The sequence below is a fragment of the Pteronotus mesoamericanus genome, unplaced genomic scaffold, assembly GCF_021234165.1.
Source record: "Pteronotus mesoamericanus isolate MK-2021 breed Mesoamerican mustached bat unplaced genomic scaffold, CSHL_Meso_final scaffold_85, whole genome shotgun sequence".
Taxonomy (NCBI): Eukaryota; Metazoa; Chordata; class Mammalia; order Chiroptera; family Mormoopidae; genus Pteronotus; species Pteronotus mesoamericanus.
Genome location: NW_026555329.1, coordinates 9,392,390 through 9,464,478, shown reverse-complemented (window position 1 = coordinate 9,464,478; position 72,089 = coordinate 9,392,390). Strand labels below are relative to the sequence as shown.

General features: G+C 36.9%; 1 protein-coding gene across 1 annotated transcript; it reads left to right on the top strand.

Annotated features, from left to right (window-relative positions):
- The first annotated feature begins 26,565 nt into the window (after positions 1-26,565).
- AHR (aryl hydrocarbon receptor) lies at positions 26,566-67,963 on the top strand. The gene is made up of 11 exons (XM_054563853.1): positions 26,566-26,763; positions 37,657-37,844; positions 52,279-52,382; positions 52,731-52,820; positions 54,967-55,090; positions 56,013-56,143; positions 57,933-58,135; positions 58,869-58,978; positions 59,390-59,531; positions 61,334-62,609; positions 65,260-67,963. The coding sequence occupies exons 1-11, from the start codon at positions 26,699-26,701 to the stop codon at positions 65,401-65,403; spliced, it is 2,577 nt and encodes an 858-aa protein (XP_054419828.1). The 5' UTR covers positions 26,566-26,698; the 3' UTR covers positions 65,404-67,963.
- Positions 67,964-72,089: the final 4,126 nt, after the last annotated feature.

The following is a 72,089-nucleotide window of genomic DNA, read 5'->3' as shown; positions in this document are numbered from 1 at the left end:
TCTAGTCCTGATCTCTAACGACTATTCTAATCTCATAATTCCAGTTGTTCTTCTCTTAGATCTCTTGCCATATCCTAATTTAACATGTCTAAAACTAGAGTCATCATTCCACTCAGTTGTGCTCCTTTCTAACATCATTTTTTAAAAAATAAGACTATAAATTTCTAATCCTTTGCAATTCAACCAATTTTGCTCCTACTTTAAAAACACATTTGAAGTGCAAAATGTTTAATTTTTTTTCTGTGTTTTCTTAGTGAATGCCTTTATTTCTGGACCTGCTGTCATCACACGTCGAATTTAGGATCCACCCATCCACCCACTGATCCACTCTCTTCCCCTGGTTAATCTTTCTCCAGACAAACCTGCTCATAAATGGTTTGTACAAGAAACCCTCATTACCAAGCTTTACTGGATTAAGTATATTAAGTTCGCCTGAGCATATTAAGTAGTTCTACTTCGTAGTGTTATGAGTCCTCATCTGCTTTTAACCTGACTTTATTCTAAATTAAGCACCACACACTCAACTTTTCTGTTACAGAAGGGTGAGATCAATGCAGTGGAAACCAGCTGGTTCTTTGTTCTTAACTGGTTTGGGAGCAATTCAGTGAGGAATAAAAAACATGGAGAAAAGTATCCCCTCACAATGCTAGTTTATTTAATAGTGTCCTGATACCAAGGTCATCCTCACAAAAACTATTAATTTATAATCCTAGTTGTCAATTCTAGATTTTTGTCAAAGAGTTACTTCCCTTTACATAGTACAGCTTCCAACAACATTGCATTGGCCATGCTGCTTAGAGAGGCGAGCTTCTGTGCCAAATCTATGCATTGTTCTGTGGAATTTATTGCTGCAATCTTTTTTTAAAAAGCCAAGTGTGAGTAGTCATCTCAGAGAATAGGCTTTTATAGTGTAACCCAAGAAAAATTTTAGTAATCTATTATTTTTTATAAGTTTTGAAGTCCTGCTGTTTCATAAGCGTATTGGTTCTCCAACCTATAGATTCATTCATCTGAGAATTGTTGAGCTACTACTATGGGATGCCAGGTTCTTTGGTTCTGAGAATAAAATGCTAAATATGCTAGGCACAGACTGTCTTCCTAGGGTGGGGAAGACGGATGCTACACAAGCAATTAAAGAATTTTGAGGAGTATCGTGAAAGGGAAGTACAGCGTTCTGTGGGGGCATATGGTATTAATATTACCATCCCAGTTGCACCCACTACCTGCTGGCAGTGAGATGGAAATAAAGTTGCTTAACCTCTCAAAGGTTCATTTCCTCAGATGTAGAATTGTAGCCAATAATAACACCTGCTTCATAGATTTGTCATGAGGTTTAGTGTTTTTTTAAAGCACCCAGTATAGTATTTAGCATGTAATAAGCACCCAATAAATGTTAACTGCAATAATAAAATTACATAAATTTTATTACACCATTTTACTCTGTTCATTTTCATTTCTACAACTTTAAATTATTTTTTTCTGAATTCTCAAAAGCCATATTTTTTACTTCTGACTCAGTGCTTATAAATCTTCTAGATGTCCATTTATTAAATCACTCAAGCATTCTTTTACTCAACAAATATTTACTAGGTGCCCACTCTAAACCAAACACTATGTCAGACACTAATAATAAAATATTGAGCACAACCAGTAGGATTTTTGCCCTAAGGAAGCTCATAGTCTCCTCAGAGAGATGGGCATTGGACAAATCATCTGTGAAGAAGTACAGGATGACAAAATGTCTCAGCACGTGCGTAAATACATTTACAGATAAAAAACAAAGGCCTTTGATTAGAACAAAGGCAAACAAGATTCAGGCTATGAAAATGAAAAAGAACTAGTCCCAATAGAATGCAAATGTTATGCTTTAATCCAAGAGTCCCAAATTCTAAAACAAGCAGAGCAAAGATTAATCTTAGAACCAAGAAGATTGTGTTTCCAATCACCTCCTGCTTCCTTGCTCTGTGAGGTAACTGGCAAAAACACTGTTTATTACAATTTAAAAATGGGCTGTTACACAATGACAATTTAAATAAGGTCATACTCTTTAGAACGTTGCTTATGCTAAATATTCATGTTAGCATTGGAAATGCATTATTCTAGTTCAGTCTCACAGTGTAATCCAGAGCATACTTGTTTATTTCTTTTGCCAGTGAAGAAAGGTAGACACATCAAGGAATAAATAAACTAATGCATTATTTATTTTGTTTCTAAGTGTTACTGCAAAGTCGTTAAGTATGTGGACACTGGAATCTATCTTAGTTATGGAACCTGAGCCTATTACTTAAATTTTTTAGTGCCAAGTGTCTTCATTACTAAAGTGGGGTTAATAATAGTATCTTTCTCCAATGGTTAGACTAGACTATAGCACATATTGTGAACCTACTAATGATTAAATGTTAGAAACAGGCTCTGGCTAAGTTGAAAGAAAGAAAAATGAACTGTTTGAGGACAATTAGGGTATGATTTAGAGTGACCAGCTTGCCTGGTTTGCCAGAGACTGGGTTCACCTGACATAGGACTTTCAGTGCTCAGGGGACAGTCCCGGGAAAATAGGACAGTTGGTCATACTACGTCCCCATTCCCATGCAAGTTCTGTGGAAGGCAGTATATAGACCCATGGGGATCATCCCTTGTTTAGATGACACCACCTCCCTGATACAGGGATGACTGATAGTGCTTTCTGCTAGCTAAGTCGCCTTGACCAATGATGAAGGAAGTGGTGATGAATTGAGGATCATGATAAATCTAATTTGGAGTACCTAAGGTTCTCGAATTTTTGTTCTAGAATTTTGAATTGTTCTTTAGTGTTTATGTCCTGCAAGCAGAGGCCAAGGAGTGATGCATGGGTTCTCAGGCACATCTGAACTAGTTACCCAGGAAAGCTGCCTTTTAAGTCTTGTTAAATATGTCGTCTTCCTGTTCAATTCTACTATTACTTAAAGTAAGTAAAAAAGACAGAATTTAGCACTCGTTCTTTAACAGGTGCTTAAATAACAGTAGCTTTAAGAGACGAAAGTTGAAGGTGAGAGAAGAACCACTAATATGATTCTTAGTGCATGCTAAGAGTAGTAGCATCATAGTAGGTATAAAATGAAGAAAAATGCTAAAGTAAGTGTCAAAATTCTAGCATTCTTTCTAACTTCCTCTTTATTTTCTTCTTCTGCTCTTGGAAAGTCTACATATAATTCAAATGTCTGTTCATCTTATAAATCTTGAACCTCTTATGTTCAAGCAAATGTCTAGCCAATGTTCAGCTCTCACAAAATAAAAATGTTGAATATTTGTTACAGTTGAAGAGATTTTTTTTAATATTCTATTTTTTCTCCTTTCAAAGCAGTACATATTGCAAAATTACAGATCTGTTTAAAGAGAAGTGGGAAGTTCCAGGATTAGCTGCCACACAGATGAATTTTTAGGCTGACACTTATTCAATGAAGCATCACGTAGGACCCTTTACAAATCTGGCTGTGAGACATGACATTGCCAGTTTCCTGAGCTCACACTTCGCTATGGACACAGTTATCGCCAATTGTTGTAATGTTGATAAAGGCAGCTAACTGTATTTGGCAACTGTTACAGTAAATCATTCTCCAACTCTCTGGGAGTCACAGTCCATTGTCTTAAATAGACATATCTGTCATCAGTTTTATTAGCTTCAGGTTATATGTATCATTTGTTGGTTTTGGGATGTAGTAACTGGTCTGGACAAATGTTTTTCTCAAACCGTATTTTTCTGAAGACACACAATGACCGATTTGTTTTGTTTCACAAATGCAGAATTCACAAACGATTTTGTATTTTAACTATATGATTCATTGCGTTATTTTCATTTTGGACCCCAGAGTCAGCTGAGACTATTAGAGGCGCGGAGGGGTCTGTGTGCCCTCCAACTCTCCCTAGCTGCCCCTGAGCTAGCGTTCTGTGGGAAGCTGCTGTGGAGGATGGGAAAACCTCTGACTGTTGGGGACATTGTGAGTCTATTTCCATTGAACTGAAGAACAAATGACTGATTGATTAATGTATATTGCAATCAACTTAATGGATTGGAGGCTATTTTCACTTCTAAGCAAGATATGCCAATTTGAAGCAGTTACAGAAAACAAAGAAGGGTTAAGAAATGCTATCTTGACATCCCACACAGAAACTGTATTAGCAGGAAGCTTAGCTCTGAGAGTCATACTTTATAAGGGAAAGAGACACATGCTGATTGCTCACTTTCATTGTTTGGAACAATGACTCTCAAATTAGTACTTGCTAGGGAAGGTTAAAGAGAAGTAGCCAGGGCCAAGCACCTTATAGCTCTGAGGCAACCAGAGCAGCTCCACTGTAACCTGTTATTCGTATTGGGAGAAGGCGTGGGCTTTAGATTGATAAATCTGTATGACTTATTATTTTTAATTTGATAAATGACTCACCTAATTTGAGGAATCATATAATTAAAAGAATTTTTTCTCCCGATTCAGGATTCTGGGAGTAATTTTTAAGCGATGGGATATTTTTTAAAAATACCAAATTTTCAGAAAAGTAGAGAGGGATGTACAATAATTTATGTTTACTGCTAAAATTGTTTCTCAGTAAAAGTCTATAGCGTAACATTAAAGTGTAATTCTATAAAACAATTCCAGATGAGTTTGGATTGATATGATTCAGGTATGCAGTTTCTAGTGACAAAACAATAGCTTAACAGATTTAGAAGATTATGTATAATAAAGTTTTATTTTATTTTTATTAGCTTGAGGGTTTATTTTCTTAATGTATTTGTTTTTGAATAGACAATGCATGAGACAAACTCCAAAATCTACAAAAGGCGTGCTGAAAAGTAAGTCTCCTCCCTCAACATTGTCCTTTAGCCTCTCTTGACATAACCAACCATGCTTACTAGTTATTCATGTGCCCTTCTAGAAGTATGAGAGAAAACACTGGATACATTTCTACTTAGGAGATAAAATGCATGCACGCATAACTAAAGTACTGTAGTATATGATGAGTGCCAGGAGAGTGCTTTAGCCCAAGTGCTTTAATAATTGAAAAGGAAGAGAGAGATTTGGCTGGTTTGCAGAGGGAAGGCTTCACACAGAGGAGGTAGCTGACCAGTCTTGCCATATGTAAAATTTGTTGACCTTTTAGGGAATTATTTAAATTATTTCCTTCTAGCGCTTCTAACTAACTGAGAATGCAGACATAGGAATCAGACAAAGATCTAAATGTCATTTATATGCTTGATAAATCAATGGGAGAACCTGGCTTTACTTCTTCAGTAGAACAGCTTGCAAACTCTCTTCCCTCCTACCTCCTCCCCTAATCTGGTTTTGGGACACCCCAAGGAACTAAAGTTTGGGTGTAAGAGCTGACTGTCCCAGCAGTGCTGCCTCTCATTGGTTCAGAGCAGAGAAGCAAGGGACAAAGGGTGGGGTTCCCTAGTACTTCAGTACGTTGCCTTGCTGAGAAACAGAGATCAAGAAGTGTTACGTATTGTCATGTAATTCATTTAAACAAAAAATCTCTTATTAAGAGCAAGAAAGAGGCACAGCAGGAAGCCAGGAGTATTGCTCAGGTGGTGCTTCTGGATTATGAAAAGAGGAGATAGTAGGAAAGAAATTCCCTCATCTTCATTCAAAAAAAAAATTAGATTTCCTAATCTGCAGAACTCCCTTAATAAAAGAATTTTCCCCAGGTCAAAACAGAGCAAACAAGACAGCTTTGTAATCTAACTGGTGGTGGTACTAGGGAAGAGTGTGAATCTACAGAATACGCAAGGTCAATCAAGGGCACAGAGATACAAATTTGCTAGTTTGTCCTATGTTTTTCAGAACTGGGGAGGGAGGCGTAGACAGAGGTGGTGGTAATTGTTGCACAGCTCTGAGGCCGGGAACTCTGATTCGCATTGCTTGCTGATCTCTGTGGTGTAAATACACCCACTGCGACTGATTTCAAGCTATCCACGCGACATAACTTAATGTGAAGTTGGAGAGAGATGACCAGTCAACTCTCACAAGTTGGTCCAAGCCAGTCCTGGTACACCCCTGGGGAGGGAACACTGAGGTGTGAACACCTGACGCTTCAGCGATGAAAGAGGTGTTTTTTTTGTAGTTGGGAGGAGATGCCGCACCTTCATATGGGTCATTGTTTTCTAAAGATGTTCTTTGAGCTACAGATGTTCCAAGAAGACCACTTATTGGCCATATTGGGTGATACTAAACTTAATTTGCCAGACAACTCCATTTTTATTTCTCTTACGCTTTGTCAAAAGAGGTTCTGAAAACCACTGTTTTTTGTTATTGACTCTTTTTTTTTAATGTTTTAGGCACCTTCCTAGAGTAGTGCTCACTGTGCAATTAAAAAGAATGTTTCTAACAGAGGCTTTTTAAATAAGGACAGTATTCCTTTAATAGAGGTTCAATTATATGACTTGTATAGTTTATTTATTCTTAAATTTCTGAAAAACTGGGAAGCAGTAACATATTTTTTGGTTCTCCAACATCAGAAACAGAACAGCAATGTGTTGTGATGAATACAGGGTAAAAACACTCTGTAAATGCTTTCTGGGTGACTGAGGTACAGAGATTGAAACTATAAAACATGGAAAATATTTTTTTTAATTCATAAGAAAGAAACATTCATTGTAGGGAGATTTTTCTATCACTATAGCTACATAAATCACTATGCCTAAATAGGACTTTCCCATAATCATGAGAAATAGAAAACGTCAATCTGGGCTTTCAATAGACTAGTCATTTTCTTAGTAATGAGAAACATACGTTTGCAAACACTATGGATGCGTACACTTTGTCTAATGTCTACTTTCAGCATTTGACCTAGTGTACTTGGAGGAAATCTATGAAATAGCTGATCAGAAAGTAGTCAACAATGCAAGAGGCTTTTTCTTGCCCAATTTAAGGTTGCCAGATAATTGATTTGAAATTTGTTTTGTGGGTAAATAAGTATATTCATTCAAATGCTAAAAAGTTATTCTTCTTGATTTCATATTCCACTTTACCAGCAAAGATCCTAGGTTCTTAAATAGTCACCCTAGATTCAATCTAAACTCATATATATTCCAGTTTGCATTTACTCCTCTTTTCCTTCCAAGTCTCATATTTTTATTCTTTATTATTTCCCTACTTCTTAAATCAGGGAATTTTAAGAAGAGGTTATGTTATCCATAACCCCTGAAACTGCATACAAAACATTCTATGTATGTGCATATTCTCCTTGTAAAAGGGTAGAGTTTTAATAATTTTTTTACAAAGGTTGTGTGTTGCAAAATGATGAAAAACGGCTTCATTAAAAGTTGCTCTCCTCTCAATCTTCCCTCACGAACTATATTCTTTCCATTTACTGCTCTCTCTGTTGAAGCTCTACAACCATTAAAGCTTCATTTCCTATTTATATATGGGTGATGTCTTGATGCCAGTAATTACCATGCCCAGATGTACTCTTAAGCTGTAGATCTGTATTGCTAAATGGTACAGGACGGGCCCCTTAAACTTACCACGTCATTCTACAGGATTGACTAAGGCCTAGTCACTGCTTTTGGCACTAGATAAAACAAGACAGGCTTCAAAGGCATATTTATGTGACTATCATTGACTGAGCATGTAACGTTCCAGGAATTGTGCTAAGGATTTTTACCTGTATTATCTCATTTAATCCTCACAACAAATCTGTGAGGTTTACAGATGAGAAATCAGAGCCTCAGAGAGATTATATAATCTACATAAAATCACATAATTATATAGTTGGGAAGACTCAGTTTGAACTGCAGTTTGTGCCTTTAGGATTTAAAGTTTTGATTACTGCGTTATACTGTCTCTCTTAAAGAATATAGCATATTTTGCCATGTGTAATGCACACCTTTTTGCCCAAACTTTTGAGGGAAAAATAAGCATGCACATTATATATGGGTAGTACTAATTCTGTATCTATATAAATGTTTTCAATTATTTTATTTATGCTTATGTGTTAGAAGTATAACTCTGGAAAGCAATAATGGTATTTGTATGCAAAATAATACCTTGGAATATGATAATCAGTTTTGTTTCTAAATATAAGTAAGTAAAAAATTGAATTAAAAAATTAAAATAAAAAATTTTTTTCCCGAAAATTTGGGCCAAAAATGTGGGTGTGCATTATACACAGTGAAATATGGCAGTAGCCCACCCACCCTTATAAATGGGTGATATGTTCCAAGACCCCCCAGTGGAGGGCCTAAAACCATGGGTATTACTGAACCCTATAGGTTGATACTATTGTTTTTTCTTATACATACATACATAACATTTCATACTGTGATAACATTTAATACTTTTTATACCCTTGCTAAGCACTTACCACGCACCATGGCAGTAATCTTTTGCAGTTTGAGGTACAAAAGCAGAATTAGCATGAATTTTTTTTCCTTCTCCAAAAGTAATCAGTTTCAGACTTACTGTAGATTTTAGCAACCTCGGCATACAATTTTGTTTCCTTTCCTTATTGAGTCAAAAACTTTCGCCTTTTCACTTAAAGTAAGCACTGTATGGCTTCTCCTTGGCCAATCCAAATTTCCAGCCTCACTACTCTTGTGCTTTGGGGTCATTGTTAAGTAAAATAAGGGTTCCTTGAACACTGTGATATTGTGACCGTTGATCTGATAACCCAGAGGGCTACTCAATGACTAACAGGCGGATGGTGGATACAGTGTGGATACCTTAGACAAAGAGATGATTCACACCCCAGTGGGATAAAATGATATTTCATCATGCTACTCAGAGTATTGTCCAATTTAAAACTTATGAATTGGTTATTTCTAGAATATCCCATTCAATACTTTTGGCTCTTTATTGGCCATGGGTAACTGAAACCACAGTAAACAAAATGGTGGAAAAGGGGCGAGGGAACTGTTGTCAGAGCAGTTCAGGGCTGAAAGCAGGGCACTGCAATGACATATAAACTATGACAGCACAAGATCATCACCTACTTAAAAACGCTCTGTGACTTCCAGTGTGTAGAGGATGAATTCTTTATCCACGTTCTTTAGCCCAGTTTCACCTAACTGACCTCTTAGTTGCCAGCATATCCCCCATCTACACTGCAGCATCTAGTCACACCAAACTACTGATCCTTTTCTCGGGACCCCACGCTCTCCTCTCACACTTCTTTGCCTTGGATATGCTTGTATATATCAAACAGTAAGTGGGCGAATCATTTGCTCTTCTTCCCTCTTGTGTTGTTAGAAGAGTTTTATTTTATTTTCAAGATCTATTCAATGCATATCACCTTCTAAGTAACTCCTTGAGGCAAAATTAGTTGTTTCCTTTTCTCCTGTAACACTTACGCTCCAACCACAGGGCTTGAATGCAGTCGTACGTTTATTAGTCTTCCTCCGTTCATAGGTAAGTCCCATAAATAGAGGAGCTCTGTCAGTTTTTCTAGCATCAGTGATGGTAGTGTAGGGGCAGGTATTCAAAAAATGTTTGTATAATGAATAATACTCAGTTTTTATCTACCTTGGAGATTGAGCATCTTTGTATAGAGGAAACCACAACAGAACATACCTTTAATATGGCCATTTTCCCTGTACACACGAATACTTTAAGTAATATTATGTAAGTGCTGCATGAAATGAAAATTAAAAAAAATTTTATTCACGTTTATTGCATTATTTTCACAAAGTTTGCCTTTAACTCTGACAAGCTGACACAAATCTGAAGGGAAAATTTTTATAAGGGGATGTAATTGAGATATTTCTTAACTTGGCATAAGAATTGGTATAATAATGGTTTGTGCAAGAAATAGCATTTCAAAAATGTCAAAATAAAAAATTAGAGAAGATTTGGAAGTGATATGAGAGACCTCATGAAACTGTGTACAAAGAAGATGATTGATATTGGAGGGAGGGAGCCAACCCAATTCAATATAAGCAAGAATAATCTTTTCAACAAAGGTGCTGGGATACCTGGATATCCAGACATAAAAGAGTGAAGTTGAACCCTTCCTGCACATCATGCACAAAAAAGTAACTGAGTGGACCAGACACCTAAATGGAATAACTAAAACTGTGTAACTCTTAGAAAAAAACATAGGGCCAAATCTTTATGACCTCACATTTGGCAATGGTTTTTTAGATATGACACCAAAGTTACAAACAGCAAAAGAAAAAGCAGACTAATCAGACTTCGTTAAAATGAAAAATCTTTGCTCATCAAAGGACACTATCAAGAAAGTGAAAAGAATCACAGAATGGAAGAGAATATTTGCAAATCATGTATATGATGAGTCTTGTAGTCAAAATATGTAGAGAACTCTTACAACAATAAAATTGGGCAAAGATTTTGAATAGGCATTTTTCCAAAAAAGATATACAAATAGCCAATGAACACATGAAAAGATGTTCAACATCATTATTCATTAGGGAAATGAAAATCAAAACCGCAATGAAATATACATTCATACCTACTAAGATGGCTATAGTAAAAAGAACAATAATATGTGTTGGCAAGGTTGGAACCCTCATACATTATGGGTGGGATTGTAAAATTGTGCAGTCCCTTGCAAACCAGTTTGGCAGTGCCTCATATAGATACATATAGAATTAGCATATGACCCAGCAATTTTACTTCTAGATGTTGACCCAAGAGACATGAAAACATGTCCACACAAAAGCTTGTACACGAATGTTCAGTAGCATTATTCAAATTAGCCAAAAAGTGGAAACAACTTGATTGTCCATTAACTGATGAGAGGAATGAAATCCTGACAAATGCTACCGCATTTGATGCTTGATGAAAAGATTATGCTAAACAAAAGAAGTTAATACAAAATGCCATGTATTGTATGATTCCATTTACATGAAATGTCCAGAATAAGACAGTGGCTTTGTAAGAGCTGGTAGGAACGAGAATGGAGAGTGACTGCTAGTGAGAATGGGGTTTCTTTTGGGGTGTGAAACTGTGTTCTGGAATTAGATAGCGTTGGCAGTTTTATAACTTTGTGAATATACTAAAAACCATTCAGCTGTGGACTCTAAAGTGATGAATTTTATTTCAAGTCCTTTTACTAGGCACCTGTTTCATAGGGTTGTTGTAAGACTAAATGAAGATACGTAAAATGCACAGGACTTTATTCATAAATACTAATTTTTATTTTTTTAAAAAAGTGGTTGAATGGGACAGATAGGTTTTATTAATTTTTGAAAATTAAAAATAATTGCAGTTTATGTAATCTATGTGGGAAGTGAATGCAAATACATTAAAACTTCTTTTATCCAAGAAACGTCTACAGAGGTAATGAATCAAAAGGGAAGGCAAAGGACCCTTTTATCCACATTTTCCTGATTAGTGCACTTGGTGCTAACATGAGTGCACCATGCTGTTTGTGCTACTTTAAAAAAACATCTCCACAATAACAAACACAGATCCTTGGCCTAGGATGGGCGCTGCACCCAATCCAACAAGTGAGTAAGTCAATTGCTGAATTGCCACTATGGTTAATATTTCAGTTGCTACATTACACAACAGATTTTTTTAAAAATATAATATAATTGTGATAGTCATGTCAGAGCTTATCATCATCAATGGAGCCACTGTCTGTACCATAAAAGTTGAAAATCATTAACTAAATTATGCCAGCCTATACTTTTCATGGGCACAATATGCAGTATTGAGCATTTAGTTTTAAAGAGTAGCATAATACCTTGTAAAAGTCATCTGAAGTCATAAGAGGTGTATGCAACTAATTATTTATGGGTGTGCATTCTTGAAAGACGTGCCTGCTGCGTGAAATGTTTAATGTGTCCTTGCCCAAAGGAGACTGCAATATTAATTTTGTTTGAAGACAACTTGACTCCATATAAAAATTGGGAAGTAACTTAGCTAAGTACAACAGTTTTAGGAAATCCTGCTCTCTAGTGTGTGGGAGCTCTAAGGAACTAATCTTTCTCAAGAATGTCATTTCAAAGAATATTTTATAAATTCATCAAAGTTTAAGGATGAAGAAACATTGTACATGTTATTCAGTTTATTGGAGAGGGGAGGGTACTTTGGAAGTGAATGCCAAAGATTAAAATCCAGAGCAGGTCACAATCATGAAATGGCTTACAAACTTTTTGGTGAACAAAAAAAATAAAAGCATATCCAATGTCCTGCAAAAATTCATTTCTTCTGAGTTTCAGGTTTAGCTTTGGTTATGACAGGAAGATCACAATTTTGGGAAAAGGAAGAAAGAAAACAAGCAAGGAAAGAATGAAAGGAGAGGGGGATATAAGAGAGAGAAATGAAAGTAAAAAGGAAAAAATAGAAGAAATAGAAAAAGGGAAGAAAAACCATAGGAAGAAAAACTGAAGGAAATAAACCGAGCCTTTATCAAAAAAAAAGAAGGAAGGAAAAAAGAAATAAAGAAAAAACAAAACATTATAAAACAGTTAATCACAGTGTACCTTCTAACCTCATGGCTAATGTCTGCTTTGGCAGGCATCTTGTATATAATAAAACTAAGAAGAGATGACTCTAATCTCGCCAAAACAATCATGTCAAATAGATGTGCTTTAGGCTAAATATACAGTAATTCCTCGCTTAATGTTGTCAATAGGTTCTGGAACTTTAATTGAAATGATGTAAAACAAAACCAATTTTATTATGGGTTCACTGATATAAACATGGCTCAAGTTCCTATATCATTTCATCAATGTTACAACGAAATGACATTGAATGCAATGGTGTCATTCAAGGACCTGATATACAGTATATAACTTCTTTATTCTCTAAATTACTTTTCTAAAATCAATAAAACAAAGTCTCATGATACACAAAAGTATACTAGATATTTGCACAAGCATGTTTGTTTGAACTCAAAATCCCTAAAATGTAAGATATAAGGTTTACAGGGTCCTGTTAGGTTCACATCCAGATCCCCTTTGCCAACAGCTACACCCAGCTGCACGCAGGCCCTGGGTGTTGGCTGGCAAGGCTCAGGGCTTCCCTTCCTCCTTAGAATGTTCCTGTGCTCCATGGAAGCCACACCATCCTGCACCCAGGAGGTTATTTTCCCTATTGTCCTTTCTAATAAGCAGCCAGACTTCTTGCCTCAAGGTGGGACCAACAGTGATGCCGTTCACGCTCCACGGTCACCCGTGGGACCAGGCAGAATGAGGGCTCCGGCCGCAGCCACATTCCTGCTCAGCTCCCTGTCCCGCCCGGCCCTACGTCCCACATCCCCTTCTCCTGAGGGCGTTCCCTCCGTGAGAGCCCTTAGCAACGTGACCTAAGACAGAAGGAAAAACAGTTTTTCCCCTTGCAAATATTTTAGGAATAATAATTATTTATGAAATATTATTATTACAGTTATTCAATTACATTCTTCCCAATTTCCCCCCATTGCTCTCCCCTGTCCCACCCCCTGGCTCCCACAGTCAGTCCCCACCCCATTGTCCATGCTCATGAGTCCTTTACACATGTTCCTTGACGTGGCCCTTCTTTCCCCCATTATCCCCCTCCCCCCTCCTCTCTGGTTACTGTTATTTTGTTCTTTATTTCCATGTCTCTGGTTATATTATTTTAAAAATATATTATTCCTAGCATGTTCTTTTGGTTTGAGGTAATTCTGTTAGATTTTAAAATATGAACTGGAATCATAGAGAATCTGAGTCAGAACTAAATATGCCAGCAGGCAAGTTTAAGTAATTAAATGAACTTTTCCTATATCTCTAAACTTTTTGCATGTCAAGCAAAACTTTCACTGCCTTCCGATCTTGCTCAGGCTTCCTCTGACCTTCTCAAGCCTTGTTACTTGGGGTGATGTCTGCTCCTCAGGGGTCACTTCAGCTTGTCACTTTGGAATCCCTGAAGTTAGATTAGGTGATCTTTTTATGCACTTTCAGGGTACCTTGTACTTACCATAATCCTCAAACTCCACACACTCTGTGGTGATTTCCTGCAGGCCCTGCGGGTTTTCTGAGGGTGAGACAGGGACCGTAGCTTATTCTTTCTGCTCTCACCATGGCTCAGCATTTCTTTGTTGCATGAATGCATCTGGTATGTCTATCAAATGAATATTATGCTCTACCATTGGTGAAATGATCCAGCTTCTGCATATAAACTAAATTACATGTGAAGAACACACAGCACAGCAAGTCCTTTATGGGATCAAAGGGCTCAGTTTGATGTATGTAGGGAGCAGTGTTTTCAGCTAAACATGATGAAGAGGGAAGTATGAATTTGACGTAGTCAGGAAATCATAAGAAAATTGGCCTGATTGAAGTGGAGGGTATGTGTTAGGGAATGAAGAAGATACAATTAGATAGGAAAGTCAAATTAGATGAGCTGATGGAGTATCTTATGAGGGCTATTTAAAATTGATTTAACGGACAAAGAGCAATTACAGGTTCTTGAGAACAGAAGTGACATGTGTATTCAGAACCAAACTTGTGTTAGCATTTCAGATGGGATGGGAAAATTCAAGGTAAATCTGAAAATTAGGAACTATTATATTAAGGTTAGAGTTAGCCTATAAAGAAATGATAGATGAAATTATGAAAATAGGGTTATGTGTTGAGATTTTATATATGTGCAAGTAAATGAGTCAGCTTTTACTCACAGAGAACTAGAAAATTTGATATATTCAATAGTTTATTCTGTTTAATATTTAAAATTAGATAAGAAAGTAATGGGGACTCAGTGTAAATTCTTTTGTTTTCTAAATTCTCTTCCTTAGGAGACCTGGAAGGTGTTTAGCATAATTGAGGTCCAAATGAATTTAAACCCTAAGGCCAAAAACTAGGGGGAAAAAAGGCTCAAAGAAAAAAAGCCAGTGGAACGAGTTCTTTTAGGAGAAGCAGAACAAGTCTCATTACAAATCCAAAGTGCACAGAAGAAGACACAAATAGAGATGGAGACAGAGAGGAGCCAGGCTGCAGCCAGAGAGCAATGAACCCTGTCAGGAAATCACTGATCTGGTGCCTTAACCAGCGTTGGGTGTGTGAGCTGGTTTAAAGGCAAAAAGTCTCCTGGCTCCACAGATTTAACAACAAATGTTTCTGAAAAAAACAAAACAAAACAAAACAAGAGATGATTTAAAAAGACTACTTTATTCCTTCAGAAAGTATGAGGTCACAGAACACAGAGCAACATTTTTCCAAATCTGCTCAAAACCTTGACAGACACGGAGTCATGTCCATCTGTCCATTTCCACGTACAGATTTAGCCTTCGTGCTTCTAATTATTCCCATCATAAAATGTGACAAAAATAAGAAAATAGAAACATAATACAGGGAATTAAAAGCTTACAAAAATAATTGGAAAGGCTAGAGGCTGAGGCCCTGGGGTGGGCATCCAGGAACATGGCCAGAACGCTGCAGAAACGACCTGTGAGGGAACTCCTACTTCTGCTTCAGTCAGAAAGGTGAGGAATCCAGAAGTCATTCCTGCAGAATTTACCTAGTTCAAAAACGCACCACTGCCACTGCCGGGGGTCAGAAAACCACCACTGCTGCCACCACAATAGCCTCTTGAAACCCTTGAACTTGGATGCTGGAACCTATCACACAAAAATCGTATCTTCACAATCTCACTGATTAACAGAAAACAATGCAAACAGCAGGAAGATGACCTCCGCTTGACTTCGGCTTTCCAATCTCAACAAGCGCATCTAATTGGCTGAAGCTAATTTGCATCTACAACTTGAATAGCACAGGACTCTGAGAAAGGCAGTTTTTAGCTTTCCAGCCTCCACAGTGCAGAAATGCACACTCTATACAGGAGAATGGTTGCCAATTGACCACATCCACTGTACTGCCACTCAGAGACTAGAAATTTCCTACCCGAGGTCACAGAACTGGTGAGTGCAGGAGCAACAAACTCGAATTCAAAGATGCTGGCCCCTTGCCCAGTGCTCTTTCCACTACATCAGTCTACAGCCCTGATTCCTCTCTGAAGACATTTGCCAGAGGAGACATATTTTCAAATCTTGTGCTAATTATATTTTTCACTGAACCATTATTTCAAACATCTGTGAATAGTGTTACCTTTTAGTCTTACATCAATTCTAGTTCTTCCAAACTCAGACTTAATCTTATTTTACAGTACTTACAGTTAAACCAACACTGCAAGGGTTTAATACCTTTGAGTATTTTTCTCAGCAGGCTTGCTGCTTAATCCATTTAATGTCAGAACAACACAAACCTTCTTAGTAAAATGGGGGGAAGGACTTTATTAGAGACTGCATTAGTGGCTTTCTTTCTGCTGGATAAAGCTACCAATATGGCAATAATTGTATCTTACCTTTGTGTTTTCAGCTAAACATATACAGAGAAACATTAAAAAGGAAAGAAGTTGGGCTGTCAAATCCTGTTGAATTTTAGTCATACATAAAATAGAATGAAAATTCTCTTAGGCAAATCTTCCTAAATTTGTACTTTAATATTAAAAATATGGGATATGCAAATAAAATATTTGGATAAATGGAAAAACTTTACTGCATCAGTAATTTCATTAATATCAATTAAATCATAATTATAAATACTTTAAAAAACATTTTTGTGAATACACTTACATGCAAATTCAATGATCTAAGTACAGACATTTCTTATCTATACACTAACAGAGGAATATAAATTACTGGATATATTTCTGTTTAGACTTACCAACGATACTAGGTTACAATTAAAGAAGAAGTTAAATTAATGTTAGTACATAAAAATTCAGTTCCTATTGAAGTTAATATTTGACTCTGAGCTGTTCAAGGATCACTAAAAAGAGCCACAGTTTGCCTTTAAATCTTTCACATACTTTCTGTGTACAATCTAAAGCACTCTAGTAGGATGCAGATTGCTGTTTTTTTTTTTTATAGAGGTGTATGTTGACTCCTTTTTTTTTCTGGTGGTATTGGTGGTAGTGGTGGTGACTTGCTTCAAAAGATCACATAAAAATTGGCATGAATCTGTGAGCTCTTAGAATCTTAGGTTATATAAGAATGAAAAAATGAAGTATAAAATGTTTGAAAACCTTGATTTCTGAGGAGTTTAGATGGAATTTTTACATTATAAAATAATCTACTTGATATTTCTTAAAATGCCAATGTACTCCAAAATATTTATTTGATTTCCACACTTTTTTTTTTTCAGAAACACATTTACTTTATCTGAATCTTTATTTATAGTCTCAGATAACCAGAATAGATTCAACCCAAAACAGGGATTGGACGAATGTAAGAAATTTGTCCCAAACTGGAGATCTTTCTAACCCATTTCCATCAGGACTTCTCTCCTCTGTAAAGGCAGATGGGAAGTCAATTTTATGTTCAGGCAGGAAAGCAGCTCAACTGAAGTTTAAAGTTTTACAAGGGAAATTCTTTTACCCTGCTTTAGGAGGGAAGGGTGGAGAACAGGACGCTCCACCCTCAGCTACATCCCCTTGATTAATTATGTAACCAGATCTCCTTAATCATTATCAACTTACCAGTCAGGTCCATACCTCCCAATTATGGGCACACTCTCCCAATGCTTCGTAGAGAGTTTGATTAAGGAGGGTACTGAGACCCTTATTTATTATACCTGTTTTGCACAGCATTAATGTGAACAGATTTAACTTGGGGTGCAAGTTAACATATTCCCCCAAAGATACTTTAAAAACTACTATTTTAACATGTATGCCTTACAGATAAAAATCCTGGTTACTGATACATTATAAAGTCTTACACAAGTCAGGTAGTATATGCGAGAAAGTAGACAAAGAATAAATTTCAAATTTATAAGAATAAGTGAAAACGATTTGTAAAGTATTAGAAACTATTAGCATTTCGGTATGTATAACTGGCGAAGACAACAAAATGAATAATCTGTGGTTAGCATAAACCACCTAAATTCTTGAAATGGACAACCAACTCACACATATATTCCTCAGCCCACAGTTGTTGTAAAATGGGTGTTTGAGCTTCAAAGTTTGTTCTCAACCTGGAGAAGTGCTGAAATTTCATTTGAGTCTCACTTATCATCCATCTGTTTCCTGGAATCTCAAGGGTTAGAGCAAGTTCTAAAGCTTTATCTTGTGTAAGAGCTGGGTGATTAATTTATCAGTCCTGGCCTCACCTCTCATTGAAACAGTTATCCAGCTTGGGATAATTATTTTGTCTCTGAATTTTAAACTTGAAGGTAAGTGGCTATCTGTTTTCATTCCTATCTCTTTTTATTGGGAAGATTTTAAGCATATGGAAAAGTTGAAAGAATAATACAAATGCTTGTAAACTCTTCACAGCCATGTATGCACAAGGCCTATCCAGAAAGTATCCAGCCATGCACTATGAAAAATAGAGACATTTACTGAAGGAGACACAAGATAAGGAACATTGTACATAGGGCAGTGATGCCTCAGTTCCCTTCAAAGTAGGCACATCGGGACTTCACACAGTTCTCCAGTGTCATTAGCAACTGCAGCACGATGTTCCTTCTGCTCTGTTCCTTCTGCTCTGGTAATAGAGGCCACGGAACAAATTTTGCCAGGACACGTTTCATGCCAAAATCCTCCATCAGAATTTCGGACATGATAGTTTTTGGAATCACCAGATCAGCTTCTAGTTCTCGCACTGTCAGTCGCTGATCTTTGTTGATTGCAGCCTGTACACATTCAGCATTCTCAGGTGTTCTGCTTGTTGCAGGCCTTCCAGAACATGGATCGCTTTCAACAGATTCTCGACCATCTTTGAAGTGTTTGTGCCACACCTTTATTTGCACTGCACTCATTGCATGGTCCCCAAAAGCCTGCTGAATCATTTGAACAGTTTCCATGGAGGTATGTTCAAGCTTAATGCAAAATTCAATGCAGATTCATTGCTCTACTCACTCATTTTATCGTTGTTGTTGTTTTGATTTAGACTTTATTGTATTTTTTTCCATTACCATTTAGTCCCCTTATTTGCCCCTGCCCCCAGCAATCACCACACTGTTGTCCATGTTCATGAGTCCTCTTTCCTTTTTGCTCAGTCCCTCTGCCCCCTTACCTCCCGCCCCCAGTAGCTGTCATCCTGCTCTCCATCTAGGTCTGTCCCCAATTTCCTTGTTAGTTCAGTGTGTTCACTAGATTCCACATATGAGTGAAATCATATGGTAGTTGTCTTTCTCTGACTGGCTTGTTTCACTTAGCATAATGTTCTCCAGGCATTTTGAATGCGATGGCTGCACAATATAGTGCACATGCTCACTTAACAGCATCTACCGCCCCCACTGACTAGTACAGTGAAGTTGTCATTGTTCATGCAGGAGTATTCCAGTCCACTCTCTTTGGCTACCAGGTTACATCAATGTTGTGTGCAAACCATTCTTGTTATATTAACAATGGCTGAATTTTTTCCTGATGGACCACAAAGGTATAAATGTGTGTGTGTGTGTGTGTGTGGGTATACATATATATACTTAGCTAGACCATTTGTAAATTAAATTTATTGGCGTGACACTGGCCAATAGGCGCATATAGGTTCGACGTGTGCATTTCTATGATACATCGTTTGTATCCTGCATTGCGTGTCCACCACCCAAAGTCAAATCATCTTCCGTCGCCATGTATTTGGCCCCCTTTATTCCTTTATTCTCTCCCTACTCCCTTCCCTCTGGTAACCAGAATACTGTTGTCTGTGTCTATGAGTTTCAGTTTTATATCCCACATAAGTGACCGTTTTTAGTAAGTTGTCAACACCAGGGTATTCCACACTTAAATGTTGGCAGCATGTGTTTCCTGAAAATAAGGATTTTTCTTTTATAGGACCACAATATAATTATTACTCCTTAAAATCCTGATACCCAGGCCACAACCTTTATCAACTAAATCAAAATTTTTGGAAGGCATCAGTATTTTCTATAGCTCCCTGGTGATTACAATGTATAATAAAAGTTGAGAACAACTGTTTAAAGGTTGATTAAAGTTAAACATTTTCAAGAAGAATACATTTTTATGTTTTAATAAGCATAAGAATGTGCTAGTCTTTTAAAGTTTAACAGATCTAAATTATAGATTTTAAGTCCGTGTCATAATAATTTACGTTTCCTTATGTTTTTCTTACTATGTTAATATAGTTTTCTTTTTAAATATTTCTTTAATGTATTTGCTCTTTATTTCAGCTTCTTTTATATCATGATTCAAAATGCATACAATATGTATTGTTATGTAGATCCCAAATATACATATAATATACCTCTAAAACTAAATGGCTTTTAACAAACATTTTATTCATATATATATGTTCTTTGATAAAATGTTTAACAAATCATTTATTCTTAGCATGTGAAACATAGTTTCTTCATAAGATTTCCCATAATGACATTTCACATTTATTAGAATAAAAGGTCCAGCAAACAAAAATCAAAATCTAAGCCTAATGCATGTTAATATTTTGATAGATTAGATTCTCTCACATGTTAAAAATCTTTCTTATAACAAAGCAAAAATAAAAATAATTTTGACTAATAACAAATTATTCCTACATTTTACTGTAGTTTCCTTCTTGATGTTAAGATTAACGTTAGTCTAAAAAGATTTCCAAAATTCTTCAACACCTATTAATTACTTTTTCTTTTGGCTTCTGATTGTAACATTGTTATAGAATATCCAAGGAAGAAGGCAGTAAGCTTCTAGAAATAGCACTTAGATATGTATGTCTGTTCTTTAGGATTAGAGGAAAGCAAGCAATGTGTAAACTGATTAAAGAAATGAATCAAAGCAGTCAGTGTGAGATAAATTATATATTTTTGACTGAACTGGAAGGCACAAGGCCTGAATTCCCGGCTGTGATGAGCAAGCCACCTTATTTCTCTGGGCCTGAGGTGTCTTATCTGTTAAATGAAGGGCGTAGCTATGCTTAAGATCCCCAAACTTTTCCAGTTGTTGGCACTCTTAGTGTCTCAGTAATTATTCATGATGTCGCATGCTGAAAGAAAACACCTAACAATTCCATTTATTAACTAGTAATGTCCAAACTTATTATGTATGTCTGTTCTAACAACTTAGTAGCTGTTTAAAAAAAATAATACACATACATTTTTAAAAATAAATTTTATTTCTTAATAGGATGTGCATGTCTGGTGGGTACTTCATAACTTCTCAGACCTTGGAATTGGATCGGAAATCAATACCCTCATTTCCTGTTCTTATGTTTTATAACAGCAACTTACAAAAACTCAGCTTCACAAAGGTATGATGGCATTGAATAGAATGTGTAATGATTTAATGTTGAGGTTCTGAACTACCCAGAGCTAATGGTTGTCATGGTGTCCAACTGATGTCATTGGGTTGGCCTTGAAAGTTTTAAATATCCCACGATAATGCCCCTTTGAGTTTGTTGTGGTGTGCTGGGGGTGCCTGAGTACAGTTTGTATGCTCTCCTAAGATATGTGCTATGCCCTGGCCTGATGGCTCATTTGGTTGGAGTGTCATCCCATACACCAAAAGCCTGCAGGTCTACACCCTGGTCAGGGCACATGCCTAGGTTGTGGGTTTGATCCCTGGTTGGGGAACGAACAGGAGGCAACCAATCTGTTTCTCTTTCGTACCAATGTATCCCTCCCTCTTCCTTTCTCTCTCTCTCTCACCCCTTCCCCTTCCTGTCTCTCTAAAATCAAAATATATCCTTATGTAAAGATTCAAAAATTACAGAAATAATAAAATATTTGCTATAACTATAATGTTTGATCTAAGATGTAAAAGCAGAATATGAGTGGAATAGACCATTCTAAGGGCCTGGGGTAAGGAACTACAGGACCAAAGAGGGGAGAAAAATTGTGATAAATGTTCTATCTGCATGGAATGCCCTTCCCTCCCCAATTCACCTACAAAGTGCCTACCTGTGCCTTAGAATTCAGCCCAAGCTTGTTCAGGCCAACCTCCCCTAATCAAGTCAAATTCACCTGTTACATATGCTCAGAGTACTCATTTTCTAGCACTTACCACCGTTGCAATTATACATTTGTTTGTGGAACTACTTGATTAATTCTTGTGTCCCCGATTGGAATGTAAGCTCTAAGAGGGTAGGAATATGTCCAATACAACCATTGTCCCCATCACGTCTGGTATATTACAGGAACTAAAACACATTGCTGAATGAGATGAATGAATACATGTACTGTGACAGAATAAGTTTAGCATTCATTTTGATTACTTTTATTTATTCTAGAACTGTTGCTATTTATAATAGCATTCCTAAAACATTTCTTTTTCTCTTACTATTTAGCAGGGAAAAGGAAGCCATAGACAGACATACAGCTGCATCTGAAGCCTCAGAGAGTTATCTCACCTTAATTAAATGAAAGGATAATATTGCTTTGGATAAGGCAGTCAAATATTCATAAATTCTAATAGACAAGTTAATTGTTACAAGAACAAAACATGTTACCACATAAAAACTGCTAATAGAAAATCTAAATCCTTAGAGTGACCACAAATCACACTTGGAGGGCCATGCTCTGTAATGGTAATATTAGGAGTAGAAAGTGATAATTTCCAGAAAGTGGCAACTTATTCTTTTTTTTTCTTCTTAAATGACATTATACTAGGGAGACTGATTTTATTGACATACTAAGCAAAAATGTTAGGGGAAGTTTATGATGTTTCTATTAGAATAAAATGAATACTAAAAAAAATATTATCAATATTCTATTTTTATCTTGTCTATACAAAGATTGATTACATAACTAAGTCTGGACTATAACAAAGCAGAATATGGCTTCTGGGCAATGAAAATAACCCTACAGTCAAACAGGAAATAAGGGTATAGAAGTAGGACAAAACAAAGTAGAAATCAATTGTACCAAATCAGTGATTTAACATCAATTCATGGGATTCAGCACATTTAGTATATCCTTTTTCCAAAAAGGAAGTTTAAACTATAGAATCAATAAATTATGTTTTGACATGCATTTTTTTCACTCTTAAAGTTTCTATGCTAGAAGGAAATTATTTGTTCACATTTTGTACCTTTTAGGTAGAATGGCTGTGGATGTGAATACAGAAATGAAGAAATGAAAGAGAAGGTAAGATAGAGGCGGTTGACTCTATGTCCCTGGAATTACTAATCCATAAACAGCAAACTCCTCTGCATGCACTGCCTTCTTTAGGAAGTTGCTCTATTTTTTTTGCCCTAAACTGAAAGTTGGCTGTCTCTGAGGCTCTCATTTTCCTAACATTTGGGAAATTCTCCAAAATGGTGCCTAACTATTTTCTCTCATCACACATCGAGGATATAGGGTTATGTCCACCTAGTTCCCTGTTGCCACTTCCCAGATGACTTTTGCTCTGTAGCCTTGTAAACAAATACAAAACCAAACCATCCATCACAAAACACACCTGTTTCTTTGTAGCTCACGCTGTAATACCCTTTTCACATTCCCTTCATCCTTCTGATCCTGTAAGTGCCAGCCTGCTACCTTTCACCTACCACCCTCCTTTTCTCCAGCTTCTGAAAAGCATTGCTCCTCAAACTTTAAGTACATTTGAATCACGTGGGAGATCGTATTGGTGTTTGACTCAGTAAGGACACTGAGAGATCCTTATAACTCCCATGAGAAGCTGTGGATCACTTTGAAGAGTGAAGCAGTAGATGCGCTATTTCTGCTATTCTGTAATCTACTATAACCCTAATTCCCTGTTTGTCCTTTGGCACCTGTTGCTTCGTTTGTTAATATCTACAGTTCCTTTACTGCTCCTCTTCTTTCTTACCCCGCCAATCTCCATCTCTTTCTCTCTCAACTGCTTAAAAAACAAAACAAACAAAACAAACAAGTTAGCTCTTTAGGCCCCCTACCTACCATCCTAGGTGTCCCTATTTCACAGCCCAACTTAAAAAAAAAATTTGTGTTTGCCAGCGTCATTTCTTCTCCAACCTGAATTGCAGGCCCATCAGTCCACCAACACAGTGTTCACAAAAGTCACCAATGACCCCATGCTGAGTGGTCAAGACATTCAGTTCTCACCTTATTTGAACCTCTCCACAGTATTTGTTAACCACTCCTAACATGTCTCTACCTTGTCCTTTGTGACACCATAGTCCCCTTCTTCACCTCTTAGCATTCTAGCAACACTTTTTCAATTGGTTTTGCAGGACCATCATCTCCTATCCAGCTATTAAATATTATATATTAACATTCTTTAGTATGGTCCAGTCCTTGTTTTCTAGTACATATTGACACCCTATAACCTCCATGCTCTGGTCACATAAATGCAAGTGACTTCTGAATTTGTTCAATTTATACTTCTTTGAGATACAAACCCCAATATCCTATGGCCTATTTGACATCTTCTATTAGATGTCTCAAAAGTACCTCAAACCAAAGGAATCCAAAGCTAAGTTAATAATTGCCCACCAGTACATGCCCCTAGCACATAGCCAGGTACAAAATCCATAAAATTGCTATGTTTTTTGATATATCCTCTTCCATCACTCTCATATATCCACTCCATCTTCCAATACCTACTAAGTATCTTGGGTGTCTATTCCATTTTCTTCATCACCACAGTCTCCTCCACAGTAACGTCAATAATTACCATCTCTTGGCTGGGCTACTGCAGGCGACTTCCTCAGGAGTGCCGCTTCCATCCCTTCCACTCTGCTCCTACCTCTGTAACCCATCCTACACCCAGATATTGTTGTTTTTGAAACACGAATTTGATCATTTGTGCCCTTCTCCCCTGATCATACTGAACTGGTTTTAGTCCCTCGTACCTGCCAGGCTCCTTCCTCCTATCGGGACGATGCTTGTAGGGACTGGCTCATTGGCGTTACCACCCAAAACATCTCTTGATTTCATTAATGTGTAGAGGATAAAATATCCTATACTCTAATTGCATGACATTTAGCTGGACAGGCTATCTCTGATATTATTAAAAAATAAGGTGGAGGGAGATGAATTAGGAACATTGCAAAGAACAAAAGAGTATTTGCTAGAATATTTAGATACGAGTGGTAGAGAGAGTTAAAGATTCATAGGTTGATGTAGAGAGTGGCAGAGCCAATGAAAAAGTTTCAGCTAAGGAAAATAAGTTTAATTTATTGATGAACTGAATTTGAAGTAACAAATTTACTCAGTGGAAATGGCTTCAAGGCCTTTTAAGATTTAGGAATGGGCTGTTGCTGGTGTGGCTCCGTTGGAGCACTGCCCATAACCAAAAGTTTGCGGGTTCCACCCTGGTAGGGGCGCGCGCCTGGGTTGCAGGTTTGGTTCTTGGTCCAGATGCACCCGGGAGGCGAGCAGTCTAAGCTTCTCTCGCAACGATGTTTCTCTCGCTCCCTTCCCTTCTCCCTAAAAGCAATGAAATTAAAAAAAAAAAAAAAAAAAAAAAAAAAGAATATTTATGGTGGGGGCTGTCATCCAGGTATCTTAAACTGTATGCCCTTCTGCTCCTGAAAAACATACTCCTCTGTGTTCACTATCTTGGTTAACAGCACAGAGTCAGAAATTCTGGAGACATTTAAGATATTTCTCTCTTCCTCTGTTTCCTTTATATATAATCTATCGTCTATATTTTGCCTCTTGCCCATCCCACTGCCGCTTCCCTGGACTTACACCTGCAACCCTCCCTGCCACTCCCTCAACCAGTCTTGATTTCCTGTTCCCTAGTTTGCACTGTCTTCCCAGAGTCACCTTCCTGCTAAATACATTTAAAAGGCTTTCGTTGCCTGCAAAGTAAAATCTAGACCCTTTATCAATGCTTTTAAATTCCTACTCAGACGTGGCGGTCCGAAGCCTCCCCCCTGGGAAAGTCTGGAGTCTCTCTGGTTCTCGGCCAGCTCCCCGGAACTTTCAGCCGAAAGCGGGGTGAGTCATTGTCTCCCCTGCAGGTGAAGTCACGCTCCCTGTTGAGCATTACCCTTTAGGTAGGCTCGCTACAAAGCGTTTGGCTACACAAACTTCGTCCCACTTCTTTCACGGTTGGCTCTGTGGCCACAGAATCCACCTCTTGCCCTCAAGAAAATGGCTCCTGCGGGGCGTCCTTACGTCTCTCGTCATCACGTGCTGGGAAGGTGGGGCCCTCAGGGGAACTGATGGGGGCGGGGCCAAGTGGCATGGGGCGGAGCTACACGGACAGGGCGGGGTCAGAGCCGGTCCGCGAGCTTTAGCTATTCAGCTGGTGCGCTGCCGGCTCCAGCTCGGCATTGCCAGGAGGGTCCACTTGACGCTTGGTCCGGGAGCGTTCCCTGGACCGTCAGCCCAGACCAGGGACAGCTACGTAGCCAAGCGGAAGCCGGTGGCACCGGGAGTGGCGGCCAGAGCCCGAGCTGCACGGGCGGGAAGCACCCAGGATTGGGGAAGCGCGGGGAATAGTGCGGCGGCACCTCCCTTTCCCAAGGGGCCGCGTCGGCAGTCACGGGGCGCGGCACCACCGCGCACGACCCAGGCCGGGATTCCAAACGGGCAGCTCAGGCTCCACCTCTGCCCTGGCCGCCTCACCTGCGGACAGCGCCGCGCCGCGCCGCCTCCGCCGGGGTAGACCGCACCTGCGCCACCTTGCTCACCGGTCTCCGCCCGTCGCAGCCCACCTCCCATCCCCTTCGGCTCCTGTCCCTGGCAGTGCACCTGGCACCGCGCGGCTGTGGCAGCCGAGGCTTGGAGGACGCAGGTGGAGAGAGCGCAGCTTCGTGAAACCCTGCGTCTGCTGCCGCCACTGTTGTCTCAGCTGCGGACGAGTCCCGGAGACCCGGCGATCGGTGCCCGCGCCTGCGGAGGAGGCGCCGGCCGCTGGGCACCATGAACGGCAGCAGCGCCAACATCACCTATGCAAGTCGCAAGCGGCGGAAACCCGTGCAGAAAACGTGAGTGTCCAGAGCGAGTCTCCGTCGCGGGGGCTGGGCGCTCAGGCACGCGGGTGCGGGAGGCGTCCCCACCCCGTCCCCAATTCCCTGCGGTCTGGTGATTAGGTCCATTTCCGACACAGTAGAATTGAAATTCGGGGCCAAGTCGAGACATCCAAGCCTTGGATTTTCCATTTTTAATCGTTGCATTTTAAAAATTGCCACCCCGACCCCAGCCCACATGCACCCTCTTACGCCCCCGCCCACTTGCAGCTGTTTTCAGTGGTCCTAATTTGTTGACAGCTCTGCTGTTCCTGTGGGGCTGTTGGCTTAGTTAACATAAACCCGTCTTGAAATCCCATTCCACTTTTAATATCCTCTTAAGTTAGGTTGGAGGACGGTCATAATTCTCATTCCTGGCAGGGCGAGGTGTTTCAAAGAGCCAAACGCGCCACCTGCAAGAAAGGGGTTGAGGGCTTCTGAAGGTTGATTTTTGGTCTGGTGCAACTGGCTTTCTGTTGTATTCTTATTTACTTATTTGGAAGTAATTTTGTAGGGTTCAACCTGACCATATCGGTAAAATGTATAGAGATGGCAGCAGGTATGAGTGAGTATAGTGGGTCAGGTACAGTGGGGGATTTGTTTTTTGAGCGACCTTTTTGGGGAGCTTACACTTTTGTGGTGGCGTTAGGGTCTGAAAAGTAACAGATTTGAAACTGGGAATAAGTGAAACAGACGTTTTTATTCTTGGTACCTTTCTCTAGTTCCCCTTTCCTCCTCCTACAAAGTTTTGCCAATTCTAAGAAAGAGACGACAGATATTTGTTAGTGTGTTTTGGTGGGATATTTGCGTGAAATGACAAATACTTTAATTTTTTTCAGCAAAACAAATTCGTGTTTGAGACAGATTTACTTTTGTGAGTCAGCTGTATTCATGTGTTTATCCCTAACTATTCCTAATGTGAAGTTTGCTTCACATTTTTCAAATTTTCATAAAGAATTTTAAGAACACATTAAAAGTTTATTCGAAGCCAAGCAGAAGTACGCATTCTGCTTAAAACTTAATGAAGGTCACAAATTCAAATCAGCATTTATATTTAAAATCACTAACTGGTTTAAAAGTTTCAGTATTCTGGAGTTTTAATTTCCTTTTAGAATTTCAACTTGAAAATCGTAGTTCTTCAGACCTAGACTTGGCATTAAACAGGGGCTTTTTATGTATATATAAATAGACTGATTAAAATTTCGAAGTCTTATCTTGCAGGGTGGCTGACATTAGGAATACTGACGAGTCAGCAATTTTCTGTCACGGCAGTTCTGTGACATTGATTTACAAACTTGCATTTTGTAGAGAGATCTTTTTCATATGAAAATGTATTTGTCTAGTTTGACTTTGTTCCTGATGGATAAAATTCAGAGGCATCCCAAATGCTTGTTTTATGTATTTACTATACACTTAGGGTAATTTACAATACAGGTATCATGGGTTTTATGTGTATAGTCATAAAATTTGAGGATCTCCCTAATGGGTTTTTAAGTTACTGAGTTTCTGTCACTATGTTACATAAGAACCTAGATGACTTAAAAAAAAAATTAGTCAAGTGCCTTATTTTTGTATTTATTATAAAGTTTAACAATTTAGACTTTTAATTAGCATTTTATTAAAGATCTCCCTTTTAAATGTATTATATCTTCCTTATGTATATGTAAGATGTACCTTTTATTATTTTATCCTAATAGTTTAATATACTTCCTAAGACTTTATTATATTTGCATTTATTAATATCTTATAATAGTGTTGTTAAAACATTTACACATGGCCCTTATTTAATTTTATTTAGTTAGCATAGATGTTTTTCAGCTCTTTATTGAGCACCATGCTTTGCTTCTAGTCCCATAAATGCCTTAAAACGTCATTACACGGCTCCATAAGAAAAATGTAGTGACGGCTGGCATTTACAGAATCACATGAAATTATTTATAAATCATTTTTACTGGAATGAAAAGCGGTTAGATTTATAATGCAGTTAATCAAAGTTCTTTTTAGGAATGCAGCCATTAAACCTAATATTAAGTTTAATATGGATTTTTTTAAAGTTAAAATAGTCCTTTGTAGCTGAGGTCTGAAATATGCCAACAATGTCAGAAAAATATATCTTGTTTGAGCTAAAAACGCTATTGAGATTTAACTTTGATCCTTTAAGGACCTTACCTTAAATATTTAGGTAAGGACCATATTTCTCTTTATTTTACTTAAAGAGAAAATATGTTGTAGCATAAGTATAGGACTGTTGATAGGATACACATTTAAATATGCAGTTCTGTAAAATTTTGGGCATCAAGCATATGACAGAATTTTAGCCTGACCATCTTCCCAACCTGCAATTGAATTAATTAAACAAGATAAACTCCCCCTAGTGGCAAGTCTAACATTGAAAGTTAAATCTTTATTTCGAAGAAATACATTGTAAATGTGTTCCTTTTAATCCTACCGAAATTATGTTATACATAGTAGATGCTCAGTCAATGTTTCCTTCCTTTTCTGAGTAATGAAAGTTAGGAAATTAAAGGATCTGGAGCAGCCTTGCATCCGATCCATGTTCTTTCCTACCTTCAGAAGGACATTTTCATGGTAACTGTTGGTGTAGAATCTACTGTAGCTTTCCTTAAAATGTTGTTCCATTCTTAACAACCATGCTGAAACAAACAAACAAAAAATTAAGCCTTTTTCTTGTTTTATTTTCTTTGGAGATGATAGCGTTTTTGTCAATTTGTTGAGTTATGTTGACTCATGAAGATAGTTGAGAAGTGAATTAAGTAGAATCTGTTTTTATCTCTAGTGATAACTTTGGATATATTTTTTAAGTTTTATTTATACAGAAGACGTTTTAGTGGTATTTCATTGACTGTATTTCTGGTACTGACTGTTGGCCAAAATAGGTGCCAAGTAAATGACTTCTGCCCTTAAAAGTGATGGCAGCAGTAGTGAGCAAGCCAGCCATCAAGTGTCAGAACTGGAAATAACTTGTGAGCCTTAGCTGATTCTTTCCACTTTGTTAAAATACTCACAATGTTAATAAAATACAAAAGCAGTGTTCTTAGTACTTTTGCTAAGTTGCTCTTCATTCTGTTTAAATCTCAGGAACCTCATTATATAATACCTACTTAGTAGAATAAAATTATGCAATGTTTTTCTGAAAATGTATCATGTAAATGTAGTATGATACCATTTTCCAAATAGCCTGTAAAATAAAAGGATAGGTTTTTTTCACTTCAGTTACATAATTATTTCTCCACTATAATTATCTTCACATAGTTTTATTTAGCTAGCTTATACATAGTGACTAGGGAGGCCACTTACATACTGAAACTATGAAATGAGTAAGTGAAAATGTTTAGTTATTGGTAACATTTATTGAAAATGGCAAAAAAAAGAGGAAGCAGTGAGATATAAAGGGAAAGAGTACTAAGATAAGGTCTAGTTTTCTTGTCTTTGTATATCTGGGCAAATTCTCGACCAACGTAGCAGACCAGTGAACACCTACAACTAAAATACCACTCTTACAAGTAAATGAGCAGAACAAAAGCATTGTATAAACTGTAAAGACTGCTAAAGATATAGGAGGAACAGAAACATACATTCTATTCTTTAAATAAATGTAGCTTACATTCCCCCAGAACAATCAGTTCTTTTGTGAAACAGTAAGAGGCAGTATATGATTATGTTCTCAATTCTGGGAATGGCAGAAATGTGCTGCTTCACTGGTGAATAAACTTACACAGTGCATGCTTATTTATATAACCAATTAAGACACTTAGAAATAAGTATCATGCAAACCTTTAAAAACAATATTTTTTTTTACTTTCACACTTCTGTAAAATTGTTTTTTTCTATATAGTGGTTTAACACACACATACACAAACTGTGCTTTGTATACATCACTTATTTTTCAGCTTATTATAGTACTATGAAAAGGTGATTTTTCTGTTTTATAGACAGGGAACTAAGGTTCAAATTCAGAATTGTCAGGTAGGAAGTGAAAAAACTGAGTTCGAATATTGGACCCCAAAACTGATGTTTCTACCAACTTCACAATACTGCCCAGGTCAATAAGTTCAGCAGTACATGTGGTACATCCATTCCTAGGTATTTCCTTATTGTCCGCTCTTCTCAAATAGTAAACTTTCTAAAATACATTATTTACTGTTTCCTATACATAATTTCCCTACTTAAACCCATATTTGCTTCATACCTTTTCCTTAAGTTTTTTTTCCTCCTGACTTACTGATTTGCTCCCTCCTTCTCTCCTTTAAAACATCGCTTTTAATGGATGCATAGTACTCTGTCCTTTCAGTGTTCCATAATTTAACTATTTTGGGGGGAGGGTCTATTTTTTCCAACCTTTCAATATTTTAACTAGTTTTTCAGAGAATACCTTTGAAGTATGAATTTCTCTGCAAATTCTCAGTTATCTTCTTAGGAAAATTATACTTTTAAGGCTGAGCCAAATATTATCCCCTGAGACATAGTGTCAGATTGCTCTGCAAAAAGTTTACATTCCCATTGGTCATCTGTTCTTGCATTTTTGCTTAAAAATACTAATTTTGACAGTTAACTTTAATAGACAAAAACAGTGGGGTAGGTGATCGAACTTATTGTTGGGATTGTGGGTGGGAGGGATAGTAGTGCGGTTTTTGAAGATTTTTCTACCTGAGCCCTGGCTGGCGTGGCTCAGTGGATTAAGCACCTGCCTGCGAACCAAAGGGCCACTGGTTCACTTCAGTATGGCTTGCACATGCCTGGGTTGCAGGCAAGGTCCCCAGTAGGGGGCGCGTGAGAGGCGACCACACATTGATGTTTCTCTCCCTCTTTCTCCCTTACCCTCTCTAAAAATAAATAAAATCTTTAAAAAAATTTTTTTCTACTTGAGATGTCCTTTACATGTTGATTTGTTGTCATATATTTTTAGTCATTTTCACTTTGCTCCTATCTTGTTTTTTGAGTGCTTTAAAAATATTCCTATTAAATAATACATGTACATTAAAAATTTCAATAGTATGTATATGCTATCTTCAGTTTAGCATGTTAGATGTGATCTGTTGGTGTTTATTGTGATAAGTAAGGTTATTAGTGCTATTTCATCTCTCCTTCACCTTTCTTCATTCTTCCAATATAATGTTATTACAATTTTAAATTTAATCCACTTTTCCTGTTTCATAATTTTTTAAATGATAAGCATTGTTTATTGTTCTGCTAAGTAATATACTATAATTACACTTTCCCTCCTCTTCTGTGTCATTGATTTCTTTTCTATCTCTTTTTCATCTTCATTGTTATTTGTACCTGGGTTTGGCTGTCTCTTAGGTTTAATGGAGACAGACTTTGTGTTTCTGTCTCTTCCTTGTTGAGCAAAGAGAAGGGCACTTGGAGAAAGCTATGTACTCTGACATCCTGAAGCCAGAAGTGACTTACCTGTCTTTAAGACCTGATTCAGATGCCATATCTCCCTGAAACCTTCCCTCATTACTCTACCTGAGCTCTTAACTTTCCTGAACTCTTGGCCATCCCTTTTATAGCACCTACATTATTGAGCAATACATTATGCTTGAGTTTGTGTTGTTACAGAGTGTGTCTCCTCCTAGTACAAAAATAAGCTGCTTAAAGATAGGCCTATCTTCTGTGATTGTATCTACCAGAGCTTTTGAGTACCATGCACATAGTAGGTATTGGAGAGATACTCACTCATTCAACAATTGACCACTACTTAAGACTTTTCTGCTCATGTTTCAGTGATTTTGGTATAGTAGGTACTTTTTATGTGGGTTTAAAGGGAAATGCAAAAAAAAGTATATTAATAGAAGAGGAAAAACAGAACATTCTTAGAGACCTTTTTCAGGGTTATGGAAGTAACAGTGATTTCTAGGGCATATTTTATGTTCCAGGTTTTCACTCTCAAAGCTGGTGCTAGAGACTGTATGCTATTTGTACCTCAGCACCTCTCCTTGGGTTAAAAAATGCGAGGAAAGGGACTAACCCATCATAACTCTGGAGTGAGCAGCAGGAGAGCGGCCATAGAATTCTGATTCATTACAAGTGACATCCAGCCAGGATTCTTAGAAGTTGTTGTAAATGTTTTTTTTGTCTCATATAGGGAAGCAAAATATCGAGCTGTATTAAACCTAACAATGAAATTTAATGTTACTTGAGCCACAGATCACCTTTGCAATATTATACTAAGTATGCAATTTATGACTATAAATATTCAATGTTTATATTCAGAGATAAATAAGGATGCACTGAAACCATGGGGAGGAAATGAAGACTGGGTAGGTTTAAAAGTTGGGCTTCATTGGGTGTAGTTGGTATGGTAGAGAGATTTCCAGGCTGTTGGATAGAGAGCCGTGTACCACTGTACATGCAGGGCAAGAGGGAGCCTAAGTTCTCGGAAGTAGAATGAGAGGCCATTCCGGTATAGGCCTGGAAATAAAGATAAACAAGTTATTGGTAAGTAGCCTGAAGCAGTGAGGGGAGATTAAATCACTCAGAGGTAAAAGCTGATAAAGCAAACTGGGTGCTGGGATGGGTAATCTCTTGTTAGAAAATGCCACTTTATTCTAATAGGGTAACTGAAACGATCTCTTTGCATGTCATTTGAGATTTTATGATAAACGTCATATAAAAATATAAATATTACTACAGTCACTTAAACCGGGTGGCTAAAATTTTCAACTTTGCCTCAAATACTGAGCCTAACAGATATTTTAGGCTGGGCTCTGGAAGATCAAGGCATTAGAGGGAACATTCACACCGGCACAGGGCGCGCCATAGGGCCTGTTGCCACGGGCGCGCAGTGCACGCAGGGCGTCTGGGACAGCAGCGTGGTACGCAGTCAGCTGAGGCCTGGGTTTCACAACGGTTTGGTTACAGGTTGGGACAAGATTTTTGAGGTTAAGGTTTAAAAAACAATGCATTTTTCTCTTTGCCTGATCACCATCTTACAGCCTAGTTCAGCAGACTGCTGAACTCCAGGTGTCCCACAGCCAGCCTTCCTGGGACATTTATTTATATTTCAAAGGTAGCCTTTTATTTAAATAAATGCTTGCAGGTATGTTTTGGCATCGATTTAAAGACAAATCAAAAGTAAAAGCACTAGCATAACCCAAGGCAGGTGTGATTGGTATAAGATTACTATTTTCCATTATCCTGTACATCTTCAATATGTTTGCATAAATAGGAAATATTTTCACAAAATAGTTCTGAATATGTCTTACAAAATCAAGGAAAAAGTGTCAAAGCTATTACTTTAGTTTTAACAACATTGGATTTGAAATGCCAAGTTCAGGGGGTACTTCTCAATCCTAAATTTATTTCATTCCTCTGTACAGTTAACTTTGGTACGTAATCTCTAAAATAATCTACCCTGTTTATTTTCCTTTTTGTCTTATTCCTCCTTGACATCTTTGCCTGTGCCTCTTCCTCAACTTTACAGGGCTATACTCAGGTCTGTCATCTGTGTTTGATATATCTTGCATTGGGAAATAGAGCTGTTATCCTAACCTATAAAGCCTAGTCATTAGCAACCTCTCCTTACTCACTGTTTTCCTCTCCCTCACTTCCTATACCTAGTTGGTCAGCAAGTGAGTTGAATTCAGTGAACGTCTGAGTCTGGCTATGTACCCAGCTTTGCAATAGGCATGAAGTATTGTCTTTAAATATCTCGAGCTAGTCTATCCCTATCCTGCCTTTGGTCAGGCTCTTATCATTTTTTTTCTGGACATTTCTGATTTGCAAACATTAATTGAGAGTCCACTCTGTGTCAAGTACTATGCTGAGCAGTGGGGATACAGAAATGATGAAGTTTTTAATAGTAATAAGAGCAACTAACAAGTATATGCAGTATATACTTGTTACATAACAGTTGACTTAGGAAATGTAAACTCGTGGTAAATATTTCATCATGGGCATAGTAACGTGTTAGAGCTGTGGACAGGTTTGCATTGTGGGAAGAGGCAGTCTTGCTTAGTGCAGGGCTGACTCCTCCAAGGAGCCAGCACAAGACAGGCAGCAGTGCTACTCGGAGGAGCAACGGTCAGTCTCTTTCTTGTACTGTTGCTATTTCTCCCTGTGTCGTATTAGCTTGTCTTCAATTTTGTTTTACTGTTTTCTCCCCGGTGTTTTATAATCTTTACTGGAAAGCTACCAAGACTGCAGGGCTGGATTTCATTTTTAGTTTATGGGAAATGTTATCTGCACAGAATATTCTCTAATAGAATGGTTGTGTAAGCAATTTGCATACGATGTGTAAGGTACAGAAGTACCACGGGAGGAATGCATTGAGTAGGTCAGGGAAGACTTGATGCAAATGGTCTAATTGAGTAGGGCTCTGAAGCTGGTGACACGGAACAGGCGAGTGGCGTATATGAAAGCACCAAAGTGCGTATTGGTAACTGCAAGTCATTTCTTAGCTCTGGAATATAATGGACAAGGAAGGCTTTGGCTGGACACAGTGAGGGCAGAGGAATAGTCAGGGGCCGTAGAAAGACCAAAAAGCATTTTGTTTTCTAGGCCAAGGAATGTGGGCACTGCAGAGCTTCTGAAAGGTTTGAACCAGCGGAGGGAGCTGGGTTTCTGTTTTAGCAGAAGTGCTAGCCTCCGTGAGACCTGCCCTGCATTCTGTCCTCTCTGTCACCAGTCAGCTTAGTAAAGACACCAGGCCGGTCATGTAAATCCCAGCTGAAAGCTGAAGATGACTCCCAGATTCCAAAGTCCAATTTCGTGCAACTTCTGTGAGGAAAGTGGCTGCATCCCCTGCCTTGAACAGTTTTTTTTCATCACACACCCACATGGCTCACTCCTTGGTTGTGTTCATGTCTGTGCTGAAGCATCACACCAGAGACCTTCCCTGCTGTCAGAACCAGCAACCCCGTTACTCCTGAGTTCCTCACCTTGCTTTCCCACCCCCGCCCCAGCCCCAAAATTACATGTTTAAGTATGTATGTATCCTCCCACTGGAGAGTAGCTTTATGAGAACAATAGTTTTAGTGTGTTTTGTTCACTACTGAATGTGCGGGGCTTGGCACATGGCGAGTGGTATCTGTTGAAAGGATGTGGTCCCAACCAGCATCTCCCTTCTCCTCTCTCTTGAACCCTGTGCTTCACACTTTAGTCAGGGGACTTCTAACACAGTTCACCATTCCTCAGTCACGTTTCCTCCTGAAGTCCTGTTCCTACTTCAAGATTCATTTCATATACCACCTTTTCTGTAAACATGTCATTGCTCCCAGTACTTAGCTCCCATAACACTTTTCAAATGTGTAAGAGAAAAGTGTTTTCCTGGACCGCCCAGGGCATGATAGGTGCAAATAAATATTTGTGGTAACAAGTGATTGCTCTGTAGAGAGTTAGTAGACATGCATAATAGGTAAAAGTTCAAGTTCAGTTGATTAATTGGAGAAATGTAGCTATTAGATGTAACTTGAATTTGATTATAAATGCAATATGATTAAGGGAAAATACCTAGAGAAACAGTCACCAATCTATTAATTATACAGTTACACAAACAGTCTGGAGATAGTTTTACTGACTTATTTTGTATGTATTCTGTTTTACCAATTTAGTAATCTTTTTAGTAGAACAAACTATAATAAAAAAATAGAAATAGGCAAGGTCTGAAGAAAATACTTGTTAGGGACAGTGTAAAAAATGTTAAAATTTCATATTTACCTTTTGCAGAAAGTATTATTTCTCCACATATAACATTACAAAATTATCTAGGGATGTTTGATTGCATCAAATTAATAGCACTATACTCAACACAATTTCTCCTTTTTAAAGATAGTATCACTTGAAATGTCAAAAATGTCTGTTTTCTTGTTAAAACTGGAAAAAAAGTGTTATAAGAACACTCCAGATAATTCTTCATTTTTCTTTCAAATGGAAAGGCACAGGGGCATGATCAAAAGATTACTTAGTTTTGTTTTGTTTTTACCAGTTTCTCTGTTTCTGTTTCAGCATGGATGTCTGATGATCTGTCAGTTCACCTTCCATGTGAATTTCTACTGTGAATTCCTGGCTAAGGCCTTTGTGTGAAGTAGCCCAGCTTCCCATTGCTAAACTGAGGGTCCACGCCTCATCACAGGTGTCTTTTTCCTCAATTGAAAACCACACCAAATGTGGGGGTTTCTCTGAATTTTCTAATGGAGGCACACACTATGGATACTGCCAATAAAGTGGCGGTCATAAAAGCAAAATTTTTCAGTAATTACAGTTAATCTCTAATATTTGTCAATCGGCAAATAAAAATATCTAAAGTCAAATGTTTTCTTGTTTTAATACTGGAGGATCCCATTAGAGGGTGGTATAACCATCTGAGGATTCCACAGGGCTTTGGCACATTGTCACGAACAGGATGAAATGGCTCAATACAGGAGGCTGGGACGATGAATATAAGTTTTTTATTTAGGGTTGTTCTTATTTATCTACAACATCAATGGTGCCAAGATGCATCTTGTGGACAATTGCAAGGGAAGCATGATTTTCACATAACTTAACCAGATTTCTTTTTTTTTTTCCTTCTCCCTAACGATGTTTGTGTTTAAAGGGGAAAAAAATCCTAGTAGGTTTGTTAATTGGAAATCTCTATGCCACAAATGTATGAAGTGTTTAAGATATACTCAGCATTTTCCTACGATAGGTTCATGATCTTTAAATAAAAATTATAAAGAACTTTATCCATTCCCCTGTTTTACTTAATTAAGATTTAAAAGGAGCATTTTGAAAGGATTTATATAAACTTAAAGCAGATTTCAGATGTTTGTTTTATGAGTGAAATATTTGAGGAGGTGCTATGTAAGGCAATAGAAATTACTGCTTTATCTTGTTAGAGTATTTTATGGCATTTTGTTTGTTTTTCAGCATCAAGCCAATCCCGCCTGAAGGAGTCAAGTCGAATCCTTCCAAGCGACATAGAGACCGACTCAATACTGAATTGGACCGTTTGGCGAGCCTGCTGCCCTTTCCACAAGATGTTATTAATAAGCTGGACAAACTTTCCGTTCTGAGGCTCAGTGTCAGTTACCTACGAGCCAAGAGCTTCTTTGATGGTAAGACAAAAGGGTTTAATTTTTCTGTAATCACTTACAAAATACTTATGTTGAATTTGGCTGTTTCTGCTTCAGTGTTGAAAACTGCAAAAATTAGCCATATGTGAAAAAAGTTTTGTGTATTGCTGTATAGTAAAACTTAAGTGGCATAGCCAAATTTCTAATATTTCCAAAAGTCAGTTTTCCAGATTTATTCACTAAACAGATGCTTCTATTAAATGATAATGTGGTGTCATTCTTTGAAAAATTATGTATTTGGAACTTGTGCTCATATTAAGTATGTCAGTTCCACTTCTTTATCCAATTCACTTTTTAAAAGTCTCTCTTTTTTAATGGAAATAGTAAAGTACATATTAATTACTATGGATTTCCTTCAGTATGATTTTATAGATATGTCATTTCATTTATTCTTTCACAATTAGGTATACTTCTGCTTTGTGTTAACTGTATATTTATCTAGGAAAATGTAATTAAAATTTTCGTTTTCCCCTGGAAAGGGCATTTCATTATAGAAATCAGTAGAATTGGATTTAATTCTCCACTGTGCTACTGACAAACTATTTGACAAACCAAGCCAGATAGCATCCTCATAGCTCAATTTACTCAGCTGTAAAGTTAGGGTGATTATTTATTACCTTTAATCATACAGTGTTTCCTAGGCATGAAGCATTTTATGGAATTTTTGTTGCAAAGTATCTCAGTGTGTCTTCTCATTTAAAATCATTTCTTGATTTCTCTTTTTATCTGTTTCTGTGTCAGAAACAGATTTTTTTTTTTCAGGAAATGCCCAGTCTTTTAAATATATCATGTTATTTTATAAATAGTAGTAAAAAACTGATGATAAAATCTCAAGGGCCTATGTCAGTGTTGTCTCTCAGATTTCAACGTGCTTACACATAACACAGGGACCTTGTAAGGATGAAGGGTTTTATGCAGTAGGTTTAGGTGTGGCCAGAGGCTGGCCTATCTAACATGTTCTCAGATGATGCTGATACAGCTGACCAGGACACATTTACAGATATTTGAATTTGTAATTTTTGTTTAGAATAATGCAAAAAGTTATTTCACTTTAGGTTTATATTTAGATGGTTTGATGTGTTTAGTCTGAGCATCTTTTTATTTTTTGTTTGCTTGCTGTACTTTATTTTGGATAAAAGCTATATGGTTTAATAGTTATGATCTGGGCAATAAGTGATTTGAGGGTAATAATTGCAGGGGTTCATAGTAGACACTTAAATTTTCTCTGATCTGTATAAAAAGTCTTTCTTTTCAGTTTTCACTCTATCAGACCCTTCATCTTGTGGATGAGTTAAGTGGGTTGGGGGGAGGTGGGTGGGGGTGTGTCTGTGTGTGTGTGTGTGTGTGTGTGTGTGTGTGTGTGTGTGTATACACACACACTCTGTAGCCATTTCATGATAGAGCTGAAACTAGAAACCAGACTTCCAGATTCCCAGTATTGTATTTCCTGACTCTGTGTCAGTTCCTTCTCTTTTCTAGGAACCATCTGTATAGCAAAACCCTGAGAAATTCTCCCTAGATCCCCAGTTCTCAAAGTATAGTCTGCAGACAAGCAGCAGCAGCATCACCTGGGAACTGTGAGCAATGCCAGAACTTGGGCCCCGCCCCAGACCGAGGGCATCATAAACTCCGGTGGTGGGGCTAGATCTGCGTGTGGGCGTCTAGGAGCCCCTGGGGCGGACTGTGAGCCAGGGCCACTTCCAGTTTCATGGCCTGTTGTCCTGATCTCCAGCATTTATGCCCTTGCTGTGCTTACTGACTGACCTTTAGCTGGGGTTCCATTGCATGTAAGATGTGCTCTCTGCCCTTAGAGTTAGCAATCTAGAAGCCAGAGAGGCAATAGTCCTTGATTCTGGTAAAGACATGACAGGAGTCATTTTCCCTTCTCATTTTCTACTTCTGTATAATGAGAAATCAAACTGTATGTGAAAAAGAAAAAAAAAATGTATAGGTTGTTCCCTGTTCAGAAGTAGTGGAGTAGAACCAAAGCTACTTAGTGAGTTTGTGCCAGTGTGCCATTTAATATTAACATAATTACTGCTTTTCTGGGCTGTGTGTATGCATATATACATTAATGTGTATGTATATTTAGTGTATAAATTTATATACATTTTTGTTCATGATTAGACATGTATGTTCTGTTCAGTACCTCAAATGAAGGAGTTTCCAAAGAATGTGGTAGTTTAGCTGGAGTTCTAGTTACAAAGTATTTTCTTAGCTCTTCATTAATGAGTTTGTGTATCTTTTTTTTTTTATTCTAGTTTAGTATATTTGACAGTAGACTCTTACTCCTTTATTTGCACCATTACTTTATCAATTATATTATCTTGAATTTTAGGTCCTTTGCATTACAGGTTTTTAAACTTCAGTGTGCATCAGAATAACCTGAAGGGCTTCTAAAAAAATGCACAAGCTCATTTTGGCACATAAAAGGCACATAAAAACGGTATGTTGAGAAATATATTTCTGGGGTACAGTCTGAGGTATGCACCTTTCATGCTGATTCTACATAGGTTCTATGTGGAGCCCAGGAACCTATAGTTTTAATAAGCACTCTAGATGATCTGAGGCAGTGATATAATTTGGCCTTGATTATACCCTGAGTTACTTTTTTAAATCATTGTTTACATTTGCAGTCTGAAAGACAAATCCGAATGTACAGGATTTTGGGAAGACTGTAAATGTGTTTGCTTGGGTTGCAGTGGGATGCGTACCCTAAGCAGTTTCTTGGGTTGTTCAGATACAAGAGTTAGATGGGAGGAGGTGAGGGAAATCAGTAAAAAAGATCCGGAAGTCCTGATCAGCCCACCAGTGGTCTAGGATGGGAATGCAGTCTTCTAGAGAACACAGTAAACATTTTAAGGTAATCCTTATGACCTGGAGAAACACTCAACGCAAACGAGGAGACCTGGAGCATGCTGAGAGTGATTAGGGTTCTTGTGGGCTAACATCACTATTAGGGAAACAGTATAGCGAAGTGAAGGGAAGCTCTAAAAGAATAACAGGATGCAAACAGGGGGTGTGTGAATTCCTGCGGAAAGAACAATGTAAACGAGTAATCATACAATCTTGTTAGAAAGGAAACTCAAGTTTTACTGTAACAATAGATATTTTTCCAAGAAAATACATCTATTTATTGCAAGTTTAAATAATCCAACTTGGATGGATCTTCTTAAACTTTGGAGCCAGGACTATCTTGCTTAAGCGATACTTAAAAGTTTTTAAGCACAACACTAATATTTATCCATATATAATTAATTAAAACATTCTAAAGTATAACTTTGAAGGGCTTGAACAAGACTTAGCTATTTTTCAATTATGTTAAGATTAGAAGCAGTTTCTTTACAATATTAAATTAAAATATTTTATAATAAATTTGGTAATTCAAGAATGTGCTTTGTTCTAAACACTGCAGATTCTGAATTGACAAAAAAGAAACAGAGGGAAGAGACATTTCTGTCCTCTAATAGCTCAAGGTCTAGTATTTCAGGAACTGACATAACAGTATGTGAAAACCTTTAAAATATACATATTAAATATTTGTAATGCAACATTTAAGGAGCATTTTCAAGGGAAAGAAAATGCTATTTACATGCTACTTAATAAATGTTAGTTATTAGTTTGGATTTCAACCAAAGAAATAATCGCAGGAAACTTCTAATGTCTGATCCTTGACAACTCTTGAACTATATATATCCCAAATAGTAAAGCTCAGAGAATTGTTTTTCAGTTTGGGCTCTCTGTTTATGCTGCAGACAAAGTAATCATTATCAAATGTTTTATCATGTAGTGCTTTATTTGGGAGGTACACTTAAACATGCCATATATTGCCTGTTTCTCTCACTAGAATGGAAATTCCTTGAGAATACTGTTTCCTTCCATATCTTGGGTAAACTCCTAAAACAATGCCTGCCACATTGTAGGCATTTAATTAATATCAACTTAATTTCACTATGTCTGAGAAACAATGTAAAATTCATATTGAATATTCTAGATGATGTGTTTAGAAATATATTTCTGGAGCTTGGTTTAAGATTATTTTTTTACTATTTCCAGATAATCTGTTAATAGCCAATTTGCCAATATTGGTTGTATCAATTATTTATTCTTGCTCTGTAAATATCCAGATGCAAGAAATCATTTTTTTAACTGAATTGTTGCAGTTAGACATTTTTAGCACGGTCACTGATTGGCTGGATCAGAGAGTGAAAGGTGTACGAGTATTTGAGGACTCAAATGTCAAAGCCCTAGAAGCCTTTTTGAAGCAACTAGTATCATCTGCATCCTTTCTTGGTGCTTTCGGCACTGCCCCTGGCGTTCCTAGCCATAGCCTTTGCTCCTTTGCCATCATTTTATATACATCATCTTGTTCCTGGGCCACTGCACCTTTTCTTCTTTGCTGGATATTCCTTTTGTTCTTCCCAGCAGTCTGCAATCTTGTTACATTTTTGTCAGCATTGATGAGATGTACAAATAGAACTCTGGGCTTAAAAAAAATCACCCCCTTTGTAAATGTGGGATATGTCAAATTCCAGAATAAGGTGATAGTGTATTGTTTATTTCTGCACAATGGACACATTTAGACATGTTTTAGGATTAATAATATAGTAATAACAGAAATAATAGATTAATTAAAATGATAGAATCTGTTTAAGCTCTATTCCGTTTCCTCAGTAGCTCTGCTCTTTGTTGCCTTCTATTCTTACCTGCTTATTTTTATTTTTCAAAGACTTCTCTTAATTATTGTCTTCTCTAAATTATTATATCTTTGAAGTACTTTTGGAGAGCCTATTTTGTTTTTAGCACATAACAGAAAGCTAATATTGCTGTTTTCTTATGTTGGCAATTAAACATGGTCGAGTGCAATTTTTTTACCTCTCAAAATAGATTAAATCAAACCATCAGGGAGCCGGAGGCCGGCTAAGTGGTCATTCGGGGCTGTGACTTGACAAGTCAGCTTGCATTTAATGTCCCAGAAATACAGACTGGAAGAGGTCCTAAAATCCTCACCACTAGGTTCAAACCTTTTCACCAAATCTCAGAATGTTAAGATGTCAACTAACTTATTTTTTTAATTTAAAAAGCAAAAAGTGGAACATAAAAGGAATAAAAACATCACAAAATGAGTCTGAAATTCAAATACCATGTTACCTCTGAGATGGAAAACATTTACTTAGTTTAAGTAACTTAGTGATTGTGATGAATAAAAGTTTATTAAAGGAGACTAGGATTTGAGTGGTTACAACCCCAACTTTGAAACTGGTTGATCTCAGGAGCAAGGCTTGTTTCTTCCTGTATTGCGTCTCTCAGTGCCAGGATCAAACAGTGGGCATTGGGCTTGTTGACCAATCTGAATAGGTTTGGTAATGGTTTATTCTTAGTAAGAGTAATTTCAGCATTTAAAAATTTGAATTAGATTTCTTTACTATCTTTTGAAATACTCATCATCATACAAGTATTGTGTTTAAATTATTTTCCTTTTCAACAGTAACACCATAATTAAAAAGTTGTGAATAACAAATCCATGCTCTCTGTTGAGACACAAGTATCTAACGAGGTAAAAGGCACAAAAATTTCCTTTCTGTGAGAGAGTAGTAGAGGTCAGTAGCATGTAGTATGTGGTAATTCAGTAAAATATTCATAATAAGTATTGCATCATTCAAAATGTAATTATTACCTGTGAAATCTTTTACATTCTCCATGCTGAGTCATGGGATATTCTGTATGACTTTTAAAAAAATACTGAGATGTATAAATTAACTTTGTGGAAAGGAAAGTTTTCCTTTCCATAAGAAACAAAAAAAAATGCTTTTGTTTAGTGTAGGTTATATTAAGCCTGACAAAAGTTAAGTTTGGGGATCTTTCTGGTTATTTTAAAAACTAGGTAATATAGGGAAAAATCTATGTCTTTAATCATTACACATGCTTAAAATGATCACCAGTTTATAAAGTGTAGCATTAATTGCATGCTGGCATTATTTTAAATCTCATGAAGTCTAAGAAAGCTGTGTGAGTAGACGACAGCAGTTAACAATACATGGCAATCTAACATGTATTCTATCTTACTGCTTATGGTGGATCTTTGTTGGCTTTTATTTTAAGTTAAAAATTATATGTGCTCTCTTCTTAGTCTTCTTTTGGTAGGTACTTTAACAGTTCATTAGGTTTTTTAAAGAGAGCTATTATCTTTGTTCACTTTTAGCTTGTGTGTCTCTCTGGATTTCAGTCCTGTTCTGGTATCTGTGTAACAAGAACAGGAATAAATGCCCAGAATGAGTTTGAACAAGCAGTAAAAATGAATGATGTAAAAAAGCCTTTTTAAGGGTTGATATTTTATAAAGTTTAATGGGTTTGTATCTGTCCCTCTACAAAGTTATTCCCATATTATTGACTGTCTTCCCTGTGCTGTATATTGCAGCCCCATTACATTTATTTTATAACTGCAAGTTTGTATTTCTTATTCTCCTAAGTCTAGAAACATTCAATGTAGGTTTGTTTGACTATAAGATCAGCACATTTGAAGTCATCAAATAGTGGTGAATTTCATTTACCCATGGTATTACCCATCTTAGATTATATTTCAGATGTATATTTTTCCCCCAGAAGTCACATTCTAAAACATGAAAAACTATAACATTTGTGACACGTTCCATAACTAAAAGTATAAAATTTAGAGAGCCTTTTGAATTTTAGTTATGAACTTGGTATAATCAAATCCATGCAAATTGTATCATGGATAAATAAAAAGAATAGTATTCTTATTGAGTCAAGCTGAAGTGGTATTCAAATCTTGGCTCTTATATTTAATACTATAATCTCTTTGGATCAGGAATTTAAATATTTTTTTCATCGCATTCTAACTTGCAGTGTGAGATTCATTGGATTCTATGAATAAACCTAATACTTTATGGTTTTTTTAGGATACTTTCATCTCTGAGGGTTTTTGTTTGCTTTGACAAGTTCTTTTTAAAAAAAAACAGCAGTGACAAATACATAACAAAGACTCAAACAGTAATTCAAACTCATTACATCCTTTATTATATGTTTTGCTTCTTTCCTGTCTTTTAAATTTACTGCTTTAATGGGTTTTCTCTTTGATCATTACTAAGTGTTATATGACTCTAGGATCCTTAATTCCTTAATTGCTTGGCCATGAACAGGTCCAGTAGGTCATAAATTTATCCTTTAGCTTTTTTTTTGAGGGGCAGAGTAATATTAAAGTCAGCCAACTTTCAGCAATGTTTTCCTTTTTCTTTTTATTTCTAAATACAGGTTTTAAATGTGTATAGTTAAGTCATTTGATTATTTTTAGTATTTTCTCTTTTTTATTGTATTTTTTCCATTCCATTTATTCCCCTTATACCCTCTCCCACCTCTACCCACTCCCCCCCACAATCCCCACACTGTTGTACATGCCCATGAGTCCTTTTTCTTTTTCTTTTTTTGCTAAATCATTTGATTTCTTGTGATGCATTGTGGCCTTGTTAATGGAAACTTACATACTCATGTTATAGTGTTTTAGAAACTGTGTTTACTTTAATCACTTTTAAGATCTGTAATGAAGCACATTATGACTAGTATTTACCAATCATTTTGTGTTATGTTTAAATCCTACACCTACAGCTTTTTTGACTTTTTGATTAACCAGTTTTAAATCAGTAGCTCAAATTCATGTATTTCTTCATAGCTGAGATTTAGATTTTAGAGTCATTATAGTATAGTTAGAATAATATTTTAAACCATGGAAATGAATCAGATTTTCCAGTGAAAGCTATATAGAATAAGAAAAAATACCAATGATGAGATATTTTAAGGATGGGCAAAGGTGGAAGAAAGGAAATTTGTGTGTGTGGAATATGAGACCGTGGTAAGGGGATAAATGAGTACACGTTGGATGCCTTCCCTTGGTGTTTAGAGTTCTCAAATTACAGGGCCAAAGAGAAAACTGCACATGAAGGTGCAAACAAAAATGAAATGAAAGTCCATGAAGAAAAATAGCACTAGAGGTTCTTGGTTGTCCGTAGTAGCCGTAAAAGCATTCAGCTATCAGCGGTAGGTGGTTAAGAGGGAGATAAGCAGTCAGATTGGATTGACTTAACCTAGAATTGTCTGTACTAAATTCATTCAGTTTCTGCTAGCCTTAAATTTGCCCACATGATGTGATGGTGCCTATTATGGTCAGTTTTACAGAATATTTTAGTGTCAGCTGGATTCCTGACGGCGTCGAGTTTCAGGTATCTCGTCTGCGTGTTACGGAGACAGCATTCCCTCTCTCTGTCTCAGCATGGTACAGGGGCCGTGTGTCCTGTGACCCAAGCTCCGGCGGCGGCGGGGGCATGGAGACGAGTTCAGCCAGCTAACCTTGTGGCCTTAGATACGCCCTTTAACCTCGCTGTTCCACACTGTCATCCTCTCCACACGGGCAACAAGAAGGCTTGCTTGTCTGATGTTTGAAGTTGGTAGTGGACTTGTCCTAAAAATAAGAGATTTGTGAAGAAAATTTTATAGTTAAAATTGTTATATAAATGGTAATGATTTTTTTGCACGATACTGATCTTCTACGTTACCTAATGGTGAACTTTGTTGTTGAGTATCCATAGAAGTCTCTATGGACCTGGTGCTAATCTCATCTGAGAATCCTTTGGTTGAGTTAATTTTATATTTTGATTTAATGATAGAAATTTGCTGATAAACTCTTTTCAGCCTTTTGATATAATACGTAATAATTTATTTCCCCATATCTTTTTCAGAAGTGGCACACACTCAACTCTAGACACTCAGGGAGGGGTGACATTGTTTGCTTTGGTGAGGATGTAAACCGTGGGTACAGAGTGCTTGATGCTGGCTGGCTGTGTGTACCTGTAGAGGTTTCGGCCATTGCCCTGGGTTTCAGCCTTACACGGTGTGCTTCCATTTTTATCTTTACAAAGTTGGGATGAGAGTTATTTCCTGGAGCCATTCATATTACTAAGTGCACTCTCTAAACAAGGAATGGTCATTTTAGAAAATATGAGAGAATGAAATCCAGAACATTTGTAAGCTATCATATTTTAAGTCCCTTGTTCTCAAAATGTGGCCCTTGGTCGTCAGTATCAAGTGGAAACTTGTCAGCAACACAAACTGTGGACCCGCCCCCGAGACCCGCTGAATCAGAAGCTGGAGAGGGCGGGGCCGCCATTGTGTTTCCTGCCTTCCAGGCGATTCCCTGTCTCTAGAGGAGGAGAATTGCGGATCCACCTGATTATATTCCGCCACCTAGAAGGCACTTTATATTCCACTCTTGTATGTGTGGAAAGCTAAATGCAGCTGATTCACCACAGAGAAGAGAAGTTAACTGCTCCTGTTGGTTTCATTAATCCAGAAACCTAATATATAGTTAACAGTAGAATCACACATAACTAAGTGTAAAACTGGAAAAAAGTTAAGTAACATTACTGGAAGTCAGTATCCACTTAAGAGTAGGAGTAGGTCTAGACTGAAGGACTTTTTCAGCTGCAGGATTTTTTTTTTTTTTTTTTTAAGATTTGCTAAGAAAGATAGTAACCACCAGTTATGCAACCTACATTCATTCATACAGATAGACTCTTAGTCACATTTTAAAAAACTGAATTTATTTTCCTTTAGTGATTTTTTTATGCCTAGAAATTTATAATCTGCCAATAGCATCAGAAAGTACTGAACTATGTAGACCTAATCTTTGTCTCCTAGATACTTAGAATATAATTTCAGTTGCTGAACTTTCAGCTGAAAATGAAAATTCAGCTGCTTCTTTCCTGCAAAAGAAGAATACTTCATTTACAAAAGAAAACTTCATGTATTGAAATGAAATATCTTTTACCCCAACGTATATAGAAGAAACTCTTTTTAGGTACATTTAATATATTATTTTGGAATTTATTTAGAAATATCCATTCCAGACTACACTAAAAACATTTTCCTTATAGCTCAGAAATGCTACTTTACTCAACCTTATTTAATTTATAAAAGTTTATGTAGTTGGTTGAATTTTATAGTAAGTGATTGTTTTGCTCTCTTTTATGTTTACATCAATGTGGGAATGAAATTTCCTTGCAAAAGTAATAAAGGATAAGTATTTTTTAAAATAAATTGAATTTATATTAACAATTAGAGATTAAAAAAGCTTTTCCCAAACAAGACATTTATCATGTCATCAGCCTGTTTAAATGCAAATTATATAGCCACAAAATACAAAATATAGCTTACCATATGCCAATATTTCTTCCTCATGCATTTCTGTCTCTAGCAATTCAGAGCATTAGTTTGGAAGAGGAACTATTTAGCTGGTAGGGAACAATGGGAATCTGAGCTTAGATGTATAAGAAGGGAGAAGTGCCCTATTAGGCAATATGGATACCGTTAAATGCATGTGGGAATAAGACTTGAATCAGTCTGTAATGTGACAATTTGATAATGTTGTAAATATATTTACAGTTAAATTCCATCACCAATTAAATTATTACTTGTGTCATTGCTTCATCAGTTTCTCAATGAAGAAATAGCTGAAATATTTTTAGTTTATTATCTGAATATTCCACTGACTGTTCAGTGTCCCATCTTTATACTTCAAAAGGCGCAGTATTCCCACAGAAGGGACTTTAACAAATGTTCAGTACATCAAATGCTTCCCAAGTAGCAGAATCAGCGGGTGATTTTTTTTTTCAGAGATTACATTTTGAATCTATGAACTGTCATGTATTTAATTCTAGTGGTGTAATGTTACAAATGTCCTCTGTGTCTGTTTGGGCATATAATTTTTATAACAATATACTATTTTGAAGTACTTTCAAGTCTTTGTTGTAGAAATATTGTAGGCATCACAGCAGTCCTGCTGGATGGTCCTTAATGCTGTGTGTTGAGAGGCGAGAAAAGACTGTTATTCCTGTTGTGCCCTTCGAGTCAGCCCTCCTTCGTGGTCTGAAGGTGTGTCCACTCAGCCTTGTAGCCCATTATCTCCTTGACTGTCAGTAACAGGCTCCAGGTATTATTACTCAGATACGCTACACGTTATTTTAGCCCTCAGAAGAGTTTGTCTCCAGAGTTATCACTGTCCTCATTTAAAGATAAAGAAGCAAAAGGTCACAGGTGGTTAGCACAGGGGGAGCAGTCTGGTAGGTGGTTAATAATAACACACACACTGAGTGCCAGGCTACCTGGGTTTTTAATCGAGGCTCTGCCACTTAAAGCTCTGTGACCTTGGGAAAGTCTCTTAACCTCGCTAAGTCTCAGTTTCCTAACATGTTGAAAGGTCAAGAATGTCCAGTCTCATAGGACTATTTTGAAGATTAAACAAGATATAATACATGGAAACTGCTTGGCATACAATATGTGCTCAGTAGGTATCTCATTACTACTAAGGAAATTAGTGAAGGCCACTGAGGTGCTAGGGAGCGACACTGGCACCAGTGCCCTTCGGCCACTTTCTTCCTCTGCTGTTGTGTTCTAATCAATGCGAGCAATGTATGCTTGGAAATGAGTAGAATTAGTGTAGCTTCTAATAAGTTTAAGAAGGGAAAGGTAGTAGGTGTGCTATCAAGAAAGAGTTCAAACCCCATAGACGGCATAAATTATGTAGTTTCGGTTGAAAGGCCAGGACATGAAATAAATTTCCTAAAGTCACATTAGTACTTTTTTAGATGAGAACAGGAAGGGAGTTTACCCTTCCTGGATTCATCTTTGCACAATATTTACTTAAATCATTTACTGATTATTAACCTTAAACATGAGAACAACAGAAATATCTGGAAGAACATTCCAGTGATCCTTCTTGACTTGTCACTTCTCCTACTTACACAGTAGTTACACATATTAAATATTATCCTTCCAACATTTAGAAATTATAGGCATTGTTGCTTAGAAAGAATTTGTTCTTTTCCTCTCTTTCCTCTCTTTCAACTCCCTCTAATACTTTAATTAAATCTAATTCTGGTCCTTAATATTTTTGACGTTCTTTTCTAGTTCTTTATTTCTATAACTTAGATTCCCTACATAAGGGCAGTCTAATGTCTAATTAAATGGGCTCATATCCCCAGTACAAGGCCAGACACAAATTGTAACTTACTCTGAGATGATGGGTCCCTTTCATTTCCTCAGTGGCCCAATAACTCATTGGAACTGACACCAGTTCCACTGATCAAAAATTAATTTGAAAAGATTCCTAATAAGATAATTTAGACAGTTTCAGTTGGACACTGTTAATATCCATTTTTTTAAGATTACCTTGTTTGTTTTACAATGTAAGGGTTTTGGTTTTGTTATTTTAATGGCACATCTTTTTGATATCTGGTATAACTCTTAAATTGTGCTGCAGTGCATACTAGAAATTTTGGAAAAGTACTGGAGTGCTATTAACCCTGACGTTGTGAGGTTTTAGAGCATTCAAGCAAACTCAGCCGTTAGAAAGCAAGCAGCAGCAACAAATTTATAGAACAGATAGGGAGAAAAGGCCCTTCTCTTTTCTGGTTTTAAATGAGAAAAGATTAAGCATTTCCTTCGGTCTTAACTGTTAGGTCAATTAATTTACCTCAAACTATTTTTTTGGCCTAAGGAAATCTGTTCTCTGGTCTTTTGAAATTGTTATATTCAGGGGCTAGATTTTGGCCTTTTCTTTTAAAAGGGACATGTTTCAAACTCCACAAAGGTGAAAACTTGGCATAAGATTCCCGTGTGACACATGCACTTGATAATTCACCAGAATATACACTTCAAACAAGAAAAGGTTATATACGTGATGCTTTGCTCAGACCAAGAGAAAGCCTGGTTATTAATAAGCCTCCGGTTCTTCACCAAGCCTCATTATCTTTCTGAAATAAAAATCTAATGAAATAAGAAGTCTTGAAAGTAATGGCAAAGTCAGTTTTGTTTAATGGTTTCTCTTATTTAAATATAACAGGTTAAAAGAGAATAGAAAAATGGGAAGATATTGTGGCTGTATCTAAAAGGTTATAATTTATAATTAGCCCATAAGCTCTGGGAAATATAGCCAATCATTGAAGCTTCCATTTATTGAATGGTTGAGCTGCTGTATGCCAGGAACTTCACATATATTCCCATTATTATTCACAACAATCTGGTAGGATGGGAATTTTTTAAAAAATCCTCACCCAAGAATATATTTAATGGATTTTAGAGAAAGAGGAAGGGAGAGAGGGGGAGGGAGGGAGGGAGAGGGGGAAAGAGAGAGAAATTTTTATCAGTTACCTCCTGTATGTGCCCTGACTGGGAATCAAACCTGCAGCCTTTTGGTGTACAGGATAGTTACATCTGGTGTACAGAACACTCCAGCCAACTGAGTCACTGGGCCAGGCCAGGGTGCAGAATGGTTTTTTGTTTGTTTTTTCGGCTACCATTTCACATATTAGAAGACAGGCTGTAAGAGTTCACACATTAAGTGGCCGAGCCAAGATTTGAACTTAATTCTATGAGTTCATACATTCGCACTCACACGCTTTTAAATAAGATAATATTTGCGAGTGCTTGGAAAAATTCTAAATAAGTAAATGGTAGTTATCATTTCAGTTCAGCTCTGTTGCCTCCCAGGTTACAAATGCACGCACACAATGAGAGAGATGGGAGGGGAAGAGAGGAGAGGAGAGCGAGCATTACACTATGCCACTACCAAGGGTAAAGCATTCCACAGTGCCGCCAGCATTTCTTTCATGTATATTATCCACAAGCAGTTAGAAGATGGTAATGGAGGAGAATTCACTTCATGAGATGCCTGATACTTGGGATTAAACATAAAAAATTAATGTGCGACTCTTTTTTTGTGAATAACTTCAACACACTCTAGTGGGACAAAAGAAGGTAGACCTGAGCAGATGAAAAACATAAATGTTCTCAGATAGAATGGTACATCATCAGAAATACAATCACTCATAATGAGTCAATTTATAGATTTAACATGTGCCTAATAATAATACTAACAGGTTTTTTAACCCTAAAACTAGACAATTCTAAACTTAATGGAAGTGTATTTCTTATTAAGGTGTATGGTTGATTCTTTCTCCTGACCACCACTAGTTCGTTGATATTTAGATAAATATATAGAGGTATTAAAATCATTTTTTATTGGTACTATTCTGATGGACCTTACTCTCATAAGTAAGAAGATAAGAATGGGAGGAGTATTTCTAGCAGCACCATGCAGTTCTTTGAAACTTCTAAGTTATATGCCAAAAATAATATAGTGAACTCATCAAAAATTATTTTTAAGAATCTGTCATCTGAGTTGGAAATCACCCGTTGGCAGAGGATTATTTACTGCCATTATAGTACGAGGACACAACAATATCTATTGTTTCTCTGTTTGGTACACAGAGGTTTTCCATCACAGCCTTTGGAAACCACGTATTTTTAAAACTGCTTACTGTGTCATTGTTTTTCCCTTTTACCATAGTTGCATTAAAGTCTTCCCCAGCCGACAGGAATGGAGTCCAGGATAACTGCGGGACAAAATTTGGGGATGGCCTGAGCCTTCATGAAGGAGAATTCTTATTACAGGTAAATTTTTGTAAATACCGTTCCTTATAATTAGGACAACAATTTAAATGGAGAACTCATCAAACCAGTTTAATTATCTCCAGGTTATTTAGAGCTAGAAGTCATCCAGTGTAGCAGGCCACTTTCATCTGAGCTGCACTAGCGTGTGATGCCGCCGTCACATAAGCGTGTGCGTGCGCGCACGTGCGCGCGTGTGTGTGTGTGTGTGTGTGTGTGTGTAAGCTATAATCATTTCAGCCATTTAAGAGACTTTTTAGCAGTAAAAGTAACAGCCTTAATTGAAGTCAATATTTATGAGTGACAGTATTGTTAGTCACATTACTAATTTTATAGCATCTTTTCTTGTAGGCTCTGAACGGCTTTGTGTTGGTTGTCACTACAGATGCTTTGGTCTTTTATGCTTCTCCTACTATACAAGATTATCTGGGATTTCAGCAGGTAAACATGATTTTCTTTGGTCCTTAAAAAGTTTTTTTTTTAAATTAACATTCTACTTTTTATGTATCTTATACTTTAGGGATATAATTTGTATATATAAAAAATATCAATTGAAATATATGCTATGGAATAAAAATGATGTATTTTCAGCTAACATGTTTTCATACTATTAATAATTTACTGCATTAAAATTTCTGTAAATGTTTATGAGATTTATGCATATTGTGTTTCTTCTTTCACTTATTAAGGAGCACATATATAAAGGACACATTCATGCAGGGAGCAGACAGGACTAGGACTGAGGGCAAGCAGGAGGGTATTTGCCATCTAATTAGTATGCATAGTGGACACATGACAACTATGAAATGAATAAGGTGATATGTAAAGGTTCAAGCAAAATACCATGGTTTATGCCTTTAATTCCAATTTATGAGGATTATAGAAGCTTTCCTGAAGAGAATAGTATTTAGCTAACTTAAAGAAAGTATAGGATTCGGATGAACAGTTATGCAGGGAACACAGGGAAGAAAAGACAGAAGTACTTGTAAGCAGTAGACTGCAAGTCCTTGAAGGAGGTGAACATGTCTGGCTTGCTCAGTGTTATTGAATGAATAGTGAATAAGTAGAGTGGTAAGATGTTTGGTATATCGAAGGGCAACACATGTAAGATGTGATTTGAGCACAGTTGGTAAGTACACCTGAGTGGTAGCTATACTTATGTATCAAAGTTCCTAAATTTTAACCTGCATAAGACTCACCTGAATAACTTGATAACATTTTGTAGTAGCTTTAGGCCCCAAACCCTGGTATTCTGATTCAGTAGATCACAGTAGGGCCCATGAATTCTCACTTCTAACAAGCTCACAGGTGATGCCAAGGCTGATGGCGAGGAGCACTGTTTATACTGCTATGTAAACTGAAGATTAGCTATGGACCTGCACACGGTGCAAACCACTGACAGTGTTTGCTAAGAGAAGGTGTGTGTTCCAGCCTGTTTCAGATGGTGGGAGCTCTAGCAATGGTGCTAACGGCCGCGTGGAGATGGTTTAATGCTCGAAGGTCAAGCTTGTAGGGAGACTTTTCTCTGGGTAGCTCCAGCAGTGGAGTCTGGCTCCGACCCCAGTTTCTGAAAGCATTCCTGAAGAGCATTTTGCTGACCCAGAGGTAGAATTGTTTTCAGACTTTTTAAATTACAAAGAAAATGCACTAATGTCCACGGAGAGGCCTGTTTGAAACGTAACTGCCTAGGTTTCTTAGTTATTTGATAATGAGATTCCTAACAGTTAAGAAATCAGAGATTAGCTATTTCCCAGTCTGTAATGTGTACTCATAGGTACACATTAGTCTAGATGTTATTTAAGAAAACATTCGTGTCTGACATGGGTTGTGGTTTAGGTACCATTTAATTGCAAGTTGTCACACACTCCTTAATGGGTAACGATGGTGATACAGTATATCATTCATTGTTTTCAGTTGCTTAGAATGGAATAAAATAGAATATATAATGTTATCCTACCAAGTATTTTGTGAAACATTTTTCCACGTGTACATATGCACACATGTTACAGATGAAAAAATGTGTTCAGTACCGTGAGTTGTAGTAAAGAAAATGTTAGGAAAATGCTGATTTTAGGGGTTAAGGGCTCAGCACTATAATAAATGCTGAGAAACAAAAGGTGGAGGAAGGATTCCGACCTGGTGAAGGCATAGCCCTTTCCACTTACGGAGTCTACTTAGAGGAATTTGGTCTAAAGAAAACTGTTAGAGAACAGTGAAGAAAATACATAATGAACACTGTTAAGCTTACAGAAGTCAACAGGGTGTTCAGATAATGTTTTGTGAAGAAAGTAGGACTTAAAAGATGAAAAAAGGATAAAAATAACAATGTTCAATTAAGGAGTGGGGAGTTGGCTTATTTGACTGGAAAACATTCATGTGGCAAATTACTTTTGGCTTAGCAATTACAGTGCTAGTCTCTCTCTAGTTTTTCCCCTGTTGGATGACTGGAGAGGTTTACAATACATTTGATTTATTCATCACCATTAACAAGTACTAATATAGGTAGGTTCTGAAACTTCTTTAATAAGTCATATTTAACTTTAAATCAGTACTTTCATGTTATTCCCTTCAATTTGTTTTTCCTTAGTCTGATGTCATACATCAGAGTGTGTATGAACTGATCCATACTGAAGACCGAGCTGAATTTCAGCGTCAGCTACACTGGGCATTAAACCCTTCACCTTGTGCAGACTCTGGACAAAGAATCGACGGTAAGAATTGTTTATCAAAATATAGCTCCAGGCCCTGGCCGGGAAACTCAGTTGGTTAGAGCATCATCCTGATAGAACAAGTTTGCAGGTTCGATCCCCGGTCAGGGCATGTGCAAGAATCAACCAATGGGTGCATAAGTAAGTGGAACAGAATAGCAGTGTTTCTCTAAGTCAAAAATAAATTTTTAAAAAAGATAGCTTTCGTGTTTTTTAATATAATTCTGCGAAAGGAGGCAGAGAACCCGTAGGGGCATAGAACTCCTTGGTGAAGGCAGGACAGTAGTGGAATGCCATGTGTCTGTAGCTGAAGGTCACAAAGAGGCTGATGAACTAAAAAATATTGCTTTTCCTTCCAAAAATGATTTTATTTGATATTAATCAAAAACGACTAAATCTAAGGAATATTGTGACAACCATTGATGAATATCAAGCAAGAAAATGTTGCCATATTAATATATTTTATAAAATTATTCATGTTGTACTATTGTGAAAGATGGGAAGGAGTGTGCAAGGTTGATACTGGAGTGTGTGTAAATTGTTCTGAGTTTAAAAGGCATAAAATAAAAAAGCAAGCTAGCATAACCACGTATTAAAAAAAAAAACTTTTCTCAATGCAAACATGTTTTTAGAAGTTTGTGGAAGTACTAAAAAGAAAAAAAAGGTGGCATTAAAAATGTGGAAATTGTTGACAGTACAGGTTAATGGAAATAAAAGCAAAATTGAAAAGGTACAGCTCTGTGAGGTACAAATGATAATGCAGTAAGTTTTAGTTTCTTTTCATTAGCTCTGCCTCTGAAAATCATTATCTTTTTGTTTCTTGAATAGAGACTCCACTTTAGAAATTAACACAAATTTCAACTCTCCAAACAGTGAACTTTATTGCAAAAGGGACAGTAAATTTGCGTTGCTGTTGTTTCTACAGAAGCCAATGGCCTCCCACAGCCGGCTGCCTACCCGAACTCAGACCAGCTTCCCCCGGAAAACTCCTTGTTTATGGAGAGGTGCTTCATATGCCGACTGAGGTGTCTGCTGGATAACTCATCTGGTTTTCTGGTAAGGTGCAAACTCTTATAATTCTGACCTATGCTATTAATTTAGAGAAATAAAACAGTAAATGAAACCAGTATCCTTTGGTTATATTTGAGTTCAGTTTTAAAAATCTACTTCATCAGATAATGTGATAAGGAAAGTAACTTCTAACATATTATTTCTGATTTTTGAATCTTTTCTGTAACTATCCTTTCCCAAACCCTATCCTTTAGGAGGCACTCACAAAGAGTGAGGGAAATAACACAGAACCTTGTCTTTTGCCTATTTTTAGGGCTTTCTAAGGCATATGATAGAGAACTGTGTAGCCCTTCTTTAGTAAAAGAATGCTTGCCTTCTTTGGAGGTAATGCCTGCTAGACGGGGCAGATATCCTGGCCTCTTCCACGTGGCTAGAATAACTGCCATGTAGAAAAATGGTTGTACATCCATGATTGCAGAATCACTGTGTGGGAGGAGATGCTGTTGCGTGGTCAGAACACCTGGATAGGATAACCATGGAGCAGTTTAGGCAGGAGACTGAGGGTGCAGATGGTCTGTCCTCTCCATCCTCTGTCGCCTTAAGATAGCACAACCCCTCTGCCCTCCTCCCACAAAAAAAGTGCTCAGATAAGTGTGGGAGACAATTAGTTGTCAAATTTAAGTGGATTTTCTTATTGCAGGGCTTTTCAGAGCCTTTATGAAAGGGGCATGTTATACATATACTGTGATCCCTAGAGGAGAGGATCATTGAACCCTTTGTTCTTAAAAGGTCTTGTCCCGTTCGTCTTAGGGCTCTTCCTCAAAATGCTGCATTCAGCGTCTTCGGCCGCCTGTCATGCCTGAAAGAGGCATACAAATCTTTGTCAAACCTTGCCCTGTTTTTTATTTAGAAAATAAAAATAGCATCACTATCCCAGAGTGTACGCCACCATCCCCGCAAAAAGATAACACACTCCACCAGCACAGGAGAAAGAGACCACAAGGCATGTTGTATATTACTTTTGTGAATTATGAGGAATTTGAAACAGAAAATCAAATCTTAAACATTAGCAAACAATGATCTTTGCTTGTGTGTTTATCTCTGAAGATAATTTTGCTGACCCAGAGTTAGAATTGCTTAAAGATAGTTTTCTTCAGTACTGCTGATCAATTAGTATGTATTTTCTAAGATGGAGTCTGAGTGTAACTGGGTCTTTTCTTTCTTGTGCTGTTATCATACTGATAGATTATCCCTTGGTCTAGTTATTACTGTTTTAAACAACTAAACTAATCAATGATGTTTATGCTTAAATTGTGTTTCCTCTGTCTTCTAAAATTATTCTTTATCTTTAATAGAGCTCTTCATTCTTTGTGATTTCATGATGAGTCATTTTAATGTTTTAATAAAATTGTATTTTATCTCTATATGAAAGATTATTGTGAGCTATGACATACACTATGAGCTGTGGAATATAGCTCATGTATGTTGGAAAATTAATGTGTACTCGATGACTTCATCACTGTTCATTCAGTTGGGGAATATATATTGAGTGCAGTTTGCAAGGAGCTGTGCTAGGTGTCGATGAGGGGGCACTTGCAAACTGAGAAAATGGTAGAGGTGTTCTTGCTGTGACCACTAAAAAGCCAGGGGTGTTTCACTTATCCCTTTTAGTATGGTCTTCATACTGTTTTGGGATCGTTTGAATGGGCTTCCTGTGGCAAAAGGAATGAAAGCAGTTTTCAGACTCAAGAATGCTGGCTGTGGCCATGACTAAGCCTTTTGAAAAGGAATGATTCTAAACCTAATTTTAATGAACTGTTTTTATGTTTTTAAGGCAATGAATTTCCAAGGGAGGTTAAAGTATCTTCATGGCCAGAACAAGAAAGGGAAAGATGGATCAATACTTCCCCCTCAGCTAGCTTTGTTTGCGGTAGCTACTCCACTTCAGCCACCGTCTATACTTGAAATCCGAACCAAAAATTTCATCTTTAGAACAAAACACAAACTAGACTTTACACCTACTGGTTGTGATGCCAAGTAAGTAAAACTTTTTCAATTTTATTTCATCAAATGCATTTATTGTACAATGCAGTAAGTCCCTCTTAGCATGTAAAATATATAGTGTAGATTATAATATTATATATTATTACTTTATACTCTATCAGTATAGTCTTCCTTTTAAGATAATTTATCAGGCTCACAAATCATCTTATAATTTTTTGCAATACTTGCCCCAGTTTCTAATTCATAAACATGATGTGCTTAATTAGTAAGATTGTTTTATATTTTTTGAATTGTACAAATTTTATTTGACTTTTTGCCCTAGAAATTTAGTAACTTCCAGGGAATTATGGAGAATTATATTAAGCATTCATATTATAACAAATCATTGTTTTTTCTCCTTTCTAATATGGAAACACAGAGAGGTTTGAAAAATCCTGCCTGTCATAGATGGAGGACAAGCATTCTAGATTTTTATTAAAGATTTTTGTGTTCCTACATAATCTACTCTGTTAGATTTATCTTTAGCCATATTAACTTCCATGGTCTTTATTCAGGAGGAGAAAATAGTCTAAAACTGAAATGTGCAGCCATAAGCAAAAGGGAGCAGTTACATGGATTTGGTTAATTTTTCTACCTGTTAATGTAAAATACTGAATGTCAAGTAAAACCCGTTGCAAAAAAAAAAATAACATACAGCTAATGAATTTATGATGGTTACTTCATTTATGTTAAATTTTAATTTCTTTTCTTTTTTTTTTTTTAACAGAGGAAAACTTGTTTTAGGCTATACTGAAGCAGAGCTGTGCATGAGAGGATCCGGGTATCAGTTTATTCATGCTGCTGATATGCTTTACTGTGCTGAGTACCACATCCGGAGTAAGTTCTTGGGGAATGTGCCTGTGACAAAAGGCGCATGCTCCAGCACTTGTTTCAGAGCATAACATAATGTAGTGTGTTTAAGGAGGCTGTTTCAGTGATCTACTCAGTGCCATACCATTATGATAAACCTGAGTTACGCTCTTTAACTGCGCTACAGCTGCCACATGCAGAAGTTTAATAACAATGAAAATGATCATTTTGTACCATGTTTTGCTAAGGAGTTTTTTGATGGTATTATTCATAAATTTGTATCAATATAGATTATATTTTAAAATTAGAAAATATCAAGCTGTGGGAAACATTCCCTTTTTAAAATTAAAACCATTTTTTCCCTCCTAAAACTATCTTCTCTATCATTTTCTTTACTATGTTGATTTTGAGTTTTATTTTTATTTTTATTTTTTTTAGTGATTAAGACTGGCGAGAGTGGCATGGTAGTGTTCAGGCTTCTTACCAAAGACAATCATTGGACCTGGGTCCAGTCTAACGCACGCTTGGTTTACAAAAATGGGAGACCGGATTATATCATTGCAACTCAGAGACCGCTAACGTAAGCACAAAGACTCAGAATGTTTGTTGTTACTGTTTTTTATCTTAATAACACTTTGTCTTACATTGCTTTATACTTGAAAACTTAAAAATAAATTCTAAGGGAATTTACTCTGCAAATAAAAATGAAAAAATTAAAAGAAGAAATATAGAAAGAAGATGTCAGTGAATTAGAATTGACAAACTTTACTGAACAACTAAATATGTGGAATCATGGGAGGAGAACAATTGAAGGAAACTTTAGGGTTTTATCCTGGGCATACACAGGAGAGAAAAAAGCTAGTGCCTTCTTTAAAATAAGAATATAACAATGATTTGCTTAGCATATGTTTTCTAAGCAAGAAGTGATTTTTAAGTTGCTTATATATTCTGGAATGATTATTCTGTCAAACATTTGCCTTGGAAATTTTCTGTAGAGAACTGATTTTTGTATATGGCTTGAGCAAGGATCAAAATCTGTTTTTCCCCTTATATTTATTTAAAGTCCTTCAATATTTAGGAAGAAATGCCCCTAGCCATAATTTATAGTGACATAAAGTTTTAGTTTTCTGATTATGTTTTAGGATGTAGTAGGAAATTTTTGCAGGGATAATCATAAACATCCCAGATCATACATGGTGAGTATATTAATGGATTAGAGTGCATTTTTAAATTAAAATGAAGTTTGTCTATTTTACCAACTTACAAAAAGTTGGCTATGTATAGTCAATTGACCAGTAACATTTATTGAAAGATAACTTACTGAAAAGGCCACCTTTTCTCCACTGCACTGCCTTTTGATCAGATGAGGTGTCTGTGGTTCTGTCTCAGGTCTCTGTTATGCTCCATTGGTCTAGTCGTCTGTTTTTGCACTAACACATTGTTTTAATTATTCTATAATAAGTCTTGATATGAGTGTATATCCTCCATTTTACTTAGGGTTTTTTGTTGTTCTTTATCAAGATTGCCTTGGCTCTTATTCACCCCTTTATATTTTCATGTACAGTTTAGAAATCAGTTGTCAGTTCCCACCAGAAAATTAGAGTGTCCAACCTTTTGGTGTCTCTGGGCCACACTGGAAAAAGGGTTGTCTTAGGCCATGGTGAATTTGTGACATTACAGCACGTAATCACACACACACAAAATCTCAGTGTTTTAAGTAAATTTAACATTTTGTGTTGGGCTGCATTCATAGCCATCTTGGGCCACATGCAGTCCACAGGTTAGATATCCCTAAAGGGATTACTCTCTAATCCCAAGATCTCAAATCTGTATATGGGATTACACTGAAACTATAACTCATTTTGTGAGAATTAACAACTTTATAATACTTACTATTCCAACCTGTGAACATGGTGAATATTTGTATGCACATATAGTTAGGGGTACATGGTTATGTATTTACCTATGTCTTTTATGTCAGCAGTTAATTGTGTTTTTCTTACATGACTATTGTACATCTTTTATTAATTTTATTTCTAGGTATTTGATGTTTTGTAATGCTGTGTTAAATGATGTGTGTATATATACACATACAACTTTCATAATGTGAATTATGCCAATCTTTACAGCTTCTGGGTTTTGCCTTTTTTTTTAGAGATGCCTCTCCTACCCATATTCCTACATTCCTAGGTGCTATATATATATATATATATATATATTTTTTTTTTTTTTGGCAGAATGTCAGGTAGGGGCATAACCTGAGTGTGGAATTAGTGACTGTGCTGTTTGGGGACAAATTCTAAATCTTTTTAATTTGTCTAAAAACAATTTTATGGCACCAGTCATCAGAAATATGTCAAAATAATGTTTTTGTGATTTTAGAGAAGAAGAAGGAACAGAGCATCTAAGAAAGCGAAATATGAAGCTGCCTTTTATGTTCACCACTGGAGAAGCTGTGTTGTATGAGATAAGCAACCCCTTTCCTCCCATGATGGATCCCTTGCCAATAAGGACCAAAAACAGTGCTAGTGGAAGAGATTCTGTTACGAAATCAGTTCCACAGAAGGATTCTCTCTGGAGTGCCCTTATTCAACAAGATGAGTCTATTTATCTCTCTCATGCTGCAAGTACTACATCTTTCAACAGGGATATTTTCAATGAACCTCTGAACGAATGCAGCAGTTGGCAAGACAGTATTGCCCCACTGGGAAATGATATTCTGAAACGTGAGCAAGTTGCTCAGTCTCAGGACATGGACATGACACTCTCTGAAGGTCAAGCAGGGCTCTTCCCAGACAATAAAAATAGTGACTTGTACAGCATTATGAAATACCTAGGTATCGATTTTGAAGATATTAAACATATGCGGCAGAATGAGGAGTTTTCCAGAACTGATTTATCTGGTGAGGAGGACTTCGGAGACATCGACATAACAGATGAAATCCTTACATTCGTCCAAGATTCTTTAAATAAGTCTGCCTTCGTGTGTCCAGGTTATCAGCAGCAGCCATCCCCAGCACTGAGCTCGAGCTGTATGGTCCAGGAGCACCTGCAGTTGGAGCAGCAGCAGCAGCAGCCGCCGCCCCATCCACAGCACCCTGCCATGCAGCAGCCGCCGCCGCCCCATCCACAGCACCCTGCCATGGAGCAGCAGCAGCAGCAGCAGCTGTGCCAGAAAATGAAGCACATGCAAGTCAATGGCATGTTTGCAAATTGGAGCTCTAACCATCCCGTGCCTTTTAGTTGTCCCCAGCAAGACCTGCAACAGTATGATGTCTTTCCAGACCTACCTGGGACCAATCAAGAGTTTCCCTACAAATCCGAGGTTAAGACTATGCCTTATGCACAGAACTTTATTCCCTGTAATCAGTCTGTGCTGCCACAACAGTCCCAGGGGACACAGTTAGACTTTCCCATAGGGAATTTTGAACCATCCCCATACCCTACTACTACTAATTTAGAAGATTTTGTCACATGTTTACAACCTCCTGAAAACCAAAAGCATGGACTAAACCCACAGTCAAGCCTAGTAACTCCACGGATGTGCTATTCTGGGGCTGTGTCAGTGTACCCGTGTCAGCTGGAACCTCAGCAAAGCCACATGGCTCACATGCAGTACGACCCAGCAGTGCCGGTCCCTGAGGCATTTCTAACCAAGGTAAGGGTTTTATCTAAGTAAAAGGGGTTTATCGCCCCTTTGGCGATTCTTCTTTATTTGAAATACGTGAGTTACACATTGTTGATGTCAGGACTGATTTAATCTATTCCTATAGTATTTATATCAGAGAACATTTCTAATTATATCTGTGACTTTTTTTTAATAAGTCAGTACTTTTCCAGTATGTTACCAATGCAAGTATATCATACTCAGCGGAATTGTAAAGGAGAAAGAAATCAAGGGCTAAGGCAAATGAATATGTCCTTGAGTTACCAGGTAAAATTAGTTAAAAGCATAGTTTTTACAATGGAGATTTTGATTTATCTTTCTTCTTTAAAACTATATGCCTTTTAAAAGTTCAACGTTGAAAAATATATTTGAATTTTTAAAAATAATTTTTTCAGTGTTTTAATATGTTGTTGAAATTGGGTTAAAAACAGTGTAGGTCTCTTTCTTTCTAGTGCCCCAGACGGTTCCTGGAATGTAGTCCTAGGCTCCTTAGTATTCTCCAGCAGTCCCTCCCTCTGATCTGCCACATCCTTCTTTCATCCTTGAAAGTGAAATAGCTTTTTCTGACCTTCTTAAAAGGGTAACTCAGCTGGCTTTTCCTCATGGGACTTGAGGTTGATACTGTAATTCTGTGGTTCAAACATGTCATCAGAACCCATTCTAGCAGCAAGCACACTTTAAATTTAAAAAAAAATAATTTTAAAAAAAGCAAACATGATTATATCTGCTCTCTTTGACCACCCAGGAATATAGAGCATCTTTGTATTTATGCTTTCCATTAGAAAACAGTTTGTTTTAAAATGTATTTAAAAGTTTACTTTTGAAGAAAATCCTGACTAAAATTAGGTTCGTTGGTTCCTTTGTACTGTGTGTTGGCGTATAGTGATATTAACAGTGTTACCTGAATCTTTATCCCCTAATTGCTTTTTCTGGTTTTGGGGTTTTTTTTTCCTCATTTGATCTGGTCCGATTACATATGAGCTTTCTAATAGAAAATGGCAGAAAAGAAAAGGTCATAGAAGGCTTTTCTTATTCTCATTCCTGGCATACTTTATATTAAAATTTAATATTCAGTTATAGGCTATTTCACAGCACTGCTGTGAAGTTAAGCATGGGTAGGTACCTTAACTCTTACGTACTCTTGAGTCTATTGTAGAGAACTCATTTGTGTACTCTTACATCTTGAACAGGGCTCTCATTTATCTCATGAGTTCTTTACAGTGATCCCCCTTCCCTATTTTGTGAAACTTCTTCATAAATAATAAGAATTCTGTAGACTTGTAACTCTCCCGCCTCTGTATGTGGCTAGTCCCAGATGAGATATTTTGGAGATTGAATTGGGGGGAAAAAGTAAAATACCTTTTTTATTGATTTTTATATTGAAATGATAAATTTTGGCTATATTCAGTTAAGTGAAATGTATTAAAATTACATATGTGGCTCACATATTTCTATTGAACAGCACTGCTCTAGACAATATAAAGAGAATTGCTGGCATATGTTATGACTGATGAGAGTACTTTATTTAAGACCAAACATTCTCTGGGCAAATAATATTACCTTCCATTTAAAGACTCGACAGAGTGGCCATTCATTGAGGATCTAGATTACTATATATTTAATATATGTTTTGGAAGATCTTTGATGTAATCAACATTTTGAGCACTGAAACCACTGCTTCATAGCCTTTGGAAGGGTAGATTTTATTTGAAGGCATTAAGGATATGATTTGAATCTGTGTGAGAGTTTCTACAACTCTCACTAACCATATACTGTCTATACCATCTACAAAGGCTGTGTAATCTATAAGACCCTACAGAACTCCCTGCGTCCTTCCTTTTCCCCTCCTCAGTAGCAATTATAAAAACAGACTGATTTCATTGTAAGATGGCAAGAAAGAGCATTTTATTTTAATAACTTGATTCTGTAATTAGGACAGTAATTGTAGTGGTACTTACTAATTAAAAGCACAGTATAAATAAGAAAATGGTTTAGGAAATCAGACCATACCCAAGGTTTAATATTTTAGGAATAGTAGGAAACCTCTAACAAATCAGGACTAGCCTCTTTTGGGTAAGTCTTAGGTCATCTGCAGTTCCAGTGCAGTAATCTCAAATGTGATAAATTCCCTGGTCCCCAGAATTAGACTGAGACGAAATCTGGTCAAAGCACACTTGTTACAGAGAATACACAGGGAGAAGCAAAAGCAGATTTACAGTTGCTCATGTGGAAATCAGTACAAGAATGCACTCTGTGTACCGTGCACTCACAGCTATAAACCCACTTTTGCCCCGCCCTGTATAATTATGCTTTACGACCGCTACTCTTTGATTCATCATTTGTTATCCCAACCTGAAAGTGTGTTGATTGAGTACTCTGCTGATACGTGGAATGCCAGATTTGAAGCGAAACAGTTTATTACCCATCTGTATCACCCATTAGAAAAACCAAAAGGTTGTAAACGTGCTTATACATGCTCAATATGTTTTCACTGAATGATTTAAAATTTAGCAGCAATAAAGTAATTTGAAGATTAACATCATGTAAGGTGAAGATTTTAAAAATGTTTTAATATAATATTTAATGGGTTAAGATACTTGAAGATCCATTCTAATAATTGCATTGCTATTTTTGTTTTCAGTTTCAGAATGGAGTTTTAAATGAAATCTATCCAGCTGAATTAAATGCTATAAATAACACTCAGCCTACCACACATCTTCAGTCCCTTCATCATCTATCAGAAGCCAGACCTTTTGCTGATTTGACATCTAATAGATTCCTGTAATTCCATGCTCAGTTTTTACCTTGGTTTTTGGTTTAGACTAGTTTGCGGAAGGTTACAGCTACTGAAACTGTGAGTGTTGGACATCAGCAAGTTCACATGGAGGCATTGATGTATGTTGTTCCCACTGTTAATACCAAGCCACATTTTTGTGTTTTTCAAAGTTAAAAACATTAAAATTAGATATACTACTGTCATTCAAATAGAAAGTGTTCTGCCACATACTAGTGAGAGATACCATCTACATTTCACATTCTGAGCATCAACAAACTAAAAATTTTTTCAGGGGCACTTTAAGAAAACTTTCTCTATTGGAATTATTTGTCAGAATAAAAAAGAAATGCTTTGAGTTTTCAACCTCTGACTCCTTAATTCTGCAAGTACAGTTACCAAACTAAACTATTGCCCATATTTTTAGATTCTGTGTTTCTCAGATGCTAATACAAGTGGTTTGGCATTGTTATTATTTTTAATCCTCACCTGAGGATATATTTACTGATCTCAGAGAAAGGACAGTTGGTTGCCTCCCACACATGCCCTGGGGATGGAACCCCTCATCTAGGTATGTGCCCTGACTGGGATTTGAACCTGCAACTTTTTGGTGTACGGGACAGTGCTCCAATCAACTGAGTGACCCAGCCAGGCCAGTTTGGTGCTTTTATAGAAAGATAATCTCAATGATTTCCTTCTTCATTTTTAAATGTAAGTGCCTAACATTTTTCCTTCTTATAACACTGTAGGGTATATACTTTATATAAAACATGCTTTTAAAAAAATTAACATTCTACACACAAATATTATTTGCATTTCTTAAATTCAGTCATTTGTATTAATCCAGGCATGTTTTAACTGCTCTACTCACCTACTTTCTTCAGGTAAAAAAACAAAAACAATGATTGAAAGATTATTATATAATCCAGTTGTTTCTAGATTTTAAATGTTGCTATGTGCCTTATTTTAAAAAAAATTTGAAAGTAAAATGTCTTTTCAAATTATTTCTTTATTACTATATAAATATTAAGACAGCAGCACTAAAATTTCAACAGCATTTTCTGAAGAAAGAGATACACCACCATTTACCTCTGCTAAAACCTCCATAGCAGGTAAATGTTGCAATATGAAAAAATCTATTATAAAGGCAACCGTGTTAATAATCTGCAATGAAAAGGAGTTTCGTTTCTGGGCAATTCATTAAATTAAAGCAAAGCACCCATTTCAATGTGTAAAATTTTTTTAAAAATGTTTTAGATCTGTAATCCTTTAAGATAATAGTATCTCGACTTTATAAATTTCACTTAGCACAGTGGAAAGAAACTTTTTCTCATATTTGAGAATTGTTAAGATTGAATATAGCAGTGTTTGGTGCAAGTATTGTTAGAGTGAAACGAATGGTGCATTGTATGCTTTATAATGAACAATTATTTGTAAAATATTTTGACTTTTTCATTTTAAAAATAGTCCATATTTTATCAGTCTTAAGAAATCAAATAGCAAATACAACTGCTTTTAAGTTGGTGTTAAGAAAAAGACAATGGTGCAATTTTATTAATTTCAAACATTAGGTTGTTTCTATGATAGAATTACTTTTATTATAATTATCAGTAAAGCAAATTAATCACCCTACTAACTACCGTCCTCAGGTGATTTAAAAGAAGTGCCACCATCTGCCAATCTTTTATTCAACTGTGACGTCTGAAGGGCATCAGACATATTTTGCATGTATTATATACAAAAACATGATGGAATCCAAAATGGAGATGTGTTAAAATATATTTTTCTTTTTTTTTAATGAGTTACTGCACATAAACATGTCTTCAGATAACATGTATGTCAGTTCTCTGCATTTTCAGTCAAAATTTTGAATCTGTAAAATCAATTGTATATGTTAAAAACAACAAATCTGCCTAAAACATTTCATGGTTTGTTTCCAGCATGAGGTATCACTGAAGATTTAGACCCATAGTCTAGATGAATTATTTTTACATTTAAACTTTAATTAAAGTCTTCCTATAAACAATTTTTGTTAGTCTTCCCCCATGTCACTGGATGGATTATTTATTTAGTAGGAAATAGGCTTTTAAATTGTGAATATGATGACAATCATAGACTTATAAAATTTTAAAAAATAAAGCAATATTGTATATTTTTATCTATATAAAATAACTAAAGCTTATCTAAGAATAATAAAATCACATTAAACCAAATACACCTTTGTCTGCATTGCTGAATGTACCAAAACAGAGAGAGAAAGCTTTGTGTACTGCTAAGTGGAGGGATTTATTTTTAGATGGTGTGCACTTCTAAGGACCTGGATCTGTCTAATTTAAGCTCTTCCTATCCCAGGTAGTCCTCACAGTACCTGAAAATGTACTGGGGTTCTGATGTATTATAAAGCTTTCAATCACTACTATGCACAAACCTAGTGTTTTTCAGTATTACTAAATTTTAGGTAAATGTTTTTATGGCTTTTCTCTTTCCTTTGAAATGTTACTGCTTTACATATGCCATGCATACATTTTTGTTCAAAATACAATTTATAATATCCTACTGTTATCAAACAAAATTGTATACAGTAATATATGGTAATAAAATAATCAAATATTAATATGTTTTAATGTAAATTATTTGTGGTTCATATAAAGGACATTAGTATTTATAGTGTAGTATAATAACTATTTAACAAAGGCAATCTATAATATTTAAGGATATGTTAAGTCAGTAGTTTATACATTTCTTACAGAGTTGTGCCCATGGGTATATTGGCTTTTATCTGAATATAAAAAAAGTACTTCCAGTAATTTCATAGATTTAAATGCTTCTGAAAAGGATGATTCTAACCCTAACCCATGTTATATTTTGTGCTTAGATTAGAAAGTACTACCTACCACCTACACTCTCTAACATATAAATGGAACATTAAGCCCTTGGGTGTCAAATTCATAAATGCTAAATCCCAAATAGTCAAAGCAATCTTGAGAAAGAACAAATTAGGAGGTGTCACAAACCCTGATGTCAAACTATACTACAAAGTTACCATAATTAAAACAGTTTGGTACTGGCCTAAAAACATATATAGAGATCAATGGAATAGACTAGAGAGCCCAGAAATAAATCCCTGCTTTCATGGTCAATTAATCAATGACAAAGGAGGCTGGGATATGCAATGGAGTAAGGACTTTTTTTTGAAAAAGTGGTGTTACCAAAACGGGACAGATAAATGCAGAAAAGAAAAGAAAAAGGAAATCGGACCACCTTCTTATACCATATACAAAAATAAACACATTAATAGATTAAAGACTTAAATGTTAGACCTGAAACTATAAAACTTCTAGAAGAAAATGACAGTAAATTCTTTGATGTTGCTTTTAGAAATATTGTTTTGGATATATTTCCTTGTACAATGGAAACAAAATAAAAAAATAAATGTAACTTTTAAGTTTTTTCACAGAGAAGGAAACCATCAACAAAATGAGAAGACAACCTACTGAATGGGAGATGATATTTGCAAATGATACATTTGTTAAGGGGTTAATTTCCAAAATACATAAGAACTCATACAACACAACAACAGAAACAACCCAATTGAAAAATGGGCAAAGGACCTCAATAGACCTTTCTCCCAAGAGGACAGATGGCGAACAGACATATAAAAAGATGCTCAATGTCACTCATTCTCAGGAAATGCAAATTAAAACCACAATGAGTTATCACCTCACACCTGAAAGAATGGCTGTCATCATCAATCAACAAACAAGGGCTGGTGAGGATGTTGGGAAAAGGGGGATCCTCATACACTTAGTGGAATTGTAAATTAGTACAGTCACTATGGCAAACTATGGAGATGCCTCAAAAAATTAAAAATAGAGCTCCATATGATCCAATGATCCTACCTCCTGAGTATCCAAAGAAAACAAAAACACTAATGTGAAAAGTTAAATGCACCCTTACACTCACTGTAACATTACTAGGAATCATAGACAAGACATGGAAACAACCTAGATGTCCATCAATACATGAGTGGATAAAGATGTGGTACATAATATACAATGGAATATTATTAAGCAATAAAAAGGAGAGAAATCTGCTATTTGCAGCATGGATGGACCTAGAGGGCATTATGCTAAGTGAAATCAGAGAAAGAAATATTATACAATACCACTTATATGAGGAATCTCAGAAAACAAATCAATAAAAAAAAAAAACAGACCCATAGAGAAAAAGCTGATGGTTACCAAAGGGGAGGGGTGAGTGGACAGGGATTAAAAAAGTAATCATTTTTAAGTTAAAAAATGTTATGTGGATTGTCACAGAGCAATAAATACCTGCCCTTATTATTGCCCTGATAAACCTCTTCTCAGTTGGAGGTAAATCTGTGCACTGATACTGATCCTCCTCCCTCCGTCTCCTGCTGATTTGATGATATCTGGGTTTTCAGCCTCCAGTTCAATGGTCCTTTCCACTTTGATCTCCTGACATCATCCGTTTCAATGACCTTGTTTCTGAAAGCTCCTGTATGTCAATGATAATAACCTGTTTTCCATGCCAGCGAAGTATAGCCACACCTCAGACTGAGCATTGGCAACTGCCTGCCTTCTGCCAACTTGAAATTCCCTCTTCTAATCACAGCCTCTTTTTCTACTTTCCCAATCCTTTCTCCTTTGTTCAACTAGCTCTTCACCCTCACTGATCTCCACCCCCTGAGTACACACTGTTCTTTCTCAGTCCATTAGGTAGACCTTAGTATCAGGATTTCAGCAGTATTTTTGCTTATATTTTGGAATTGCATGATATTTTGATCATTGCAATGTATTGCAATATATTCTGGAATGTTCCTTATTGGTAACAGCCACTCTATCCCATAGCCCTGGCCAAACACTTTCTGGTAAGCATTCTTGCTAGAAAAAGTGACAAAAGTGGAATAATCTTACCACAAACTTCACTGTGTGTTGGGGGCGGAGATTTAACCTACATCAATATCATCTCTTCTTTCTTAGGAAGAGAACCCTAACTTTCCTCTGGTCAGCCTGAGGATTAAAAACACTACATTTCCCAGCCTCTTTTTTTGGAATAGGTGTAACCAATAGAGATTTAGAGAAATATGGGAAAGTCAGTTTTATGTGATACTTCCAGAAGATCGCTTAAAAAGACAACGCAGCTGGAGCCGTCCCCTCTCCCCTCCACGTTCTGCTTTTCCTCTCTTCCTGGCCAGTGCATGTGGCTGTGATGATGGATAGAGAGCAAGCGGCTATTTTGAATTGTGAAGGCAAACAGCCGTAAACTAGGATGATGCAACCCAAATGCAGTGATCCAGGGTTCCTCATGACTTGGAGAAACGAAACAAAATTTGATCTGCCTGCCTCTGGACCTCTTTTATATAAGAAATAGACTTCTGCCTCAGTTGACCCACCTTCCTCATCTCTACCCCCCACCACCCTTATAATATCCTTACCTCACTAAGCAATGACATCATCTCCAACTTCACTAAGGACAGGTTAGGCTTGCTTATCCCTTCTCATGGAAAACTCAGCAATGGGGAAAGGATTTCTCTGTCCAAAACATTACCACCACCTCCACTATCATTACTGTTGTTATAAAGCAACCCACTTTCATTTAAAAAAACTGTTAATTGCCCTTTCCACTGTCCATTCTGTTCAATGGCTTCTATGAGATGCAGAACTAGGTTAGAGTTCAGACTTAGAAAAAGATTTGTCTCTTCTGGCAAAGTGCTGTGTAATTTATTTCTTTTACCTATTTGTGCTGCCTGGAAGCACAGAGTTCAGGTTTTTACAGAGATGCAACAGGTCCCTCTGCCTTTATTTCAGAGAATTGGTGTTTTTCGGCCTTACTACTACCCCTACTTCACTTGTTACTTCTCTTTTGATAGCATCAATTTTTTTTTTTTTTTTACATTTTCATGTAAACTGCCACTATTAAGGCTGTAATTCTATTAAGGATATAAATTATTTAAATAAAGATACAATCATTAAACACAGTGATGTAGAGAAAATACTGAAGAGAGAGATGCAACCCATGAATGCTTTTAGATAAAATGTGGACCAATGAAACTTGAGAGGCATTTACAGGAGAGAGATTGACTCAGTGAAGTAGCACCTTAAGATAAAGGAATAATGACTGTGAATAGTGGTTTCACTCCTGCCTGCCATTCCAGAAGGCAGGTAGAACTGCCTATCACGTTTCCCATGACGTGGAAAGCTTCAAGTTATTTGCAATGTCCATGAAGCTATTTGCTTTTTAGGACCCGTTCCCAATCATAGTTGTCTTATATCTCCTATATCCTATCTTTCACACTGTTTTCTTTGCTGGACTGGGGTAAACCAAAAGGGCCCAGAGTTGAAAGACTTGAGAGAGTTGATGTGTAGACCCACGTGAAACACCCACCTTGATATTTCTGTAATTGGGCAAGGCTGTGGAGAGGTTGTAAGTCCTTTCTTTTGTAGATGGTCTCTTTTGGAAACGAGTCATTTCCGCCAGTTCTCACAGGCTGCTAAGAAAACACAAGCAACTCCCCAGAGATGAGGAAATTGAGGCCAACAAGGCAAAGCAGCCTGTTCAGGTCACAGGCGGCAGTGGCAGCAGAATCTAGGATTTGCACCTCTGAATTAAGAGCTCTTTCAAAGAGTCGGTCTTCTAACAGCCATTGCGCAAGAGCTTTGCTATATTGCTTAATT

What these genes read in the sequence shown, in the direction of transcription:
- AHR (XM_054563853.1), top strand. Translation starts at nt 26,699, where the DNA reads ATGAACGGCAGCAGCGCCAACATCACCTATGCAAGTCGCAAGCGGCGG. An exon ending in CGGAAACCCGTGCAGAAAAC is followed by an intron (nt 26,764 to 37,656) that starts GTGAGTGTCCAG and finishes TTTGTTTTTCAG; the next exon opens with CATCAAGCCAATCCCGCCTG. An exon ending in TGCTGAGTACCACATCCGGA is followed by an intron (nt 58,979 to 59,389) that starts GTAAGTTCTTGG and finishes TATTTTTTTTAG; the next exon opens with TGATTAAGACTGGCGAGAGT.